The sequence below is a fragment of the Saimiri boliviensis genome, chromosome 6 (assembly GCF_048565385.1).
Source record: "Saimiri boliviensis isolate mSaiBol1 chromosome 6, mSaiBol1.pri, whole genome shotgun sequence".
Lineage (NCBI taxonomy): Eukaryota > Metazoa > Chordata > Mammalia > Primates > Cebidae > Saimiri > Saimiri boliviensis.
Genome location: NC_133454.1, coordinates 26690862 through 26762950, shown reverse-complemented (window position 1 = coordinate 26762950; position 72089 = coordinate 26690862). Strand labels below are relative to the sequence as shown.

The 72089-nt window shown below is 43.2% G+C and overlaps 1 non-coding gene and 1 pseudogene across 1 annotated transcript; both read right to left on the bottom strand.

Annotated features, from left to right (window-relative positions):
* Nucleotides 1-54327: 54327 nt before the first annotated feature.
* On the bottom strand, nucleotides 54328-63888 carry LOC141584933 (ankyrin repeat domain-containing protein 18B-like; annotated as a pseudogene).
* Nucleotides 63889-66577: 2689 nt separating this feature from the next.
* Nucleotides 66578-66790, bottom strand: LOC120360987 (small nucleolar RNA U3). Its single transcript, XR_005577352.1, has one exon. It is a non-coding gene; the product is annotated as a small nucleolar RNA U3 (small nucleolar RNA).
* Nucleotides 66791-72089: the final 5299 nt, after the last annotated feature.

Below are 72089 nucleotides of genomic sequence, written 5' to 3'. Positions count from 1 at the left end.
TATCCATCCCCTAGCTCTCCCACCCCAACAGGCCTCAGAGTGTGGTGTTCCCCTCCCTATGTCCATATGTTCTTGTTGGTCAACACCCACTTATGAGTCAGAACATCCAGTGTTTGGTTTTCTGTTCTTGTGTCAGTTTGCTGAGAATGGTAGTTTCCATCTTCATCAATGTCCCTGCAAAGGAAATGAACTCATCCTTTTTTATGGCTGCATAGTTTTCCATGGTGTATATATGCCACATTTTCTTTTTGTGTGTGTGCTTTAAGTTCTGGGGTACATGTGTAGCTCTTGTAGGATTGTTGCATAGGTACACATGTGCCATGATGGTTTGCTGTCTCCATCCCCCCATTTTCTTTATCCAGGCTATCATTGATGGGCATTTGGGTTGGTTCCAAGTCTTTTCTGTTGTACACAGTGCCATAATGAACATACATCTGCCTGTGACTTTATAATAGAAAAAAAATATGAAATGCTTCACAAATTCACTGATTTCTCCCCAGATCGTATAAATCTTTCACCTTATCTCTAGGCTCTTGAAACTGCTTGTTTCACGAAATAGGAAGCACCTGTTTAAGAGCTGCATAGGCAGGCTGGGACTGAGAAACCAGCTACTGGTTTCATGAATCCAATTGTTGCAAGCATGACAGAATGTCAGAATCCCATGAGCCAAAATTTTTATGACAAGAGAGGAAGAATAATATTTGACTCCCCAATCTACTTTTTAAATTAAATTTTGAATCAAGTTAATTAAGTTAAAGTTAACAAATAAAACTGAATACACACACACACACACACACACATAACCCATGAACACACACACTCACACCCACATGCACACAGGTTCCTTGCATTCAATTTAGAATTTTTTGATCATTCATGAAAAGTGGTTTATTTTCTTTATTATTATTATACTTTAAGTTCTGGGGTACATGTGTAAAACGTGCAGGTTTGTTACATAGGTATACATGTGCCATGGTGGTTTGCTGCATCCATCACCCCATCATCTACATTAGGTATTTGGGTCTCATTCTGCCACACAGGCTATAGTGCAGTGGAGTGATCATGGCCCACTGCAGCCTCAAACTCCTGGCCTCAAGGATCCTCCTGCCTCAGCCTCTCCAGTAGGTGGAACTAACAGGCACATAACATCCTGCCTGGCTAATTTTTAATTTTTCTTGTAGACACAAAAACCCACCATGTTGCCCAGGTGGGTCTAGAACTCTTGGCCTCAAGTGTTCTTCCTGCCTTGGCCCCTCCAAAGCACTGGGATTACAAGTGTGAGGCACCACACCTGGCCTCACTGAACGTTTAGATACTAAACTCTGTTGGAAAAATAAGTAAAAAAAATATATAAGTAGTATTTTTAGTATTTATGGGCATACACCCATAGAATTGTTTAGTGTATCTTACTACCTCACATAGGAGACCATTCCTTCATCAAACTATGCAAGATAAGTATTTAAGATTTGATTTTCACCCTACAATGATCTCTGTGCTAAAACTTGTTTCATTTTGACAACCTCTGTTTTTATATTACAGTTGCAGAAAATTAATCACATTCTTTACTTCATGAAACATTATCATGATTACTTCCTACAAGTTTCTCCCTGGTTTTACTTATTATTTTTTTTTCTTATTCTTTGATATAGACAGGCAGTCTATTGTGTTTGATACAGCTTCTTTACTCTTAAAGAAATCTTACAAAGAAAGTTGTTTTCTTAGTGTGTGTATGTGTATGTACATAAGTGTATATATTTTTCTTAAAGGGTATTGTGCTATAAATCAAACTTTATTTCTATTTTTTTGCAAAATATAACAACCTTATACATTCCCGCATTGCTGTAGGTTATTTTAAGTTGTTTATTTCCCTGTGGCTGCTGCATATTTTTCAATAAAATGAACCAACCACATTTTTCCTGTCCAGTTTTGCAGTAGAATTCACACTGATATCCCACTAACAAAAGATTCATTTCCATAAATAGTAACTGTATAAAGACACCTTTTGGTCATGTGCCACAACTTGTCAGGGGCTGTTTTAGTTCATTTGTATTGCTATGAAGAAATACCCAAGGCTGAATAATTTATTTTAATTAAATATGAGGTTTATCTTGGCTCAGGCCTCTGCAGGCTGTAGCGGAAGCATGGCAATGGCATCTACTCTGGGTGAGGCCACAAGAAGCTTACAGTGATGGCAGAAGGTGAAGGGGAGCCAGTGTGCCACGTGGTCAGAGAAGGAGTAAGGGAGCAAAGCGCTGGTGGTTGGGGGTGGGGGGGGTCTCAGGCTGTTTAAAACAAGCAGATCTCTCATGAACTAACTGAGCAAGAACTCACTTATCACCAAGGAAATGGTGCTAAACCAAGCATGTTCAACTCACACCCTTTGGGCCAAATGCAGCCCAGAACAGCTTTGAATCTGGCCCAAGACAAATTTGTAAACTTTCTTAAAACATTATGAGGTATGGCCGGGCGCGGTGGCTCACTCCTGTAATCCCAGCACTTTGGGAGGCCGAGGCGGGTGGATCATGAGGTCAAGAGATCGAGACCAACCTGGTCAACATGGTGAAACCCCGTCTCTACTAAACATACAAAAAATTAGCTGGGCATGGTGGCGCGTGCCTGTAATCCCAGCTACTCAGGAAGCTGAGGCAGGAGAATTGCCTGAACCCAGGAGGCGGAGGTTGCCGTGAGCCGAGGTCGTGCCATTGCACTCCAGCCTGGGTAACAAGAGCAAAACTCCGTCTCAAAAAAAAAAAAAAAAAAAAAAAAAAAAAAAAAAAAAAGAAACCAACAACAACAACAAAAAACATTATGAGGTATTTCTTGTGTGATTTCTTTTTAGTTCATCAGCTATGGCTGGTGTTCGTTTATTTTATGTATGGCCCAAGACAGTTCTTCCAGTGTGGTCCAGGGAAACCGAAAGATTGAACATTCCTCTGCTAAACAATTCATAAGGGATCCACCCCATCATCCAATACCTTTCACTGGGCTCCACCTCCAACATTGGAGATCACATTTCAGCATAATATTTGGAGGGGACACACATCCAAACTCCATCAGGGATATACACCCATTATTCAGATAGGTTGTAGGGTCTGCATGTTTTTAAATGGGTCTTATCATGTCATTTTCCAAAATGTTTGCAACCATTTAATTTTCCATCTATTGCCCAGAAAGGTTATTTTCCCTCATATGCTCATCACACAATGTTAACTAAGATTCTTATATTTTCTAAGCAAGTGCTGAAAATACAGATCTCATTTTATTTGTGCACACTTGCTTTTGTCAGATTGCTAATATTGTATTGACATTTTTTGACCCATTTTTCTATGGAGTTTACTATCTTCTTCGTTAATTTGAATGTCAGTAATATTCACTTTGCTCTATCTAGGCATTGTCAACATTTTCTATTACTCGGCCACATGTCTGATAACTTTGCATGCCAGCCTTTGTTGAAATTTCTAGTTTTACTACTAGAAATAGGCATTTCCACTTGGTCATTACTTTATTTATGATTTTTATACTTCTAGAGTTTAATTTTTTGGATTAGTAAATCTTTTATTAAAGTGTAGCCACAGCCAAAAAACCTGTTGGGTTCATTCAGATTTAGAATTTGGATACCTTTTTGGGGGATAAATTCTTTTTATCGTAATGAAGAATGGCTATCGTAATGCAATATGATTATTTCTGCTAATGCTTATTGTTTTGTGGTCTACTTTATGTGGTCAGGAGGACAAGATCTGAATGGCCTTGACAAACTCAGCTTTCTATACCTCCTAGTTCTCTGAATAATTGTAGAATGTTTCAAGAAGACAATATCCTGAGATGAAAAGAAAAACTATCTGGAACAGTCTGGGCTCTGTTTTTATTGCTCCTAGAACAAGATAAAAAACTCTTAAACTCCGAGAGGCCAGTTGTATGTGGGATATAAAACTTAGAGTGGAGAACTTAGGTGTTTATCAGCTGCAGTACAAAGTGAGGCATGTGCAGAGGAGACTATCAACCCTGGGCAACTTTTCTGACCTCAAGGGTCTGGCTTGCTATAGAATTTAGGCTTTTGCTGATTCTTCCTGTAGCAAAGGGCAAAATGTTCCTGCCAAAAAGGCCACATGTGGCCATTCCAGACACATTTTGGAAGAAGAAGGATGCTGAAACATAGAGATTTGAAGATCTTATCAAAACACACAGGGGGCTAATAAAGCAAGGGAATTCCTCTGTATTCTGATTCAGGAGTACAAGCTTCATCTCAGAGAAAAGCAATGCATTGGCCCCAGTGAACAGACCAGAGAGACCCTCTGCCACAGAGAAGGCAGAGGCCTAGGGAACAGCATGAAGATGGCAAGAGACTTCAGACTCACTTTCCTTTGCCTTAAGGCCACAGAAAGGCCAAAGCATCTGTCCATCTTCTTCAGGCATTTACCTAAAAGAGAGCTTTGAAACTTGATGAAAAATGTGAACCAAGCAACTAAATTCAAAACACATTATTGTCCCCAAACCTCCCTCCAAATTAATCACAGGATGAGTCTAGTGAGATAAAGCATATCACTTACACAAAATACAGAAGTTATGTTTTCTTTATGTGAGAGACACATGTTCAAACTTTATTCAATAAATATATTTTGTTTTACTACTAGAAATAGGCATTTCCATTTGGTCATTACTTTATTTTATAATTAGCCTTATTTAAGTTTGTATAATCCCACTACTGGGTATCTATTTAGAGGAAAAGAAGTCATATGAAAAAGACAGTTGTACACACATTTATACCAGCACAATTTGCACTTGCAAAAATATGTAACCAAATTAAATGTCTATCAGCCAATGAACAAAGAACATGAGGTATATATACACCATGTAGTAGTACTCAGCCATAAATCTGAACCAAATAACGGCATTGGCAGCAACCTGGATGGAGTTAGGGATGACTATTCTAAGTGAAGTAACTCAGGAATTAAAAAAAAAATTGTATGTTCTCACTTATAAGTGGGAACTATGCTATGAGGGTGCAAAAGCAAAAAAGTGATACAATGGACTTTGGGGGCTTGGAGGGAAGGCTGGGGGTGGTGAGGGATAATAGACTACACACTGGGAATAGTGTACACTGCTCAACTAATGGGTGCATCAAAATCTTAGCAATCACCACTAAAGAACTTTTCCATGTAACCAAAAACCACCTGTTTCCCAAAAATAATTGAAATAAAATAATACAGACAAAAATATGAATTTAATAGTCTTGAGGCAAAACATTCAACGGGTTTTATGTGGGAGAAAAACAGCTAAAATCAAACATGTGGATAGGCAGTCAAAACAGTGTGCATCACATACATAGTAAAATTAATACAAGTACAAACATTCATGAGTAGAGTCCATTTGAGATAGCCTTCAGTGAAGATGTATGCTTTAGGTCACATATAACTCATGTTAGGGAGAAAATGTATAATTTTACTCAATGTGAAAACATCTTCAGAAATAATCCATGCTGTGCAGATGCAGTCCTGTACTGCAGAGACAAAGAATAAGAATCATCAAAGTAGAAAAACCTCTGCCACACTTCAAATTCTGGTTCAAACAGAGTAGTACTACTGAAGAGAAAAGCCATAAATTTCCCAAATGTGGGAAAACCTTTACTTATTATTTTTTATGAGATACATGAAAATTCACACTGGATCAAAACCTTATGAATGTAACAAAAGTGGGAAAACCTTGAGATATTCCTTACACCTTAGTGAATATTTAAGAAAGAACATTGTGCCCAAGCCCTGTGAATATAAGGAATGTGGGAAAGCCTTCAGCAAGCCTCAGAACATGCACATATGAGGAGTCACCCTGGAAAGAAATCCTACAAATGTGACAAATGTGGAAAAGACTTTGCAAAGTCATCGGAGTTAAAAGCCACCTTAAGAATTACAATAGTGAGAAGCATTGTGAATAAAATGTGGGAAAATCATCAGTAATTTTTTTTTTAACCATACTGAACACGTGAGGAGGACATATTGGAAGGGAGCTCAATGAGTTAACATGCATTAGGACATCTTTCTTGAACTCTCATATCTTATAGAAATGTGAAAAGAAACCCTGTGCAGGTAAAGTCTATGGAAAGCCTTTTATCTTGATTAATCTTGAGTAGATATTTATTCTCACACTACAAAAAACTATAAAAGTATGGAATACAAAAAGTCTTCAGTATTGTCTTAGACTTATTGTCAATTGTTGCCATTATCATTGTCTTATCCCTCAATTAAAACCCAAATTCATAATTTCATAGTTTCTCCTTTCTTAAAAAATGCTGTAAGATGATGGATCTGTCTTTGCACCCTTTCAGCTCTGCCACCTTAACGTTGATATGCAGTAGCTTTGTTACGATTCACTTACAAACACATGGCTTTATTTTCAATGTGATGCCCTCTTTGAGCCCCATTCAATTTAAATTTTGGATTCATATTCTCCATGATACCTTTTTGGTCACTTTGTTTTTACTGATCACTATTTGACTGCATTATGGTCAGAGTATGTGGTTTTAATGGAACCTATTTGATGTTCCTGTTATGACTTTTATTTTGGTCTAATGTGGCCACTTCTGTCCATTTTCCTGCTATATCCATTATTCTCATCTTCTTTACTAAGGGAACATAGGTTCACTTTTCACAAGAACCACTGTTTAAATGTATTTATCCTTATTTTATTATTTAATTTATAATTTTTTTTTGAAAAACGGCCTCACTCTGTCTCCCAGGCTGGAGTGCAGCGGCATGAATCATAGCTCACTGCAGCCTTGAACTCCTGGGCTCTTGTGATCTCCCTACTCAGACTCCTGAATAGGTCGAACTTCAGGCATAACATGTGTGCACCCCCACACCCAACTTTTATTTTGTTTTTGTAGAGACTGGGTCTATGTTGCCTGGACTGGTTTCAAATCTCTGGGCTGAAGTGACCCTCCCACCTTGGCCGCCGAAATTGCTAGAATTACAGGCATGAGCCACCATGCCTGGCCCTGATTAATGTCTTTAAATGAGTTTCCCAGTTTTTCTCATAACTGTGGCGAGTAGAGCTTCGAGTCCTGGCTGACGTGAAATGCAGAATTCACTGGTTTGGATTTCTGAAAATCTGTGTGGAAAGGAGAGAGTTATTGTTACTCTCTTCTCTTAATCAAGTTCCCTTTGCTCTCTCTGCTTGCTGCTCTCTGGAAATAGGATAAAATGGTCTGGGTTTAGCAACTTGAACACAATTGGAATGATGGTCTCAATAACCCAAACTTCAAAATACAAGATTTCTCACTCCCCAATGGCATGTTTGAGTATCCATGGCTGCCCTGGACTATTTCTGAACTTGTTTCATGAAACAAACACCTAGTAGAATTAAACACTTTAGGAGAGATGTTTATAACAGGTTAAATAATAAATCTTAAAAAAGGAATGAAACATCATAAAAATAAATGGAATAGACACAATGGGTTTGCAGATGCTGACTGGCCACACTCATCCATGGCTCTCACCCCCATGGATGCCTCACCTACTGTGACACTTGGAGAGCTGGAAGCCATCACTCAAGAAATCAGAACACATTTGGCCTCTACTATGGCATCAGGGAACAAAACACGTAAATTTATTCAATGGCTTTGAGATAACTCATGTTAAACATATAAAATGAATTAAAACTAGTGCAAATTTACGGCAACAGTATTCTAACTCCCCATTATTTATCTGTGGCATTGAAAACTGGAACACATCACAAATCCTTAAATCATTCTTTGAATCAGGAGGAGAAAAGAGAACAGAGAGAGCTCATTGTATGTGCCAGGCACTGGGCTGAGTGCTATGCCTACCTGAACCCACTCGATCCTGGCAATAACCCTGCAAGATAAAAGTAAAAACTCACACACAATCACACACTCTCTCTCACACACACACTCACACATGCACACTTGCTCAAACACACACTAGAAACTACAAAGAAAGCATTTCACATGCTTATTCCTGAATTAGTTACCCTGCTGATCTGATGAGCCAGTATGGGTCAGCCCTTCCCAAATCACATGGACTAGACATGGAGGAGTGGTCCTCTCATGAAAGAAAAAAATATATAAGGTTAGTGGCAAAGGAATATGGATGGGATGGCTTCATCTCTATATAAAAAGTGTGAGTGTATTTCTTTTGTACACTCATTTACATAGTCACTGGGAAAAACATGAGAAAAATCCACAATTTTTTACATGCCTCTGTGCTTTGTTTTCAACACTGAGCTGTGATAAATTTAATTATTAAAACAATACTTTGAAAATAAATGATTTGGGGCAATGGGGACACTCAGCTGATGCAACACAGGTGAGCAGTTCTTCTTTTGTGCCCATGAGGACAGCATTTTCAGGAGCCCACCTGGGGTCTCCTAGTACAAGCATGTGAGCTACCCAATGGCTGCAATTCCACCTTCTTTCCTGGACTCTCAGGAAGAAACAAGCCCTGAATTCAGCTAAACTGAGTTCAAGTTCAGGCTCTGTGACTCACTGGCTGTGTAATTCTGGGCAAGTCACTTGTTCTCCTTAAGCCGTGTATCCTCCTTGGTAAAATGGAGAGGTGGAGTTATCCTTAGGTTTTGAAGGCAAGGTAAGGGTTAAAGACAGACAGAGAGACAGTTGACAGTTTTAACAACACCAAGTTTATTGTTAGCAAAGCCCTGTGGAAGGGAAAACCAGCTTCCGCCAGCACCCAGTGTGGCTCACAAGCTGGCGTAATCGTGAGACTGGGAGGGAGGGGACTGGGTGGCATAGCTTGCTGCCTGGCAGTATGCGACAAGAGTGCTCTGCAGTCAGGCTGGGGCTTCTGTCCAGCAGAATGTGATAAGGATGTTTCTGCAGTCAGGTGGTTAGGAAGGTTGTTTCTCTCAGTCCAGTCTGAGTTCCCACAGTACGTTTCACTCTGACCAGGGTCTGCAAAATGGCAGGGGGGTTACGAAACGGTGCAGCTCAGACTAATAGCAACATCTCCCAGGTACACAGTTCTTCCACAGTAAACTTCCCGTGAGCACCTACATCATACCACACATGGTGCCAGGACCCAGGCCACAGGAGAAACAAGACAGATGAGGCCCCTGCCATCCTGGTGGTCATGTCTGATAAAGGAAACTGACAGGTCATAAAACCAGGTTGGATGGTGGTGGTAATGCAAGACACTACCAGAGTGAGATGAGTTAGAAACTGAGGGAGTTGCTCCAAACACAGTGACAGGCAGAGATCCCGCCAGGAGGTGACCTTTGAGAAGAAACCTGAGAGATGTGGAGGAGTGGGCCATGGAGAAGGACCAGGCCCTGGAGCCATCTGAGGAGTAAAGACTCAGCACCAGCTGGGCAATGGAATGTCCTGACCTGTGCATCCTTCACGCTTCCTTCCTCAGTGGTGCACAAACAGAAACATGGGCCAATTTTTGGCAGGATCCATGGAGGAAGCAGGAAGCAGCCGCACTGCAGAGCCACGGTGGGGATGAAATCTGACCCAACAGTGAAGCTAGAAGCAGGTGTTTTACCAACAGGTCATGAGGCATAACCAGGCCCTGAAGGCGTGTCCAGGGCCAGACTAGCTGGCTGGGGTTGCCAGCATCTTAGTAGAGGTCCCAGGAGATCAGTTGAGCTGTTTACAGGGAAAAAAAGGGACCAAAAAAAAAATAATAATAAATAAATAAAAATAAAACAAAAAAACTGGAAAGCTTTTGAAAATTCCAGAGGACCCATGGTACTTAGCATAAACTTCCCCTGCTTTGACACTGCTAGTTCTAAAGTTGGCTCCACCATTCCCACCTGCCCATTGCCCCACAAGGGGAAAACTTGGGGTGGGGTCCACGGAAACAATTCCTGTGGAAGGGGAAAGGGTGTTTCTCAGCCAAAACCAAGGGAGGGGATTCACAAAACACCACTCAAAAGAACCAGAGAAGCCTGCAGGGGGAAACAGGATTCTGCTGCTCATTTGGGTATCTGCTTCCCAGCAGGCAAGGGGACCATGCAAGACAGAGGAGCCGACTGGACCCTGCGCTGTGGGGTTAAAGGAGCCAGTGCAACCCACTGTTGGACATGAGCCACAACAGGAGCCTTAGAACCCCTCCTGCAGCCTCTCCAGTCGAATAAAGAGATGGTACTATGGTCAGTGGGGGTATCTGAACATGGTCAAAGGGCACAGGGATTGCTGTCCTCTCTGGCCTCCTCTTTCAGCTGTGAATTCTGCCTCTGAGTTTCTGGAACAGCTGCTCTCTGCCCCCTGCCCCCATCAGCCTGCGGGGTGGTGACAGCTCCCAGATGATGCTAACCCCAGGGCTCTGCACCATCCCTCCTGGTTCCCCTTGGCCCTGCTCACACCTTTGTAAACAGCTCCTTCTTAACACCCCCTTCAGCCCCTAAGAGGTCCCTGTCAGCACCTGACTGCCACATTCCCCAAAGGGGCCTGGCTCATTGGCATAAGAGCTGAGGTTTCTGCAGGCACAGAGAAACACTGTCCCAGCTGTTGGAATGGAGGTGGGAGGAAAAAAAAAAAAAGAATGTTTGTTCTCAGTGCTTCCACTTACCAATTGCTGTCTTTGATCACATGAAGGCTGTGTGGCATTTTAAAGGAGAATTAGTACTCTACATAATGACAAATTATGTTCTTCAAAGAACATCTGCTCAATGCCATGCCTGACACATGGTGGAACTCCACTAGGAGAAGAGTGAGAATCCAGCATGCCCTGGTTACAAACAGGGACTCCAGGTGAAGACTGCGTGGTTCAAACCTGGACCAGCAGTGTGAATTTTGGCAACTCTCTGTATTGCTCTTTGTCTCAGTTATTTTCCCCTAGAAACTAGAGGTAAAAACAAGAGGTAAGAACAAGGTTACTGTGAAAATAAAGTGAATTAAAGCAAGCAAACTTCCTACACCAGCACCCCAGACACATGGTCAGCACTTAGTACCTGTTGTTCGTTTTTACTCTTAATGAGGTAACAGCCATGAGCCCGGGGTTTCTTGCCAAAGGCATCAGAGACCTTGTCTACTTTTGACATCCTCCACTGGTTTATTGGACCCTGATAAGGGAGGCGTCTCATGGGCGAGAAGCAAGCATCCACCTTAGGGTCAGACAGCCCACAATCAGGTTGAACTCCCCCACAGTCCAGCTGTGTGACTTTGACTTTCCCTCTCTCATCTTCATGTTCCTTTTGTAAAAACAGCACAACGACAGGTCTACGGGGATTGGAGGAGCCATTTGGAGATGACTCTAAGACAGGAATTCAACTGCCCATTCCTCCTTAGGATACACGAGGATTGGGGAGCTGAGACAGGAAAGGAGTGCAAGCAGTTAAAGGGACCTTCATCAAGAACGTTTCTACTGTGGGCAGCCGGGACTCAGCTCTGCCAGGTACCTCTGAGAGACAGCACAGAACATGTGTCTCAGAGTCATCCCACCCAGAGCAAGGGACCTGGGATATTTATCCACCAATCCACCAATCCACTCCTTGAATCCTACTGAATCCATAAAACAGACAATAATGTGGGACTCAAAAGGAAGAGCAAATTAAAGGGACTGAAGGTCTTGGGAACAAAATGCAAATTTAGACAAAAAAGCAAGGGGGAAGGGGAGCGGTCTGGACACTGAATGCCTTCAGGGTCGCACCTGCTCTACGCACACTATCACCAATTCTCCAAGCAGCCTCGTGAGGTAGAAGAAACTCCCCCCAATTTACAGATGGCAGAAATGTAGTTCTAAAAGAAAACTGTTTTCACTAACTGATTTTCACTCAGCAAGTTAGTGGGTGATAGATATGGACTCCTGGATCTTTCTGTCCACAAAGCCTACAAATTCTATTAGCCAGGCTGGGTACCAGGCCCTGCTTCTAGAATCTGCTCCTTTTCCTGTTAGGCAATAATGGCAGAATTGACAAAAAAACGTTTTCCCCTTTCACTGCCTGGAGCAGAGCCAGTAAGAGGGGCTGGAAACAGTTCATGAGGCCCTGCGCCCACCATTCAACCTTCAGGACTGAGGTCCCTCAGGACTCTTGCACCATGTGCTGTCAGCGCTCCTGGTGTCTGGGTGTCTTGTGAGGTTGTACAGGACCCACCAGAGGCCACTGGCTGTGCTGTCATATCCTAAGAGGCAGCCAGGCAGGCCTGAGTCTCCGGCTGCTTCAGAACCAGAAGATGGACAGTGTCCACGGGCTAAGGCCCTCAGGAGAATGGGAGGTGGTGATGGAGGGGAGGAATGGAGTGATCCAGGGTCCATCCACCACATCCCTGGATGGAGAGAACCCTGTTCTCACAGCAGTCCCACACTGGGACCACAGCCAGCACTCATGAAGATGCCAGTTTTCATTTTTATATCCTCATCTGACAACTCCTTTCCATTTTCAACCTGGAGACAAGACCTAGAAACACACTAGCTCCGAGGGCACCTGAGTGAAACCTGAGACAGCCTGTGAAGGCCTATCAACCAAGCAGGGCCCTTCACGTGCCGTCTCCCGGCCTGACCCACAAGCTCCTCCCCTGGTTTCCTGGCTCTTGTTCACTCCTTCCAGGCAACCTTCTACAGTCATCTCGAAAACTTATCTGACTTGTCTCTCCTTTATCCAGCACCTTCCAAGTCTCTCCAGAGCCCTCCAGATCAAGTTCAAGTTCTTTGACCTGACATTTGATGTCAAGCTCCATTCTACATCCTGAATTAAGATCCCAGAAAAGCCCACCTTGATTAGCACAAGCACATAAAGTCCAAAGTCTTGAACGTGGCCTTGATTTTGAGGAAGTCATCAATACCCTGGCTAGTGCGGGTGCAGTGCTGCTCCAGGATTACGGTGTCTGAAGTTCTACACCAAGTCACAGGCCTTGCAGAAGCATCAGCCTGCAGGAGTGAGGTAGTACAGGAAGTCCCTGTGCAGGCAGATCTGCTGGTGTCTTTACACTCTGAAGGCACTGAGCTCCAAGATGGTGGCAATTTTGTTCACTGGGATTCCTGCAGGGTGAGGCTGGGGAGAGGAAGCAGCTCCATAACACATATAAAACCCTGGAACCACTTCCCAGCCAGAATCTCTGGACCACACTGCACCCACTGAGCACACTTCTATGCCTCCCACTCTGAGCTGCCTCCTGGCCCCACATTCCCTAGCCTGGCCCAGGGCCTGGAGCCCAGGTGTTCAGTTCATGGTGTTGGCTGTTCCCTGGGCTAGGAGAGCCCTTGGTGGCTCTGTGACTCCTCCTGTGGAACCCTTGCCTCTTCCTTTGGACCTCCCGCTTTCCATAAGAAGCCCCCACTGCTCTGGATTGTCCCACCTGCCCTGGCATCTTGAAGCCCCATAGGCCTTACTTGATGCCTTAGCCCTCCCAGAACATGGCATGCTTTTTAGTATGTGGCCTGTGGGCTGGGCGCAGTCACTCACGCCTGTAATCCCAGCACTTTGAGAGGCCAAGGCAGGTGAATTACCAAAGGTCTGGAGTTCGAGACCAGCCTGACCAACATAAAGAAACCCTGTCTCTACTAAAAATACAAAATTATCTGGGCATGGTGGGACATGCCTGTAATCCTAGCTACTCAGGCGGCTGAGGCAGAGAAGTGGTTGAACCTGGGAGGTGTAGGGCAGGGCCAACAGGAGAAACCAGCCCAGCCTCAGAACAGACAAAAGGCTCAATGCCACAAATGGCAACTATCAAACAGTCCTCAGTGCTTCTAGGAGGAAAGAAAATTTTATTGTTCAGAAAGCTCCTTGGTGGCTTCTTTCAGAAGCCAGGGAGAGGCAGCAAGCCCAGCTTACCTGTGGTGCCTACATTACTATCTGTGCCTAGAATGTACAATGAACCCCTGTTCCCACCAAAGAGTTGACATTCGCTCAAGCTGGAGGTCTGGGCTCCTGACACTGCCTGGCCTGTTTGTTCTGCTCTAGAGAAGTGTTGAAAGACTGCACCCGTTACTTCCCTGGGTTCTTGCTTTTCACCTTCTAGAAATCCAGCAGGAGTGACCATGAGCAGCCCCACACCTGAAAGGGAACTCCCTGGTAGATTAGCTGAGACATCTACAGATGAAAGAGTGCTTGGTGATACAGGTCACGGGGTTCCCCAGGGAGAACTGGGGCTGGAGGATTCTGGAGGTTTTCAGCCTTGGGCTCTGACCTCAAAAAGGGCAGGTCTTCCTAGGACGAGGCCTCCCCTCACACAATTCAAAGAGTGGGCGAGTGCTCAGGGTTAGAAACTCTGATCTGGATTAATTTTTTCATTTAGGTCACCAACAGACAATCACCACATCCCCTGTGGTCCAGGCCCTGGCAGGAGATTTCCAACAAAGTGCTGCTTGCAGGGACAGGTACAAAAGCTGGTCATCAGGCCTGCTGTCCTCTGAGTAAGGACAGTGTGCCACACACACTCTGAGAGGCAGGCGGTGCCAGGGCACAGTGCTGGGTGCCTGTACCCCCGGCCCTGCCGACAGCAGTCAAGGCAGCCTCTCCCTCTCCACGTGACCTTCTTGCTGCTCCTAGATTTCTTCTGGTCATTAAGCACTTTGAGCCACTTTTCTGTGCATCTGATCTCACTTTTTTACTCTCAGATGAAACACAATAAAGTAACTGAGCCGCCAGGATTCCTGGTGAGGGCACTGGATGCTGAATCTTGGACTCCAGAGCCCTGACGGGACTGAACTGGAAGGAGCCGGGAAAGAACGAGTTCTGGTGCTGAGACCCTCTGACCCAACGGCCGTTAGTAACTTGGCCTTATGGCCCCACGACATGCTGTCCTCAGGCCACAGACACCATGGGCTTTGGTCAGGCCCCCAGCCTCCCAGCAGTGTCCTAGCATGAGTCGGTGCTGACTCTTGAACTACAGCTCCAGTTCTGGGTTTTGGGTTTGGTAAAACCAACTCAGGGACAGAGTCCTGGGGTTGGGTTTCGCAGGAACCATGGTGTCTCCCAGGGATGGGGTGTCACTCCCACTTGCCACCAAATGTGCACACTGACTGACCACCTGTCCAGCCCATCCTGCTGGACACCATGGAGGAAGTCAGAGAACAGGCAGAGTGAGCAGCTGGGGTGCAGACTAGAAGGTCAGACCCTGCAAGGGTTGTGGGGACCTCAGATGTGGTGGGCTCCAGGTGCACCCTCGGTGCACTGGGAAGGTCTCAGCCCAGGCTTTCTTGACCCTGGCCAGGTGACGTGGCACTCCCTGGGGCACTGCGTCAGCTCCTGGCTACCCACTCTAGGCAGAACTGCCCCATCTCAGGGCTGGACTTTCTGAGTCCTGACATTGGATAGTTCTGCCCAGGCCTGACAGCGTGGAAAGAGCTCCAAGTCCTCCTTCTCTAGATCAGCCTCCCACACCACCTTCACCTTCAGGGTGTTGACAAGGAACAGATCCATCTCACTCTAAGGTAACCAAGGCAGAGCTGCAGTCTCCGAGAAAGTCCAGGTCTGAGATAGGACAGTGCTGCCCAGGGTAGGTGGCTGGGGCCTGACAGCAGTTTCCCAGAGAGTGACCACATCACCCGGCTAGGTTCAGGGAACCTGGGTTAAGACCAGCCCAGTACACAGAAGGTGCACTTGGAGCCCACCCCCTCGAAAGGCACAGGGTCTGACCTTCCAACATGCACCTGCTTCTCCCTGCATCCCAGTGGCCCACCCTGCCTGTTCCCTGGTTTTCTCCATCCTGTCCATCCCATAGAATGTGACCATCTCTCCGGCCACTCTGACCCTTCCTTTACCTTTGTCCTGCCAGAATCTCTGAGCAACATCACCCAGGTCCATCCAAACACCTGCTTTGTTCACTTTTCACTGGGCTCTTGGGCACCACTGGGACATCCCAGCTGTCCACAGGGCCCTCAAAACAAATATAGCACCTGGCTCTCCCAGCAGTGCTCAGACCAGGTCCCTGCTGACCAGACCCTGATGGCAGGACTTCCTGACCATGTACTCACTGATTACACCCCAATTACCAGGACAAACCAACCAGGCAGCCACTGCCAGGCCCACAATGACCAGGACCTTACTGACAAGACCTCACTGACCAGGACCGCACTGACAAGGCGTCACACACAAGGTCTCACTGAGCAGGACCTTACTGACAAGATATCACTGACCAGGACCTTACCGACCAGGGTGGCACTGACAAGGTCTCACAGACAAGCCCTCACTGACCAGGACCTTACTGACAAGGCCTCACTGACAAGGTCTCACTGACAAGGACCTTACTGACAAGGCCTCACTGACCAGGGCCGCACTGACAAGGCCTTACTGACAAGGTGACCAGGGCCTCACTGACAAGGTCTCACTGACCAGGACCTCACTGACAAGGCCTCACTGACCAGGCTTTACTGACAAGGCCTCGCTGACCAGGAACTTATTGACAAGGCCTTACTGACAAGGCCTGACTGACCAGGACCTTACTGACAAGGCCTCACTGACCAGGACCTTACTGACAAGACCTTACTGACCAGGGCATTACTGACAAGGCCTTACTGACAAGGCCTGACTGACCAGGACCTTACTGACAAGGCCTCACTGTCCAGGGCCTTACTGACAAGGCCTCACTGACCAGGACCTTACTGATCAGGGCCTCACTGACTAGGACCTTACTGACCAGGGCCTCACTGACAAGGCCTCACCGACAAGGCCTCACTGACCAGCACCTGACAAGGCCTAACCGACAAGGCCTCACTGACCAGGACCTTACTGACAAGGCTTCACTGACCAAGGCCTCACTGACCAGGACTTTACTGAAAAGTCCTCACTGACCAGGGACTCACTGACAGGGCCTCACTGACCAGGACCTTACTGACCAGGGCCTTCCGAACAAGGCCTCACTGACCAGGACCTTACTTACAAGGCCTCACTGACCAAGGTCTCATTGATCAGGACCTTACTGACAAGGCCTCACTGACCAGGACCTCCCTGACAAGGCCTCACTGACCAGGACCTTACAGAAAGGCCTCAATGACCAAGGCCTCGCTGACAAGGCTTCATTGACCAGGACCTCATTGACCAAGGACTCACTGACCATGACCTTACTGAAAAGGCCTTACTGACAAGGCCTCACTGACGAGGACCTCATAGACAAGGCCTCAATGACCATGGCCTCACTGACCAAGGCCTCACTGACCAGGACCTAACTGACAAGGCCTTACTGACAAGGCCTCATGACCAGGACCTTACTGATGAGGCCTCACTGACCAGGGCCTCACTGACAAGGCCTCACTGACCAGAACCTTACTGACAAGGCATTACTGAAAAGCCCTAACTGACCAGGACCTCACTGACAAGGCCTCACTGACCAGGACCTTACTGACAAGGCCTCACTGACCAGGGCCTTACTGACAAGGCCTCACTGACCAGAACCTTACTGACAAGGCCTTACTGAAAAGCCCTCACTGACCAGGACCTCACTGACAAGGCCTCACTGACCAGGGCCTCACTGACAAGGCCTCACTGACTAGGACCTTACTGACCAGGGTCTCACCGACAAGGCCTCAAAGACTAGAACCTTACTGACAAGGCCTCACCGACAAGGCCTCACTGACCAGGACTTTACTGAAAAGTCCTCACTGACCAGGGACTCACTGACAGGGCCTCACTGACCAGGACCTTACTGACCAGGGCCTTCCGAACAAGGCCTCATTGACCAGGATCTTACTTACAAGGCCTCACTGACCAGGACCTTACTGAAAGGCCTCAGTGACCAAGGCCTCGCTGACAAGGCTTCATTGACCAGGACCTCACTGACCAAGGACTCACTGACCAGGACCTTACTGAAAAGGCCTTACTGACAAGGCCTTACTGACGAGGACCTCATAGACAAGGCCTGAATGACCATGGCCTCACTGACCAAGGCCTCACTGACCAGGGCCTAACTGAAAAGGCCTTACTGACAAGGCCTCATGACCAGAACCTTACTGATGAGGCCTCACTGACCAGGACCTTACTGATGAGGCCTTACTGACAAGGCCTCACTGACCAGGACCTTTCTGACAGGGCCTCACTGACCAGGACCTTTCTGACATGGCCTCACTGACCAGGACCTTACTGATGAGGCCTGACAAGGCCTCACTGACCAGGACCTTTCTGACATGGCCTCACTGACCAGGACCTTTCTGACAAGGCCTCACTGACAAGGCCCTTACTGACCAGGATATTACTGACAAGGCCTCAATGATAAGGTCTACTGACCAACGCCTCACTGACCAGGACCTTACTGGCAAGGCCTCACTGATGGGGCCTTACTGACAAGGTCTCACTGACCAGGGCCTTACTGACAAAGCCTCACTGACAAGGCCTCACTGACAATTCCTCACTGACCAGGACCTTACTGACAAGGCCTCACTGAGCTGCACCTTATTGACAAGGCCTCACTGACCAGGGTCTTACTGACAAGGCCCCACTGACCAGGACCTTACTGACAAGTCCTCACTGACCAAGACCTTACAGAAAAGGCCTCACTGACAAGGCCTCACTGACCCGGGCCTCACTGACCAGGACATTACTGACAAGGCCTCACTGACCAGGAACATACTGATCAGGGCCTTACTGGCAAGGCCTCACAGACCAGGGACTTACTGACAAGGCCTCACTGACCAGGGACTTACTGACATGGCCACACTGACCAGGACCTTTCTGACAGGGCCTCACTGACCAGGACCTTTCTGACAAGGCCTCACTGACCAGGACCTTACTCACAAGGTCTCACTGACCAGGGCCTTACTGAAAAGGCCTCACTGACCAGGACCTTACTAACAAGGCCTCACTGACCAGGACCTTTCTGACAAGGCCTCACTGACCAGGGCCTTACTGACAAGGCCTCACTGACCAAGACTTTACTGACAAGGCCTCACTGACCAGGACCTTACTGACAAGGCCTCACTGACCAGGGCCTTACTGACAAGGCCTCACTGACCAAGGCCTCAATGACCAGGAGCTTACTGACAAGGCCTCACTGACCAGGGCCTAACTGACAAGGCCTCACTGACCAAGGCCTCAATGACCAGGAGCTTACTGACAAGGCCTCACTGACAAGCCCTCACTGACCAGGACCTCCCTGACAAGGCCTCACTGACCAGGACCTTACTGACAAGGCCTTACTGACAAGGCCTCACTGATGAGAACCTCACAGACAAGGCCTCACTGACCAAGGCCTCACTGACAAGGCCTCATTGACCAGGACCTCACTGACCAAGGACTCACTGACCAGGACCTTACTGACAAGGCCTTACTGACAACATATCACTGACCAGGACCTTACTGAAAAGGCCTCACTGACCAGGACCTTACTGACAAGGCCTTACTGACAAGGCCTCACTGACCAGGACCTTACTGACAAGGCCTCACTGACCAGGCCCTCACTGACAAGGCCTCACTGACCAGGACCTTAGTGACAAGGCCTCACTGACCAGGGCCTCAATAACCAGGACCTCACTGACCAGGCCTCACTGACCAGGGCCTCACTGACAAGGGTCTTACTGACAAGGCCTAACTGACCAGGACCTTACTGAAAAGGCCTCACTGACAAGGCCCCACTGACCAGGACCTTACTGACAAGGCCTCACTGACAAGTCCTCACTGACCAAGACCTTACAGAAAAGGCCTCACTGACCAGGACATTACTGACAAGGCCTCACTGACCAGGAACATACTGATCAGGGCCTTACTGGCAAGGCCTCACAGACCAGGGACTTACTGACAAGGCCTCACTGACCAGGACCTTTCTGACAAGGCCTCACTGACCAGGGCCTTACTGACAAGGCCTCACTGAGCTGGACCTGATTGACAAGGCCTCACTGACCAGGGTCTTACTGACAAGGCCTAACTGACCAGGACCTTACTGAGAAGGCCTCACTCACAAGGCCCCACTGACCAGGACCTTACTGACAAGGCCTCACTGACCCAGGCCTCACTGACCAGGACATTACTGACAAGGCCTCACTGACCAGGAACATACTGACATGGCCTTACTGACCAGGACCTTACTGACAAGGCCTCACTGACCAGGGTCTTTCTGACAAGGCCTCACTGACCAAGACTTTACTGACAAGGCCTCACTGAACAGGACCTTACTGACAAGGCCTCACTGACCAGGACCTTTCTGACAAGGCCTCACTGACCAGAGCCTTACTGACAAGGCCTCACTTGAACAGGACCTTACTGACAAGGCCTTACTGACAAGGCCTCACTGACGAGAACCTCACAGACAAGGCCTCACTGACCAGGACCTCACTGACCAGGACCTAACTGACAAGGCCTCACTGACCAGGACCTTACCGACAAGGCCTCACTGACCAGGACCTTACTGACAAGGCCTCACTGACAAGTCCTCACTGACCAAGACCTTACAGAAAAGGCCTCACTGAGCTGGACCTTATTGACAAGGCCTCACTGACCAGGGTCTTACTGGCAAGGACTCACTGACCAGGACCTTACTGATAAGGCCTCACTGACCAAGGCCTCACTGACCAGGACCTTACTGACAGGGCCTCACTGACCAGGACCTTTCTGACAAGGCCTCACTGACCAGGGCCTTACTGAAAAGGCCTCACTGACCAAGACTTTACTGACAAGGCCTCACTGAACAGGACCTTACTGACAAGACCCTCACTGACAAGGCCTCACTGACCAGGATCTTACTGACAAGGCCTCAGTGATAAGGTCTCACTGACCAAGGCCTCACTGACCAGGACCTTACTGGCAAGGCCTCACTGATGGGGCCTTACTGACAAGGCCTCACTGACCAGGGCCTTACTGACAAAGCCTCGCTGACAAGGCCTCACTGACAATTCCTCACTAACCAGGACCTCACTGACCAGGCCTCACTGACCAGGGCCTCACTGACCAGGGTCTTACTGACAAGGCCTAACTGACCAGGACCTTACTGACAAGGCCTCACTGACAAGTCCTCACTGACCAAGACCTTACAGAAAAGGCCTCACTGACAAGGCCTCACTGACCAAGACCTTACAGAAAAGGCCTCACTGACAAGGCCTCACTGACAAGGCCTCACTGACCAGGACATTACTGACAAGGCCTCACTGACCAGGAACATACTGACCAGGGCCTTACTGGCAAGGCCTCACTGACCAGGACCCTTCTGACAAGGCCTCACTGACCAGGGCCTTTCTGACAAGGCCTCACTGACCAAGACTTTACTGACAAGGCCTCACTGAAAAGGACCTTACTGGCAAGGCCTCACTGACAAGGACCTTTCTGACAAGGCCTCACTTACCAGGGCCTTACTGAAAAGGCCTCACTGAACAGGATCTTACTGACAAGGCCTCACTGACCAAGACCTTACTGACAAGGCCTCTCTGACCAGGGCCTAACTGACAAGGCCTCACTGACCAGGACCTTACTGACAAGGCCTTACTTACAAGGCCTCACTGACGAGAACCTCGCAGACAAGGCCTCACTGACCAAGGCCTCACTGACAAGGCCTCATTGACCAGGACCTCACTGACCAAGGACTCACTGACCAGGACCTTACTGACAAGGCCTTACTGACAAGGCCTCACTGACCAGGACCTTACTGAAAAGGCCTCACTGACCAGGACTTTACTGGCAAGGCCTTACTGACAAGGCCTCACTGACCAGGCCCTCACTGACCAAGGCCTCACTGACCAGGACCCTACTGACAAAGCCTCACTGACAATTCCTCACTGACCAGGACCTTACTGACAAGGCCACACGGAACAGAGCCTCACTGAAAAGGCCTCACTGACAAGGGCCTCAATAATCAGGACCTCACTGACCAGGGCCTCACTGACCAGGGTATTACTGACAAGGCCTAACTGACCAGGACCTTACTGAAAAGGCCTCACTGACAAAGCTCCACTGACCAGGACCTTACTGACAAGGCCTCACTGACAAGTCCTCACTGACCAAGACCTTACAGAAAAGGCCTCACTGACAAGGCCTCACTGACCAGGCCTCACTAACCAGAACATTACTGACAAGGCCTCACTGACCAGGAACATACTGATCAGGGCCTTACTGGCAAGGCCTCACAGACCAGGGACTTACTGACAAGGCCTCACTGACCAGGACCTTACTAATAAGGCCTCACTGACCAGGACCTTTCTGACAAGGCCTCACTGACCAGGGCCTTACTGAAAAAGCCTCACTGACCAAGACTTTACTGACAAGGCCTCACTGAACAGGACCTTACTGACAAGGCCTCACTGACCAGGACCTTACCAACAAGGCCTCACTGACCGGGGCCTTACTGACAAGGCCTCACTGAGCTGGACCTTATTAACAAGGCCTCACTGACCAGGGTCTTACTGATAAGGCCTAACTGACCAGGACCTTACTGAAAAGGCCTCACTGACAAGGCCCCACTGACCAGGACCTTTCTGACAAGGACTCACTGACCAGGGCCTTTCTGACAAGGCCTCACTGACCAAGACTTTACTGAGAAGGCCTCACTGACCAGGACCTTTCTGACAAGGCCTCACTGACCAGAGCCTTACTGAAAAGGCCTCACTGACCAAGACCTTACTGACAAGGCCTCTCTGACCAGGGCCTAACTGACAAGGCCTCACTGACCAAGGCCTCAATGACCAGGAGTTTACTGACAAGGCCTCACTGACCAAGGTTTCACTTACCAGGACCTCCCTGACAAGGCCTCACTGACCAGGACCTCCCTGACAAGGCCTCACTGACGAGAGCCTCACAGACAAGGCCTCACTGACCAGGACCTCACTGACCAGGAACTCACTGACAAGGCCTCACTGATCAGGACATCACTGACAAGGCCTCACTGACCAGGACCTTACTGATGAGGCTTCACTGACCAGGACCTTACTGACAAGGCCTCACTGACCAGGACCTTACTTACAAGGCCTCACTGACAAGCCCTCACTGACCAGGACCTTTCTGACAAGGCCTCACTGACCAAGACCTTACTGACAAGGTCTCACTGACCAGGACCTTACTGACAAGGCCTCACTGACCAGGACCTTACTTACAAGGCCTCACTGACAAGCCCTCACTGACCAGGACCTCCCTGACAAGGCCTCACTGACCAGGACCTTACTGACAAGACCTTACTGACCAGGACCTTACTGATAAGGCCTCATTGACCAAGGCCTCACTGACCAGGACCTTACTGATAAGGCCTCACTGACCAGGACCTTACTGACAAGGCCTCACTGACCAGGACCTTACTGACAAGGCCTCAATGACCAGGACGTTACTGACAAGGCCTCACTGACAAGGCCTAACTGACAAGGCCTCAACGACCAGGACCTTACTGAGCAGGGTCTTACTGGCAAGGCCTCACTGATGGCACCTTAATGAGAGGGTCTCACTGACTAGGACCTTACTGACAAGGCCTCACTGACTAGGATCTTACTGGCAAGGCCTCACTGACCAGGTTCCACTCATCATGACCCCATTGCCTGGCCCCACAGATGATGCCCCACTGACCAGGTCTCTAGGGAATAGGCTGCCACTCACCAGGCCCCTACTCACCAGGCCTGATGTGACCAGATACCCCTGACTGGGACCCTAGAGAGCAGGACCCACTGAACAGGCACCCACTGCTCAAATCCTGCGGACGAGGTCACCACTGATTAGACCAGTGCTACAAAAGCCACCACTGACCAAGTCCTCTCTGACCCAGTCCCCTCTGACCAAGTTCCACTGTCTGGGGTCCCACTAAGAAGGGCCTTGCTGATAAGGACACACTGACTAGGCCCTGCTGAATAGGTACCATGTGACCAGGCCTCCACTGAATTTCACCCCTTGACCTGGTCACCAGTGACCCAGCCCGTGCTGACAAGGCCACCACTAAGCCCCAGCTGACCAAGTCTCCAGTCACCAAGCCCTGCAGCGCATGTTTGCACTGACTAGACACCAAATGACTGGCTGCCACTAGGTCCCCACTCACCAAGACCCCACTACCAGATTCCCCTAGTGAGACTCTCTCTATGCAGACCCCTGCTGACCAGGCCCCCACTAACAGGCCTCACTGATGAAATCCAAACCGACTAGGTCCACCGAGCAGGCCCACACTCATCAGCCCTCTCTGACCAGGTCCCCACTTTCAAAGCCAAAGTAAACAGGTGCCAACTGGCCAGGTCGCGAGTGACTGACCCCACTGAGCAGGTCTTCACTGACAAGGTCGTCACTCATCAGGACCCCATTGACCAGGTTTCCATTAACCGGGTCCCCAGTGACCAGGCTGCCACTGACCAGGCCCCCACTGTCTAGGACCCACTGAAGAGGACAACATTGATAACACCCTCACTGAGCAGGTTCCCATTGACCAGGCCTCTGCTCACCAGGTTGTCACTGACATGGCCCCTGCCGACTGTCCCCTTTAAAAGTGTCCCCATGGATCAAGCCCCACTGACAAGGTCCCTCAACCATGCAACCAAGGAATAGGCCCCACTGACAAATATTCCCCTGACAGTAGGCCCACTGACCAGGCCCCTGCTGACAAGGCAAACACTGGGTCCCACTAACCAGGATCCTGAGCAGTGGTGCTCAAAGTTCCCTTACAATGCTACCCTCAGCCCACAGACCCTCTGCTCCTATCTGCACCCACAGGGCCAGGCCCTGGGGGTCTTCTCTGGACAGGGATCCTCCTGCAGGACACAGGGAGGGAGAGTTGGCTCAGGATTCAGGCACCCAGCTTCATGCTCACCACCAGTGGCCCTCTGGGCCCATTCCAAAGGGGACAGTGAGGTGGCATGGAGCCACCTGGACATGCCATCTGGGTTTATTCCTGAGTTGCAAAGCCAGAGGAAAGGAGTGACATGTGGCAGACCAGACACCCCTCTTCTGCTGGGTCTTCCAGGGTCCTTCCCACAAAGCCCAGATCTATAGACACAGCACAGAGGTTGTGTGACTGGCCCAGAACCCCCACGGATGGGCCACAGACCACATGAAGACTGTTGACAAACTGCCAGAAGACTCTTTGCTAGTTTCTCATGACCTCATTTCTTACCAGCTAACTTCCCCCAACCCAGAGACCCCTTCATATAAAATGACTAAGAGGAAGAAGGTGGTAAAACAATCTATGACAAAAATAATTAGATGGCAATAGAACATCTTTCTGACCTATCTGAAAGCCTATGGGAGCCTACTGGGATCACACACTACCAGGTCTCTGAGGAAAGTGTCACACAGTGCAATTTCCACCAGCAGGAGTCATGCTTGATCCCTGAACATGTCATCAAGGGCACACCTGGCATCTTCTGGGGTCACAGACACAAATTTACAGAAGAAACTGGGTTGACAGGCATGCACAGGCACACGCACGCATGCGCACACACACACACACACCCATGCATTTACACCATCATAGTCTGCTTCTGGAGCAGGTGCCCCAGCCTAACAGATGAGACCTCTCTCCCATGCATCCTCACTTCATCAGACACACCTAACACAGGCTGAGGACATGGTGTTACCAGATACTGGCAGGAGACACAGATTAGAAGGAAGAAATAGGAGGGAAGTAAAGATGGAAGGAGAGAGGAAAAAAGAGAGGGAAGGAGGAAAAAGAAAGGGAGGGAGGGAAGAAGGGAGGAAAAAAAGGCCACTAGAGCCTGGCCATCCAGGGACAGTGGACAGAGGTGACCACAGACTCTGCCAGGGACGCTTTGACAAACTGTCATGAACATCCCAAATGCTACCAGAACCCCAGTCATCTGCTCTCCTCCCAGGCCTGTGCAGGCCCAGGCTGGCCCTCGGAGCCCTGCAACAGCCTTTGGGAGTGAGAGGCTTTGAGAGGCTGGTCAGGGTCCTGGGCTGCGCAGTCCTCTCCTCCTGCCCACCCCAGGGTGTCCAGGGTTTCCTGTAGAGTTCTGGGGAAGTAAAAAAACAGGCAGGTCATAATGGCAAATAATTAATTGAGTTTATTCATGGCTCTGGTCTCCAACTTAAGAGCCTCCTTTCAGTGAATGGTGCCACCTTTCGTGACCTTTCTTACCATAAAATGCAACTGCCCAAAATGGCAGAGGTAGGTATCCAGCCTCCTGAGACCTTACTTGCCCGGTTTTCTTCAGTCCTAGGAGCTGAATTAGTTTTTGATGGTTCTTTGGTCATGTTTTTAGAGAACAGTATTTTTGGTTACAGCCCACGTAACTTAAGTGAAGACAAAACCACATGTTATATCTGGCTCTAAGTAACCTAAGGTACAAAATTTTGACCAAACATGAAAATTATGAGACTCTGATCTTAAAATTCAACCCGTATGAAATTACTTTCTAGCGAGTCAAAGTGCTGCTAAGTGATTATTTCAGTAACCTCTTCTTTTTGTGAGTATCTGCAAACTGATCTGTTTCTTTCATCATTGTTACTCATCAGTGTTTCAATCTGACTTTTTTCTTTTTGAGACAGAGTTTAGCTCTTGTTGCCCATGCTGGAGTACAATGGCATGATCTCAGCTCACCACGACCTCTGCCTGCTGGGTTCAAGAGATTCTCGTGCCTCAGCCTTCTGAGTAGCTGGGATTACAGGCATGTGCCATCATGCCCGGCTACTTTAGTATTTTTAGTAGATATGGGGCTTCTCCATGTTGGTCAGGCTGGTCTTGAACTCCTGACCTCTGGTGATCCACCCGCCTTGGCCTCCCCAAGTGCTGAGATTTCAGGTGTGAGCCACAGTGCCCAGCCTCAGTGATGTCTTACGATTTTTAGTACCCAGGGTATTGTGAGGCAGCATGAGTTGGACATCACTTAGACAGTAGAGACTAATGATTTGGCCACAGTTTTTAAATCTACAAACTCAATCAAATTACTTAGCTCAGTAACTATAAAAACATGGAGATTTCAGTTAGGGAAGCCAGAATTCCTTTGTGCTTTTTGAAATTAAACTCTTTTCAATCTTTATTTATCAGCCATTTTTGTTTCCATTATAATAATTTTTAAATTTTCAATTTTGTAAAGATTAAATGTCCTGGCACACTTATCAATATTAAAAAAAACCTATAAATCATATTTTTCTTCAGTATTTGAAATGGAATAATTACTTCTGGTTTCTCCTTACATCAACATCAGTTTTCATGACACAGAACCCTAAGATTTCTAGAAAACCCTGGAAATTTTTTTATCAAATGAGTGAATTACACAGTTGAGTCTCAATCAGTTACCAGTATAGGTTCATATTAAAAAATTAACTATTGAAAGAAAATCTTCAAGCTAAAAATCATCAAAAACAGAACACTCCTAAGAACTGAAACCAGTGTGTGTCATCAGTGCTTCCACACTCAAATTTCCTGACTGAAGAGAATCCTCTTTCTCATGCTGGAAGACATTATTTGCTGATATCATTAAGCCAAGTTTCAGGATACTTGCATGATGAGATGATGCTACTGCTGCCTCTAAGGGAACACAGAGCACTGTTTTTTCTAACAAACTGTATAAAAGATGAGCACAGAGTCTCCCACCTCTGCATGTCCCAGCATCTTATCAGATGATAATACTACCAGTGCAAATTGATGACAGCTGATCACTGACCCCACACCCATGGCCAATATATGATCACCACTCTGTTTTATGTGTACTCAACTTTCAGCCTTTCACTCAGGAAAAAGGGGTATGGAGAGAAATAAAAAAGCAAGATTCTAAAGGCACAGAGTGGCAATGCTGCTCTTGTACCTAAACAGACAACAGGTTGCAATTAGGTAATTTCAATTTTATTAGCCTGTTCACACTTCACTATAAAGAAATACCTGAGACTAGATAACATATAGAGAAAAGAGGCTCATGTAGGTGCAGGCTTCTACTTCTGGGGAAACCTCAGGAACCTCCCAAACATGGCAGAAGGCAAAGGAGAAATAAGATGTCTCATATGGTGGGAACAGGAGCAAAACAGAGGCAAAGAAGATAGACCACTAATAAAGCATCCACCTCAATGAGTCAATCGCCTTCCATCAGGCTCTACCTTTAACATTAGGGATTATATGCGTTTGACCTGAGTTTTGGTCAGGACACAGAGCCAAACCATATTATTCTGCTCCTGACCCCTCAGTCTCATGTCCTTTGCACATTGCAAAATACAATCATTCCTTCCCAATAGTCTCCCAAAGTCTTAACCCATTCCAACATTAACTCAAAGGTCCAAAGTTCAAAGTCTCATTGGAGACAAGGCTAGATTTCCATTTGCCTATGCGACTGCAAAACAAAAAAATGAGTTAGTTACTTCTGTGACATAATGAGGTTACATGCAGTGGTTAAACATTCCAAATCCAAAAGGAAAAAATTTGCTTAAAAAAAATCCCACAGTATTACAGGTCCCATGCAAGTTTGAATTCTAGCAGGGCAGTCATAAAACGCTGAAGCTCCAAAACAATCCTGATATCACGTCCCACATTAAGGACACACTACTGTGAGGGCTGGCCTTCCAAGGATTTGGGCACTTTGCTTCTGTGTTTTTTCAGGGTTACATTCCCACATCTGCTCTTAACAGCCTGAGCAGTCACTAGTGCCAATGGCTTTTTTACAATCAGGGTGAAGGTTGTTGGTGGAACTACCATTCTGGGATCTGGAGGATGGTGGCCCCTTTCTCACAGCATCACTAGGCGGTGTTCCAGTGGAAACGCTGAATGGGGGTTGTCAGCCCCACATGCTGCCTCCGCACTGCCCTAGCAGAGATTCTCGACGACAGCTCCAACCCTACAGTATGCTCCTGCCTGGACACTCAGTCTTTTGTATACATCCTCTGAAATCTAGGATGTATAAGTTTCCAAGCCTCCACTCCTGAACTCTGCACCTGCAGGCTTAAAACTACATAGAGGGCACCAAGGCTTCTGGCTTTAAACCTCTGAGGAAGTGAACTGAGCTGTACCTGGGTCCCTTTCAGACATGTCTTGAGCTGAGAGAAAGCAGATGAAATCTAAGAAGCATTCTCCTGATGCTGTGCAGGGACGTGATGGCCTGGGCCTGGCCCATGAAATCATTCTTTCCTCCTAGGCCTCAATACCTGTGATGAAAGGAGATACTGAAAGTTGTCTGAAATGCCTCGGAGGCCACTGTTTTGGCTATTACCATTTGACTCCTTTTTACTTGTGCCAATTTCTGAAGCCTTCGAAAATTAGTCCCCTAAAATGAGCTTTCTGGTCCACCACATGGCCAGACTACATATATTCCAAACTTTTCATTTCTGCTTCTCCTATAAATAGAAGTTTAAACTTTAGGTCCCTTCTATGCTTACTCGTATAAAGACAAGAAATTAGAAGAAGATGCACTATCTCTTCAATGCTTCACTGCTTATACATTTATTATGCTAGATACCCTAAATCATCACACTTAGGTTCAAAAATAATTTTTTTTTAAGACGAAGTCTTCCTCTGTTGCCCAGGCTAGAGTGCAATGGTGTGATCTTGGCTCACTGCAACCTTTGCCTCCCAGGTTCAAGCAATTCTCCTGTTTCAGCCTCCTGAATAGGTAGGACTACAGGCACCCACCATCATGCCCGATTAATTTTTGTATTTTTAGTAGAAAATGGGTTTCACCATATTGGTCCAGCTGGTCTTGAACTCTTGACCTCAGGTGATCCACCCGCCTTGGCCTGCCAAAGTGCTGGGATTACAGGCATGAGTCACTGCACCTAAGTTCAAAGTTTTAAAGATCCCTAGAAAATGGGCACAAAGCAGCCACATTTTTGGCTAAGGGAAAACAAAAGGGACTTTTGTTCCAGTTCCCAATAACGTCTTCATTTCCCTTTAAGATCACCTTCCCTGGACTTCACTGTCAGTATTTCTGCCAACATTTTGGTCACAACCATTTAAACAATCTCAAAGATGTTCCAAACTTTCCCTTAAATTTCCATCTCCTACTGAGCATGCCAAACTCTAACCTCTGCCCACTGCCCAGGCTCAAACCTCTTCCCACATTGTCAGGTATCCTTAGCCAAATGCTTCACTTCTCAGTACCAATTTTTAGTGTTACATGAAAAAAAGTTTTAATGGCCTCACAGTTCTGCAGGCTGTCCAAAAAGAATAGTGGTTTCAAAAAAAAAAAAAAAAAAAAAAAAAAAAAAAAAAAGGAATAGTGGTTTCTATCTCTGAGAGGGCTCATGAAAGGGCTCATGAAACTTCAAGTTAGAAAAGAAGACCGAGACCTTTCATATAACAAGCACAGAAGCAAAACAAAGAAAGAAAAGAAAATGCATTTTTAAAAAACAGATCTCATGAAAACTAACTGTCAGGAAAACAGCATCAAGGAGATGGGGATAAATCATTCATATTAATAATGCACACACATTAATCCAGCAACACCTGTCCAAACTTCATCATTAAAAATTAGGCCAGGTGCAGTGGCTCATGCCTGCAATCCCAGCACTTTGGGAGGCCGAGGCAGGTAGATCGCCTAAGATCAAGGGTTCAAGGCCAGCCTTACCAGCATGGAAAAACCCTGTCTCAAGTGAAAATACAAAATTAGCTGGGCGTGCTGGTACATGCCTGTAATCCTACTTGAGAGGCTGAGACAGGAGAATTGCCTGAACCCGAGAAGGTTGTGGTGAGCTGAGACCATGCCATTGCACTCCAGCCTGAGCAACAAGAGTGAGACTCTCAAAAAAAAAAAAAAAAAAAAAAAAAAAATTAAAATTTGACATTAGTTTGCACAGGGACATAAAGCCAAACATTCTGTCCCTGTCCCCGTAAATTTTATGTCCTTCTCAAAATGCATAACTTGAGAAAACTGACTGCAAATTTACCAAACTTTTAAGCTCTGCTTCTCATTTAAATACAAGTTTTGATTTGATGCCATTTCTTTGGTCACATATAAGAACACACAGACTGTTCAATGCAGACAGAGCATCTCATAAGCTTTGCTGCCTCAAGGTTCAATCTACCCAATACACTCTAATCACCAACCTCAAGTTCAAAGATTCACAGATCTCGAGGGCAGGGGCACCATGCAGCCTCATCCTTTGCTAGGGCAAAACAAAAGTAACTTTGTCTCCTGTTCCCAGTAATTTCCTCATTTTCATCTGAACCCTTCTAAGATTGGGCTTCACTATCCATGCTTCTGTCAGCTTTTTAATCACAACTAATTAACATGTCTCCACATGGGTCAAAATTTCCCTCATATTCCTGTCATCTTTCAAACCCTCTAAACTCTACTACTTCTGGCCATTACCCACTTCTGAACCTTTTTCCATGTTTTCAGCTATTTTTGTCCCAACCTGGCCATGTGGTCAAAGAAGAAAAGTCCATTTTCAGGGGAAAATTTTAAGGCGGCTTCAGTTATTTGCTTAAAAAATAAGCCCAGTGCTAACGGATAATAGGGAAAAGGCCTTGAAGGTATCGCAGAGCTCCACTTCACAATGCTAATTTTTTGTATGATCATAAAGAAAATATGATTATTTGGCTCACTGCTCTGCAGGGTGTAAATAAAGCATAGTGGCTTCTGCTTCTGGGAGGACTCTGGAAGCCTCCCAGTCATACCAGAAGGCCAAAAAGCAATGGTAGGAGTAGGGGTAAGACAGAAAGACAAAAGAGGTGCCAGCCCCTGTTATACAACCAGCTCTCACAAGAACTCAAAATCACATGGTCGCCATAAAGAAGATGGTGCTTGAGACCATTAGTGAAAGATGTGCACCTTCACCCAGCACCGTTTCCAGGCAGAAGACTGCTACAGAAAAAGATCCTTCTGGAAAACCTCTATTAGGGTAGTGCAGAAAGAAAATCTGGCCCTGGAGCCCCCACGTAAGATGCCACCATCCTCCAGACCCCAGATTTAGAGACCCACCAACAGCTTGCACCCTCTGTGTGGAAAAGGTGCAGGCACTCAACAGCAGCCCATCCCATGAGTGCAGCTGTGGGGGCCAGACCCTGCAAAGCCACAGGTACACTGCCCTAGTACAGGTTTTCCATGAGGGTCTGTTTCTGCATCAGGCTACTCCCCCTTTCTACTACCCCCCACCTCCCACCACCCTACTGCCAACCTACTTCTTGCCACCCCTTTTTCCTTCTACTGCCACCCACCTCCCATCCATGACTAAAGCACCTCCCAACAGGCCCCACTTCCAACACTTGGGATTCCAATTCCAAATGAGTTTTGATAGGGATACATAACCAAACCATATTATACTGTCCCTGACACCCTTCAATCTCATGTCCCTCTCACAGAGAAAAACATAATAATGCCTTTTCAAAAGTTCCCAAGACTTAACTTATTTTAGCATTCATTTAAACGTAAACACTTCAAAGTCTCATCTGAGACAAGGCTACACTCCAATCTTCCTATGAGTCCCTGACTGCAAAAGGGAGCTCTTTTCTTTCAAGGCATAATGATGATACAGAACATTGGGTAATCTTTCTCAATCCAAAGGGAAGAAATTTCCCAGAAAAATAATACAAATGGACCATGGGCCCCATGCAAGTCTAAAACTCATCAGGCCAGTATTCATTGGATCTTACAGATTGAAAATGCTCACAGTAACTCACTCTCACAAGGACAGAACTAAGGAAATTGTGTTTAACTGTTTCTGAAGGATCCATCCCACAGCCCCATCTTTCATCTCCCACCCCTGAAGCAGAAAGTAAAAAGAAAAACAAGTTTCCCAGGCTGGCTCTCTCCAAGGCCTAAAGATAGAGCCCTGGCAGAGCTCTGATAGCACTGTCTACAAAAACTTCAAGGGACGGGCTCCAGAGTCTCCCTCTCCCCTACTGGAACAGAGATAAGAACGAGTGTAACAAGTACCCTCTATTTCCCTGGCTTGTTCTTTGTTCTGTGGAGTAACTATGCTTTTGAAAAGGTTGTAAAAGCTCTGTAAGTTCCTGTTTTCCCTCTGTCAGGTATGCCAAAGGTCACAAGACTTGCTCAAGTTGCAACAGCTGTCATTACTTGATGAACTGCCTTTGTTCTGCCTCTAGGAGCTCACCTTCCAACCTTCCAAGTTTTGCACACTGAATGCCTAACCCACTTCGGACACATGCCTAAAATAGTCAAGCCCTGTATTTGTTTGAAACTCAGCCTTTGGATGTTAATCCACTGGACCAGGGGCCATTTGAATAAAATCCTCCTGTTTCACCCATCAGTCAGTCTCTCCTGTTCCCCAATTCCTGCAACACCCCAACTATGATCTCCCCAATTCCCTCCACCCCTCCACATTCCAATCTCCACTCTCCACTATGACTAAATCACCTTCACCCAGGTGAAGCCAACTCCAACATCATGATTAGAATTCCCCATTAGTTTTGGTAGAGACACAGAGTCAAATCATATTCTAACTTGGGCCACAAATCTCATCCCATTTTCATACTACAAAATACAATGCTGCCTTCCAACGGTCCCCCAAATCTTAACTCATTCCAGATATTTAGTGAAATATCCAAAGCCCAAAGTCACATCTGAGAAAAGGCTCATATTCACTTCTGCCCATGAACCTGTGAAATACAAAGCAAGTTAACTACTTCCAAGGTACAGTGATTGTACAGGCAGTGGGTAGGCATCCCCAGGCAAAAGGAAGAAGTTTGCCAGACAGAAGCACAAAACACAGATGGGACTTACAGGCCTCATGCAAGTACAAACCCAGCAGGCCAGTCTTTCCATCCAATGGCTCCAAATCATCTTCTGTTGAAGAGCAAAAAGAAAAACTGATAAAACAACATAATATAAAAATAAAATGCAGGAGAAAGAGAAGCAGAAATTAAATTTTTCTTTTATAAGCAAACTTCCCTGAGTCGTCCTCTCTCCCATGGAATTGTATCCTGCTTTGCAAGTTTTATGTTTATAAATTCTTGTATTCTTGTTCTCTATAGCTGATAACTCTAAGTTTCTGTAACACAGCGAAGGTCATAAGAAATGCCCAATCAGGCCAGACTCCATACTTCTAGGCACTGTAGCAGAAGGCAACAGATAAGGCCCGTGCTGGAATCCTTGAGCTGTACAGATAGCAAACATCTGGGTTGCACAGCAACAGTCATATGTAAGCCTAAGTTAGGTGCCTGGCATTGCTTGATAAATTGTCTTTGTTCTGAGCCTGAAAACTTGTTTTAGTGCCACTGTGTACTTCATCTATAAAAAGTCAAGCCCTGTCTTCATTAAGGGCTCAGCTATTTCGGATGCGAATTCAAGCTGGGCCAGTATACACCTAAAATAAATTCCTTCTGCAACCTCAATGGTCTCTCCAGTCTCTCAAATTCTGCAATACTGTGAATCTACATCCCACACCCAGAGCACACAGCTATGATGGCTGGGCTCCCAAGGCCTTGGGCAGCTCTGTACCTGTGACTTTGCAGGGCTTCTCCCTGACAGCTGCCCTCATGGGCTGTGCTGGTGTTGAGTTCCAGCAGCTTTTCCACCCAGAGGGGGCAAGCTGCTGGTGGCTCTATCAAACGTGGGTCTAAAGGATGGTGCCTCCCTGCGTGGGGGCTCCAATTCTGTATTTTCCTTCAGCACTGCTTTACTTGAGGTTTCCCATGAGGCTCTGCCTCTTAGAAAGGCTTCTGCCTGGATGCCTAGGCTTTTCTGTATACTCTCTATTCTAGATGGAGGCTTCCAAGCCTCTAATCTCTTGTTCTACACAGCCGCCGGCTTAACACTACATGGAAGTCACCAAGACTTGCATCCTCCAAAGCAGTGACCCAAGCTGTACCTGTGCATCTTTCAGCCATGGCTGGAGCTGGACCTGTAGCTGCAGGATGCAGGTAGCAGTGTCCTGAGGCTATACCTGGCAGTGGGACCATGGGTCTGGCCAAGGAAAGCATTTTTCTCTCACAGGCCCCACGGTCTGTGATGCAAGGGCTGCTGCAAACATCTCTGAAATTCCTTCAAGGCCTTTTCCCCATTGTCTTGGCTATTAGCACTGGACTCCTTTTATGCAAATCTCCAAAGCCTTCTTAAATTTTCCCCCTGAAAAATCAGGTTTGTTTTTTTTTTGACCACTTGGCCAGATTGCAAATTCTCCAAACTTTTAAGCTCAGTTTCTCATTTAAGTATAAGTTCCAACTTGTGGTCATCACTTTGGTCACACAAAAGACAGGATACCTTTCAACTTTGCTGCTTAGGAGTTCAATCCACCAGATATACCCTAAATCATCACCCTCAAGTTCCGAGTCTCACAGATCACCAGGGTGGGGCCAAGTGTGCTGACACTTTGTTTGCTAAAGCAGAACAAAAGTAATCTTGGCTCCTGTTTCCAGCAAGTTCCTTATTTCCACCTGAGACCTCCTCAGCCCGGGCTTCTTTGTTCACTCTTCTGTCAGCCTTTTGATCACAAGCATTTAACAAGTCTCTACAGTGGTTGAAACTCTCTTTTATCTTCCTTTCTTCTAAGCCCTCCAACCTCTCCAACCTCTGTCTGCTACTCACTTCTGAACCTGCTTCTACATTTTCAGATATATTTGTCAAAGGTAGTCAATATAGTAAAAGAAGAAAAGTTCATTTTCTGAATGAAAATTCAAGAAGGTTTAAAATACATGCATTAAAACAAAACTGGAATGCTAATAGCCAAGACAATAAAAAGGGGGCCTTGAAGGCATTTCAGAGCTCTACTTCACAGTACCAATTTTCTGTATGATTATAAAGAAAAGAGGTTTAATTGCCTCATGTTTCTGCAGGTTATAAAGGAGGCAGAGCCACTGGTAGGACTCAGGAAGCCTCCCAATCATACCAGAAAACCAAGGAGCAAAGAAATGTGACATATGGCCAAAGCAAGAGCAAGAGAGAGAGAGAGGAAAGTGATGCCACACACTTAACAAAACAGAACAAAAACAGATCTCATGAGAACTCAGTATCACTAGGACAGCATCAAGGAGATGGCACTTAACCATTGGTAAAATATCTCCCCCTCCACCCCCATGTGCTGAAGATGTACAATACCCCTCTCTCCAAATAAACCCCGAACCCACCACATTAGTCCTGCAAACTCTGAACACCACCCCGACCTTTTGCCTCTCCCCACCTCAACATCCATGATTAAATCACCTGCTTCCAGACCCAACCACCAACACAAAATTCGATGTCAGTTTTAGTAGGAAAACACAACCAAATCATATGATTCTTCCCCTGGCCCACCCAAATTACATCCTCTGAAGCACTGATCCAAGTTGTACCTGTGTATATTTGAGCCATGGCTGGAGCTAAAACTGGAGTTGCAGAGATGCAGGCAGCAGTGGCGAAAGGCTGCACACAGCAGTGGGGTCAAGGGTCTGGCCCAGGAAACCATTCTCTCCTAGGCCCCAGGGTCAGTGACAGCAAGAGCTGCTGCAAAGATATCTGAAATGCCTTCAAGGCCTTTTCCCCAATGTCTTAAGTCTATTAGCACGGGGTTCCACTTTATGCAAATTTCCAAAGCCTTCTTGAATTTTTTCCCCTGAAAATCAGCTTTTCTTTTAGATCACTTGGCAAGGCTGCATATTTTCCAAACTTTTAAGCTCAGATTCTTATTTAAATATGTTTCAACTTGACATGATTTCTTTGGTCACACTAAGAGCACAGGCTGTTTGATGCAGACAGGACACCTCTTGAGTTTTTCTGCTTAGAAGTTCATTTCACCACATACTACCTAAATCATCACCCTCAAGTTAAAAGTTTCACAGATCTCCAGGAAAGGGGCATCATGCAGCCACATTCTTTGCTACGGTAAAACAAAAGCAGTCTTGGTCTCTGTTCACAGTAAGTCCCACATTTTCATCTGAGACCTTCTAAGCCTGGCCTTGACTGTCAATTCTTCAGTCAGCCTTTTCATCCCAACTATTTAACCAGTGTACAATGGCCCAAACTTTCCCTCATTTCACTGTCTTCTTTTAAGTCCTTCAAACTGCTCTGAACATCCATGGTATATTTGTCCCAGCCTGGCAATATGGTAAAAGAAGGAAAGTCCATTTTCAGGACGAAAATTCAAGAAGGCTTCAGATATTTGCATAAAAGAAGCCAAGAGGGCTGGACACGGTGACTTACACTTGTAATTCCAGCACCTTGGGAGGCCGAGGTGAGTGGATGACCTGAGTTCAGGAGTTTGCGATCTCCACTAAAAACACAAAAATTAGATGGGTGTGACAGTGAATGCCTGTAATCCCAGCTACTTGGGAGGCTGAGACAGAAGACTCACCTGAACCTAGCAGGCAGAGGTTGCAGTGAGCCAAGATCATGTCACTGCACTCCAGCCTGGGCAACAGAACAAGACTCCATCTCAAAAAAAAGAGGTTTAATTGGCTCACAGTTCAGCAGGCTATAAAGGAAGCACAGTGGCTTCTGCCTCTGGGAGGACTCAGGAAGCTTCCCAATTATACCAGAAGGCCAAGCGATGTTTCATATGGCAGGAGTAGAAGCAAGACAGAGAGAGAAAATAGGCGCCCCACCCTGTTATACAACCAGATCTCATGAGAACTCACTGTCAAGAGGTCAGCATCAAGAAGACAGTGCTTAGCCATTGGTGAAAAATGTAACCCCCACCCCACCCCTGACTCTTTCCAGGCAGAAGCGGGCCACAGACACAAATCCTCTTGATAAACCTCTATTAGGACAATGCAGAAGGAAAATATGGGGTTGGAGTCCCCAACACAGGAGAACATTATTTTCCAGACTCCAGATTCACACACCACAGGCACTCAACACCAGCCCAGCCCATGAGAGCAGCCATGAAGGCTAAACCCTACAAACTCAATAGAAGTTTTCTGTAAGGCTCTGCCTCTGCAGCAGGCTACTCTCCTTTTCTAAAACCCTCCACCCTCCCATCACCCTACTAGGAACAAACTCCTCTCTGCATCCACTCTTGTTTCCTTCCAGCCCTATCCCCTCCTGTTCTCCTGTTCACCTCTCAAAAAGCCCCACTCTAACATTCATTATTACAATTCCATGTGAGTTTTGGTAGGAACACACAGGCAAACCACATTATTCTGTCCCTGATTCCCAAAATCTCATGTTCTTCTCAGAGGAAAACACAATCATGCCTTTACAAAAGTTCCCGAAATTCTTAACTCATTTCACTCAAACGTACAGTGTACAAAGTCTCATCTGAAGCAAGGCTACAGTCCCTTCTGCCTATGAGCCTCTGAATTTAAAATGAAGTTCTCTTATTTTAAGGTACAATGATAATTCAGTCATTAGGTAAGCATTCTCAATCCAAAAAGAAACCATTCGCCAGAAAACAACACAAATGAGAACACAGAACCAACGCAAGTCCAAACCCAGCAGGCCAATATTCATTCAATCTTATAGCTCCAAAATTATCCTGATAACTCACTGAGTTGAGGACAGCATTAAGGATATGGTATTTAACACCCATGAAGAATCAGCAACCCATCCCCACATTTCACTCCCCACCACCCACCACACTCCCCTCAATGCTACTCGCCCCTTCTCTACCTTCTACTCCACATTCGAGAACATGATTAAATCTCCTTCCACCAGGTTGCACCTCCCAACATTCTGGATTACAATTCTACATGAGTTTTGGGACAAACACAGAGCAAAACTATATTATCCTGCCCATGTCCCCCGAATCTCATGTCCTCCTACATTGCAAAATATATTGATGCCTTTCCTGCTGCAGTCCCCGAAGTCGTAACTCATTCCAGCATTTGCTCAAATGTCTAAAGCCAAAAGTCTCATCTGAGGCAGTGCTACAGTCCTTTCTGCCCATAAGCCTCTGAAATATAAAGCAAGGTAATTCCTACCAAGACTGAATGATTGTACTGGCAATGAATATGCATTTCTACTTCAAAAAAAAAAAATTTTTCCATTTGACCCAGTAATATAAAACATAAAATCCTTTATATCCAAAGGATTATAAATCGTTCTACTATAAGGACACATGCACACGAATGTTCACTGCAGCACTGTTTACAATAGCAAAGACCCGGAACCAACCCAAATGCCCATCGATGATAGACTGGACAGGGAAAATGTGGCACATATACACCATGGAATATTATGCAGCCATGAAAAACGACGAGTTCATGTCCGTTGTAGGGACACGGATGAACCTGGAAACCATCATTCTCAGCAAACTGACACAAGAACAGAAAATCAAACACCGCATGTTCTCACTCATAGGCGGGTGTTGAACAATGAGAACACATGGACACAGGGAAGGGAGTACTACACACTGGGGTCTGTTGGGGGGAAATGGGGAAGGGATGGTGGGGTGGGGAGTTGGGGTGAGATAGCATGGGAAGAAATGTCAGATATAGGTGAAGGAGAGGAAGGCAGCAAATCTCGCTGCCATGTGTGTACCTATGCAACAAACTTGCATGTTCTTCACATGTACCCCCAAACCTAAAATGTAATAAAAAAAATAATAATTAAAAAAAAGAAAAAAAAAAAGAATTTTTCAAAAAAGAACAACAAAACATAGATGGGATACACAGGCATCACACAAGTCCACAACCCAGCAGGCCAGTCATTCCACCCTACAGCTTCAAAATCATAGTCTCTAATCTATTTCCTACATCCAGGGCACACGGGTTTGAGGGTCAGACTTTCAGGGCCTTAGGCAGTTCTGCACCTGTGGCTTTGCAGGGTTTAGCTCCAGCAGTTGCTCTCACTGGCTGGGCTGGTGTTAAGTGCTTGTTGCTTATACCCACTGAGAGTGGAAGCTGTTGTTAGGTCTATGAATCTGGGGTCTAAAGGATGGCAGCACCCTGTGTGGGCCTCACCCTTCCACCAACCTACTGCCAACTTACTACTCCCAACCTCACCCACCCCATTTTCCTTCCACTACCACCCATAATCCCCTCATATGAGGCCTCACCTCCAACACTTGGGATTACAATTCCACATGAATTTTGGTAGAAACACATAGCCAAACCATATTATACTGACCTGACCCCTTGAATCTTTTGTCCTTCTTACAGAGCAAAATACAATCAGGCCTTTTCAAAAGTTTCCAAAACTCTTAACTTATTCCATCATTAATTCAAGTATTAAAAGTTCAAAGTCTTATCTGAGACAAGGCACAGTCCCTTCTGCCTATAAGTCCCTGAATTTAAAAAGGAGTTATTTTCTTTTAAGGTATAATGATGGCACAGGCATTGGGTAAGCTTTCTCAATCTAAAGAGAAAAGGGAAATAACACATTTCTCAGAAGAAATAACACAAATGGGACCACAGGCCCAATGCAAGTCCAAAACCCAGCAGGACCATATTCATTCAATCTCACACCTCCAAAATCATGAAGAAAATTCACCAAGGACAGTACTGAGATGTTATTTGTGAACGATCGTCTCCCCAACCTTGCCTTTCACCTCCAACCCACCATCATCCTCGCCTATTTCCAACCCCTCACTCTTCACCATGATTAAATCACCTTCTACCAGGCCACATCTTTAACATTTCCCATCACAATTCCACAGGAGTTTTGGTAGAAACGCAGAGCCGAATCACATTATTCTGCCCCTGGCCCCCCAAATCTCATGTCCTTCTCACATTGCAAAATACAATGATCCCTTCCTTACAGTCCCCCAATGTCAGAAATCACTCCAGCACTTACTCGAATGTCTGAGTTTAAAGTCTCATGTGACACAGGGCTACAGTCCCTTCTGCCTGTCAGCCTCTGAAGTATAAAGCAAGTTAACTACTTCCAAGGTACAGTAACAGTACAGGTAAGCATTCCCAGCATACGGAAAAAACTGCCAGAAAGAACAACAAAATACAGATGGGACTCAAGGGATACACGAAAGACCAAAACCCAGTAGGCCAGTCATTCAATCCTACAGCTCCAAAATCATCCTTTTTGGATCCTCGTCCCACATCCACAGCACGGCAGTGTGAGGACTGGGCTCCCAAGGCCTTGGGCAGATCTGTACCTACGGCTTTGCAGACTTAAGCCCTCATGGCTGCTCTATTGGTCTCGACTGGTGTTGAGTGCCTGTAGCTTTTCCCCAGTGAGGGTACAAGCTGTCGAGGGGGGATCTATGAATCAGGTCTGGCAGATGGTGGCCTCCAGTGTGGGGGCTGTAACCCTGTATTTTCCATTTACACTGCCTCATTAGAGGTTTTCCATGACGCTCTGCTTCTTTGGCAGGCTTCTGCCTGGACACCCAGACATTTCCACACATCTTCCAAAATCTACATGTATGCTCACAACGTTCTAGTCTCATGCTCTGTGCACCTGGTGGTTTAACACTATGTGGAAGCCACCAAGGATTAGAACTTGACTCCCTTTTGTGAAGCAGTGACCCAAGCTGTACATGTGCATATTGCAATCATGGCTGGAGCTGAAGCTAGAGCTACGGGGATGCATGCAGCAGTGTCCTGAGTCTGCACACAGCAGTGGAGCCAGGGGGCTAGCACCAGAAACCATTCTTCTCTCCTAGGCCCCCAGGGCCAGTGACAGCAGTGCCTGCTCCAGAGGTCTCTGAAATACCTTAAAGGCTTTTCCTCATTGTCTTGACAATCAGCACTGGGCTCTTTTTTATGCAAATTTCTGAAGCATTCTTGAATTTTCCCCGACAATCAGCTTTTCTTTTTGACCACTTCTTTTTGGCCACAAATTTTCCAAATTTGTGAGCTCTGCTTCTCATTTAAATATAAGTTCCAACTTGAAGTCATTTCTTTGGTCACACATAAGAGCACAGGCTGTTCGATGCAGACAGGATACCTCCTGAGTTTTGTTGCCTGGAAGTTCATTCTACCAGACACACCCTAAATCAACACCCTGAGGTTCATAATTTCACAGATCTCTATGGCAGGGTCGCTGGGCAGCCACATTCTTTCCTAAGACCAATTAAATGCAACCTTGGTTCCTGTTCCCAGGAAATTCCTTGTTTTCACATGGGATCTTTTCCCTCACTGTCAATCCTTCTGTCAGCATTCTGATCACAATTATTTAACAGTTTTCTTCAGTGGTCCAAACTTTTCCTCCTGTTCCTGTCTTCTAAGCCTCCCCAACTCCCTCGACTTCTGATATTCACCCACTTCTGAATCTGCTTCTACACTGTCAGCTATGTTTGTCGCAGCCTGGCAATTTGGTAAAAGAAGAAAAGTCCATTATCAGGGATAAAATTTATGAAAGCTTCAGATACTTGCAAGAAAATAATCTGTGTACTGGTTGACAACACAATGAGGAAAAGACCTTGAAGGCATTTTATAGATCCATTTTGTAGCACTCCAGTTCTGGATGATCATAAAGAAAAGAGGTTTAATTGGCTCACAGTTCTGCAGGCTGTAAGGAACTATAGTGGCTTCTGCTTCTGTGAAGACAGAGGAAGCCTCCCGAGCATACAAGAAAGCCAAGGGGAAAGAAGATGCTTTATACAGCTGGAGTAGGAGCAAGACAGAGAGAAAAGAGGTACCACATGCTGTTTAACAACCAGATCTCATGAGACGTCACTATCACGAGGACAGCATCAAGATGATACTTCACCATTCATAAAGGATCTGCCCCCTACCCCAACTCCCACTGTTTCCAGGCAGGAGTCTGCTGGAAACACAGAGCCTCTTGGAAAACCTCTACTTTGGCAGTGCAGAAGGAAAATATGGGCTTGGAGCCCCACACAGGGGGTCACCACCCTCCCGACACCAGATTCACAGAACCACCAGCAGGGTGCATCCTCAGTGTGGACAGCGTAAAGGCACTTAACACAAGCCCAGCCTATGAGAGCAGCCGTGGGGGCTAAACTCAGCAAAGCCACAGGTGCACTACCCTAGCTGATGTTTTCCATGAGGCTCTGCCTCTGTAGCACGCCAGTCCCCCTTCCTGCTATCGCCCACCCTCTCACTACCTGACTGCCAACCTACTCCCCCTGACACCTTACCCTCCTGTTTTCCTTCCACCCCCACCACCCTCAGATCCACAATTAACCCCACCAGGCCTTTACCTTTCAGTCAGTTCCCCATCTTCCAAACCCTTCCAATCTTTGTTTGCTGCCCACTTCTGAACCTGCTTCTACATTTTCATGTATCTCTAGAGCAGCTTGGCTACGTAGCAATAACAGAAAACCCCATTAAAGGGGAAAATTTCAAGAAGACTTCAGAAACTTGCATATAAAGAAGTCCAGTGCTAATAGCCAAGACAAAGGGAAAAAGGCCCTCAAGGCATTTCAAAGCTCCTCTCTGCAGTTCCAATTTACTGTATTATCGTAAATAAAAGAGGTTTAATTGATTCAGGGTTCTGCAGGCTGTAAGGGAAGCATAGTGTCTTTTGTTTCTGGGAGGAGTCAAGGAGCCTCCTAATTATACCACAAGGCCAAGGGCCACTGAGATGACTCCTACAACAGGAGTAGGAGTAAGACAGAGCAAGGAAGGAGGCTCCACACCCTTTTAAACAACCAGAGCTCATGAGAACCTAGTCACTTTCAGGAAAACATATCAGGAGATGGTGCTTTACCATCTGTGAAGAATTTACTCCTACCCCTTTATTATTATATCTTTTTTTCACCTAGGCCCCACCTCTAATGTTAGTGAGTGTAACTCCACATGAATTTTCATAGAGACATAGAGACAAACCATATTATTCTGTCCCTGACCCACAAATCTCATGTCCTTCTCACACTGCAAAATACAATCATGCCTTGCCAGCAGTCTCCCGAAGTCTTAGTTCATTTCAGCATTAACCCAAAGTTACAAAGTCCAGAGTCTCATCTAAGTCAAGTCTACAGTGTCTTTTGCCTATGAGCCTCTGAAATAAAAAGTAAGGTCACTGCTTCTACTGCACAATGATGGTACAGACATTGTGTAAGCTTTCCATATCCAAAAGGAAGACGTTTTATAGAATGTGTCTTACTTCTATCTGAGACCTCCTCCACCTGGCCTTCACTGTCCATGTTTCTGTCAGCATTTTTGTCATAACCATTTAGGCAGTCCCTAAGAAGGTCCAAAAATGTTCGATGCTATCTGTCTTCTTTTGAGTCCTCCAAACTCTCCCAACCTCTGCCCATTCCCTTGTTCCAAAGCTGCTTCCATATTTTCAGGTAACTTTATACCAACGCTGCAATCCTCATTTGCCATTTTCTGTATGAGTTATTTTGAAAAAGAGGTTTAACTGGCTCACGGATCTGTAGGGTGGACAGAAAGCACAGTGGCTTCTGCTTCTAGGAGGCCTCCGAAATCTTTCAATCATCGTGCAAGGCTAAGAAAGATTTGTCTCACAGGGCAATAGGAAAACACGGAGTAGGAACGTGACAAAGTTTTCAATGACCAGATCTCATGCAAAGTCACTCATGATTGTAAGGATAGTACAGACATTGATCTACTTACAACCTATGCAACTTACGATCATTTGACTTTACGACCACAATCGCTAGCCGTGACTGCTCCGCATCTGGAAGCACAAACGTTGCCCAGCTGGGCGTACGACAGTGTGGACCAGCTTCCAGCATCACTACCATCTCCGTGTGCACCATTTCAACTGTACATATAGCCTACTCAACTTATGACCAAATCGTGTTACGACTGTTCCGCGGTCCCGACCGTGGTCATAAGTCGAGCACTGCCTGTAATAAGAGGATGGTGCTAAACCACTTATGAGAAATTTGCCTTTATGATTAAATCACCTCACATCAGGTTCCACCTTCAACATTAGGAAATATAATTCAACATGAGATTTGGTGGGGACACGTTTGAATCATAGCATTCATCTTTCAGTATAAAGACATCCACAGCAGGCTTTATCCAGACAGTTGCTTTGAGACTATTTACAGGGTTTGAGGTCTACAGCATATACACTAAAATAGTTATACTTAAAAGCAATAAAACAAATGGTATTATTATTCTTCCAATATTACAATGGTCGTGTGGGCATTCACAGTATGATTTAGTTAGTTTGGTACTGTTTGTATTCTATCACCATATTAACTGTTTCCTACACAATTCTATATTCAGCTTGGTTTCAGTTGAGCATAAAACCATCCTTGTACTACCATTGATACCTGGCACTAGCTCTTGGATACTGTTATTATTCTGCTGTAGAAGGTGTCCTTAAACTAGAAAAAGTCCACCATCAAATATCTAGTCATTCAACACTATCAATTCCTAGGTGACTTTTTTAAAAAACAGTATCTCTTGTTGCAAGAAATGCTGCATCTGTGATTTTAAGTTTCTCACTTAAATTGGATGGAAGTGTTGAATTTCAATCAAAGTGGCCAAAGAAATCCTGTTCCTGTGATCCTGATGTCATCGGCCTCTGCACCTCTGTCTTCCTTTCTGCCACGTTGTCTGCTCATCGTGTCATTGGTAAGAGCTTCCTTGTGTATGTGGATGATGTCCAGGATGTTGGTTTGGTGGCCCTGAGCAGCACTAACACATCCATGAATGGGTCCAGGCCCTGCCTCGGCTGATTGGCAAAGAGCTCTCTGATGGTGTTGCAGGCATCTCTGGTGAAGTGGGAGCCTGTTCCAGCTCCAAGACCTGGCTGAGGCTGAAGAATAATTGGCCACCTTCTGATGCTCCTTCTTAAAGCCTGTCACAGTCTTGAAGCCTGTCACCAACTCATTGGCTGTGAAGTTGAGCTGAGTGCCCTGCTGTCCAACTTCTCGGTGAAGCACTCAAAGCCATCAATCTTGCTCTCCCACTCCTAAACAATGAGAACTCCTACCTGGGGTGAGCTCAGGGTCAGAAAGCAGCTGGAACTCATTATCTCATCCTTGTCAGCCTTCCTCTTGCACTGTCTCCAGGCTGTCTCTGCAGTGCTGGTAAGACACATCATGAAGTGGCGGAAGACGTGGCACTGTGCCCACATGCAGAAACTGGCCATGTGGTTCGTCCACCAGATTGGGTCCTTTCTGCACTTGAACATAAAGTCCTCCTCAGGATGGCCTGTGACCTGCCTCTTGGCACCCAAGAAGCCCTCAGTGCCATACGATCCCTGATGCATGGACTGGAACCACAAAGGCAGCACATACCCTGCTCCTGACCTTGCTGCTCATTTCCTCGATGTGACTCTATTTGTGGCACAGTTGTTGTACTAAGGTCTGTGCATGCTGGGCAAGACCAAGCTGGGTCAAAGAGCAACCAGTCACCTCTGCAAGGATGTGCCTGGAACCAGTGGACCAGCCCCCAACCTCACTCGCTGCCAGTCAGGTTAAATCAGTTATTCTACCCTAGAGGTAGAGCCCAGTACCATCTGCTTTTTTTCAGGTCTCCACTCCATAAGCTGTCAGGTGGCAGCCACTCAGGCTGCGGGAACCTAACCATCCCTGCCTCCTTGAGTGGGTGAGGTTGGTGGCTGGCCCACTTGTTCCTGGCATACCCTTGCGGAGGTGGATGATTGCTCTTTCAGCCAGCTTTGCCTTGCCTGGCATGCACAGGCCCTGGGTACCGATACGCCACTTTGAGTGAGCTTGTTCTCTCTTGGGGCAAAAAATCTGGCCAGGGCCACAGAAGGCTGAATCCTATGTGTGGTAATCCTGGTTGCTGCCTGAGGAGCTTGCAACCCCTCCTTTCCCCAGGTTTAGTATGAAGCCCAACTGGGCCAGCACTCTTTAGGTACAGGACTTGTGCCCCAGGAGGGGACTTCTGTCCTACAGGTGGGGTGGGAAGATGTATGGCCTGCTGCTGGCTGCCAGGGTTGTAAGAATGCTGTGTTCACCCTTCCATTCAGGGACCTCAAAGTGACCAGTTTCCTCTTTGAGAATGACTTCCCAAGGCCCACGAGCCCCTGGGGCTGCAGGGCAGCTGGCTATGTGCTTCCGTGGCTTCTTCCATGTTGGGCTGGTCACTACCCACCAAGGGTGGTCAGATGCAGGCACCAAGCTAGGGGTTTGTCTCTGGATCTTCGTCTTGATTACCATGGAGTTGGACTAGGCCTGGTGTCAGAGCACTGATGGAGTTGTCCTGGGTAGTTCTGGGGATGATCTGAGGAGATGCAGAAGGAAATTGCTGTGAGAATGAATGACTGTCAGCCAGAACAAGCACCCGGTGAGTACTCAGGGATTACCCTCAGTAGCTGCCCAGAGGCCAAAACCACCAATCTGGTAGCAACGGTTCCCAAGCCAGGAGGAGGACAAGATAGCAGGTTCCACTAAATTGAGTCTGATCAGTCAGCTATGCTGAGATGTACCTCTCACGTAGAAAACAGTCCTGCAGGCAGAGCCACTGACAGACACTGCTGCGTGTCTCTAGCTGCTCCACAACACAGACAATGGGGGCTCAGCAAGGAGGACATCATGGGTGACACAACCCATCACAACAGGAACGTGCTTGGGTCAGCAGGACTCAGAGTCAAATGTCCTCTACCTCCTGAACTGACATGTGCATACAGTGTGTCTGTGTATGCATGTGTTTGTCCCTCCTCTCTGACCAGGCCTAGTTCCTCCACACATGGGTACACCTACGTCCTCACTGTTACCACCAGGGCCCAGGGTCAGTATTCGAGCCTCCACAGGTGCTCCCAAATCTCTGCCCTCCCCACCCAGAATGGTCCAAGGGATGCAGACAGAGAAGGGGCACCAGGCAGGGCAGAGAGGGCTGTCACCCTCTCTACCTAGGACTTTACAATCTGGGTTTCACCCAGAGAGGGCTGTCACCCTCTCTAGGTGAAACCCAGATTGTAAAGTCCTAGGTCTGCCCAGCAGTGCTGGATTTACCACGTCTTCCTACCTCCTCTTTCCTGCAACCCTCCAGGGTTCCCTGAATCACCTTTCCTACAGATGGAAGCAAAAAGCCTCCACAGACAAATTAACTGCCTGAGCGGCCAGCTGGCCAGGTTTCTATTGACCAGGCCCTTGACCAGGTCCACATGACCAGGTCCTACTGATCAAGTGCCCACTGACCCTGGTTAAGTAGGCTCCCACTTAAGAGGCTCCACAGACAAAACCTCACTGATTAATATCCCACTGACCAGGCCCCCCACTGATAAGACCACAATTTACCATGTTACCATCCACCCCTCCACTGAACAATTCTCCATGAATCCGTCCCCAGCTGACCACGCCCCAAGCCATTAAGGTTCCAGACTGACCAGGCCCCAAGTATACTGTATACATCCCACCAAACAGTTTTTCATTGTTTATGTTCCACCCAATCAAGCTTCTCTAATAGGGCCGGCACTGACCAGGTCCCCACTGCTCAGGCTTCCAGTGACTAGGTCTCCAGGTCCCCCAATGAGGCCTTCACTGAGGAGGCCACCATTGACCAGGTCCCTGCTAATCAGGTTCCAACTGGCCAGGTTCTGTGAACCAGGTCATTGCTAACCATGGTCCACTGACCAGGCCCCCGAGCAGCGGTGCTCAAAGTCTCATTCTAATAGCCCCTCATTCCGCAGACCTTCCCTCCCTGCATGTGTGCCCAGAGGTCAGGCTCTGGGAGTTTTCTTGGGACAAGACCTCTCCTATAAGACACAGGGAGGGATAGTCAGCCTCAGGCTCCAGGTGCCCAGTTGCACGCTGTGGGTCCATCTCAAAGGAGACATTGAGGTGGCCTGGCACTGCCTGGACATGCCATATAGCCTATTCCTGAGTGTCAGAGTGGGAGGGAGAGAGGAACATTTGGCAGAGGAGACACGCTGTGCTGCTGAGTCTCCCAGGGCCCTGCCAGCAGGGCCCCAATCCAGAGACACAGCACAGAGGCTGCAGAGAGACTAATCCAGAACCTCTGAGGCTGAGCCAGAGACCACATGAAGACTGTTCCCAGACAGACAGAAGGCCTTTTGCTAGTTTCTTGGTACCTCAGTGGATGCGGCAGTGGTTCTTTCTGTTGGAGACCAGTGAGTGTGTGCTGGGGAGGGCTGGTCATGCGATTCCTTGGTGGCTCCACCTCTGCTTCTAAGAAACTCACTCCAGGGCTAGGGGAGAGAAAATACAAGATTAGCTTGTAACATCATGTGCCAGAAAGTAAAAAAGTACTCACAGAGTAAAAGGGCCAAATTAAAAAGACATAAAGTCAGCTTGAAATGTCTACCACTGGCCTAGTCTTGGGGCATCTGAGCACCAAAATCATAAGCTTTTCCTTCTCCCTTATTTATTGGTTTTATTTTTCCATGGGGAACAAAAAAGAGAATCAGAAAATAATCTTTTGGCAAGCATCATAGTAATAATTGTTCAAACACAAATCACCAATGAAATGCTAAATCTAGTAGGTTTTGAGGAGTAACAAGATATTTACAAAGTCTCAACGTATCTTCTCACAAAATACGTTGAACTACAAAAAGGAAATGGTAATGTTAGTGGTCAGATGCAGTGGCTCACACACCTCTAATCCCAACACTTTGCGAGGCCAAGGCAGGTAGATCACCTGAGGTCAGGAGTTCAAGACCAGCCTGACCAACATGGCGAAACCCCGTCTCCACCAAAAATTAGCTGGGTGTGGTGGCAGGCAACTATAATCCCAGCTACTCAGAAAGCTGAGGCAGGAGAATCTCTTGAACCCAGGAGGTAGAGGTTGCAGTGAGCTGAGTCTGCATCATTGTTCTCCAGCTTGGGTGAGGAGCAAAACTCTCATCAATTAATTAATATTCACATGAAAAACTGGGTAGCTACTCCTTAAGTCTCCTACTGCATACAATAATAACAATAAAATGCAAATTGCAACTAAGCTATCAACGACCTCTACTAAACTACCAATGATGATTTGCTTGTTTGGCTGTTTAAACAGCTGACACTTGGGCAATTTGAGTATGTCAAATTCAGTAACACTAGTTTTCTTTTACAAGATCCACTTTAAAATTAAAGAGTCAAAAAAACATCATTTAAAAGACCAAATAAATTTTCGTCATATATATGATACGAAAATATTCTACTTTAGTAAAGACTGTGATGTTATATATTTTAACAGAAACAATTAAGACATCGTGTAAATAGCCTAGTAACAAAGTTTGATAATCTTTTAAATCATAAACTTTTTCCTTAAAATTTTTGGTTTAGATATTCTCTTCATTAGATGTGGCTCATCGGTGGATCCTAGAGAAGACGGTAGATGGGAGCAAATGTCCAACACAGCAACAGCTGTAAAGAAAAAGAATTATGTTCTTTACCTAAAACATTTCTGTTAACTAACAGTAAGTTTAAAAACTAAAAAGTTGAGAACTTTATCAGTTAATAAGAATGGGAAATACATATGTACTGTTACAATACAAAATTAATATTAAATAGAATGTGCTTGTATTTACACAAGGCATTAATTATAATTGTGGTTAAACATCAGAGCTTTTTCCATTCTTCCATCATATACTCAACAGCCATATTTTAAGGTACTAGAACCAGCACTGGAATTACAAGATGAATATGGTATGGTCTACCTCTCAACAATCAAACATAACAAATATGCTATAATCTAAAAAAGAGACAAGCAGCCAATGTCCGTATAGAGTCATAGACACTATGACAGGAATATAACAGGGCACAATTGGAACACACAGAAGAGACATCTATCTCAGTTTTGTGTCATATCGTAGGCTTTCTGGTGGAGGAGATATGCAGATTGCTACCTGAAGGACAAGGAAAATCTTGCCAGACAGAGGGAGGAGGCCAAGGCAAAGACCCTGAGGTGAGGAAGAGCCCTGTGGAGTTCTATTCTGCCCACTTTGGGGCTAGAGCAAAGGGCAGAGTGCAGTAAGTGGTGAGAGACAAGGCTGAATAACTGGACAAGAATCACATTGACCTGCGTGTTTTTATTCCATAATGAAAAATTTGGAACTTTTTCTGAAACAAAAGCAAACTAATGACAAAGTAAATGATAGACAATTTAAAATGTCACCTGTGAAATGACTGCTTATGATTGGTTATTGCTTAGCTAAGTATTTCTAAATGAGTCTGAGGTCTGCTGGCTTTCAATCTCTACCAAAACCCTGAGAACTTGATGATGACTTCTTGGGAATTTTTTAAGCCATGGAACTTGATGAATTAAGGGTGCATAAGTACACTCTTTATTGTGAAAGCTTTTGCTTTCACATCTTTCATTAGATGTGTGTAAGAAAAAATACACACATTAGATGTGTGTAAGAAAAAAGTAGTAGAATCTACTAACCCAACAATGGAAAGAAATGCTATCTGCTATTTATGGTTTATTTCTAAAATAAACCTCAATTTAATAAATTTTGACAACATACTTTTCCTTGTTTCTCTAGTTATTTCATCTACACAGTCCAACTCCATCGAAAATAAGTTAAAAATGCTTAACTTAAACAAGAGACATTATCATGAGAATAATGCAGCACTTACAAAATGTGGCTTTTAGTATTTTTAGTAACTACACATAACTTGAAGTTGCTTAAATAGAAAAATAATCACATAAAATACATTTTCTACTTATTTTAAGTTTAGATAATAGAGTATGTATCTGTGTAATGCTGTCTAAATTAATCCAATAAAAATACAATTAATATTGGTCTATTGCATAAACATAACTTCAGAAAGGTGGTGTTTTATTAGTACTAAGGTTAAACAATTAAATTTGCAATAAGTCCATTGTTTTGAAATTCTTAGTAAAACTTTGCCCTTTATAAAAGTTTAATCTATTTTTTATTTCAGTAAAGTTTTCCTTAAAAGTAAAGTTCTATTCTCCACTTGCAGTAAACTTTTTTTTTTTTTCTGGTTTGCATTCTAAATTAAGGTGATACCTGTGTAGGTTTTTTCCAAAGATATACTGAGGGATGCTGAGGTTTGAAGTCAAATTGAATACATTGCCTAGCTAGTCGTCATAGGACCCAATAAGTTTTTCAACCCTGCCCCACTCTGTCCTTCCCTGTTATTTTCCAGTGTCTACTATGCCCATATTTACGACAATGTGCACCCAATGTGTAGCTCCCACATGAGTGAGAACAAGAGATATTAGTTTTCTGTTTCTGTGTTAGTTTGCTTAGCACAACGGATTGCAGCCATATCCATGTTGCAGCAAAGGACATGACTTTACTGTTTTCCCAGCAGCTTAGTTTTCCATGGTCTATGGCATTTTCCAATCTACCTTGGATTTTCAATTTACCTTGGATGCACCTGGGTTGATTCCATGTCTTTGCTATTGTGAATAGTACTGTAATGAACATACATATGCATACATCTTTTTGTTACAATGAATTTTTTTAAGACAGGGTTTCACCATGTTGGTCAGGCTGGTCTTGGACTCCCGACCTCAGGTGATCTGCCCACATTGGCCTCCAAAGTGCTTGGATTACAGGCGTGAGCCACCATGCCCGGCCTGTTACAATGATTTATTTTCCTTTAGGTATACACCTAGTACACTAATGGGCTTGCTGCATCCAATGGTCACTCTTAGTCCTTAATTTCAAAACTGCACTCCACAGGAGCTGAATTTACATTACCACGAATGGTGTGTAAATGTTCCTTTCCTCTTTAGTCTCCCCAACAACTGCTTTGTTTTTACGTTTCAACAGAAGTCATTCTAACTGGTGTGAGATGGTATATCTCATTGATGTTTCTTTTGCATTTCTCTGATGATTAGTGATGGTACGCATTTGTTAACATGTCTGGTGGCCAAATATGTGTTTTTTTGAAAAGTGCCTGTTCATGATCTTTGCCCATTTTTTAATGGGGTTATTTACTTTTTGCTTGTTGATTTGTCTAGGTCCCTTATGGATTCTGGATAACAGGCCTTGGCTGTATGTATAGTTTGTGAATATTTTCTTCCATTCTGTAGGCTGTCTGTTCAATATCTTGATAGTTTCTCAGGCTATGAAGAAACTCTTTAATTAAATCATACTTGTCAATTTTTGTTTTTCTTGCAATTGCTTTTGAGGACTTAGCCATAAATTCATTGCCAATGTGTTGACTGGGAGAGAGGTGACAGGAGACGGAGGGAGAGAGAAAGAGAAAAATAGAGTCCCTTAAGGACGCCCCGCCAGAGCCTAACCCTTCTTGCATTTTGGCACCAAAATGTAAAGTCAGTTGAGAGAAAGGATGAGTAGATCCAAAGTTAGGTTAGCAAGTTTTATTAACCTGCAAGGTTGCTCCATAACAATCAGAGGAGGCAGCCCAGAGCTTACAAAACTATGGGTTTATATGGGCGAGAGAGGCATAAGTGAAGTTTCAGGACTGAGATAATTTATCAGCTTGTAACAAGCACAAAGACAGTTTGTCGGCCTGTGACAGACTCACAATACATCATCCTGTGACTTTCATGGCAGCAGTTTAAAAAAACAGGATTTTACAGGTATGTGTAAAACAGAAATTTACAGGTAAGTGTAACAAAAGTTTGTTTCCCATGACCTCTCCTATGCTGCCCAGCTGGCTGTATTCAGGCTTTGCTCAATCACAGCATGTCTGGGAGTCCTGCTGTGGTGCCTAGATTAGAGTTCAGGAATGCAGCTGCAGAGCAATCAGATGGGGCTGTCAGCTGCTGCATGGAGGGGGTTTTCTGGGGCCGCTCGTCCTTAACACATACCTGTTGTAAACAATTATAATTTTCAAATTGTTCTAAAGAGTGCAAGTACTTCTAAGGTGATTTCTACCAAACAAGCAATTCAAACACAGCAGAGAGGAAAAAGAATTAACTATCAGTGATGTGTGGCTCAGCAGGTAACACTTGCTGCCTTCTAAAATGACTTTGCTTGTAAGAGTCTAAAGATTCTATTAGAAATACTTGTATTTAAAGTGTAACTATGTGGGGAAATTAATATGTTGATTTGCTTGAATGTAAGAACCACTTCACTATAAATCATTATATCAAAACATCATGTTGTACTCCTTAAATAATACACAATTAAGAAAACGAAAATGAACCCCCCAAAAAGCTAGAAATACTTGTGTTTAGAAAACCAGTTTCAGGTTTCACCCTTGTACCTTTTAGCCATTAGCTAAGAATAATCAAGCATTTGGCACTGAGGAATAATTCAGACTAGCAATTCCTAGAGGAGAACTAGATGGCTGGGTTGGTCATCAAAAAGAACTAAAGTGTTTCTGAAGGCAGTCAGCCCCCTAACACTGTGCCCAAGGCACTGGAGGTAAGGCTGTTGTTTCTGCCTTCCCCACAACTCATTCAAGGTGAATAAGGTGTTATTTTTTAACCACTTTGTGAATTACGGTTTTTCATTCCTGTGATAATTATACCCGATTTCTCAAAGATGCCTTTCTGTAGTCTGAAAAAGTAGTCTGTCTGGAGCATCCTCTAGCGGTAATACTAAAGACCACAATCAAGGACAGTTCTGGGCCTAAGTGCCAGGATGTACCCAGAGTAGCTCTTGATGCTTTGGGTTTAAGTTGTGATCCGCCAAAAAATAAATTAAACTCATTAATATTTCTATGCAGAGAAATTCTGACAAGCATTTTTGTAACAAGATCATTTTATTATATAAAGCTTCAACAATACTTAGTAAAAAAACTAATAGATTGGGTTAACTACATGAGACTTTTTAGGGAACAAAAATTCACATAAAAGCAAAAAGAAAGAGAGAAAGAGAGACTGTCCTTGACTAACATTTTAAAAGTAAGTTCATTTACTGACATTATTTTCCCCAAAATTAATTTATCAAGTCAGCATTCACTTCCTACTAATCTCCTAAAGCCATCTCACTAAAAATTATGCTTTCAAAACAAATTAATGAGCTTAATTCATTTTCTATTTGTTTATGTTTTGTCTTACTTCCTTAATTATTTTGACATGGAATTGTTAGCTTTCAATGCTATGTAAAGACTTCCTTATATTCTTCTAATTGGGTTCTAATCTCTTCATAAGCAGTTTTCATTTTGGAGAATTTACACTCCATATCTTTAAGTGTGAGTTTCATCTAATTTAGTGAAGCCGTATTACTCTTCTTTAAATATTCTAATTGTTTTTCATATTTTTTTGTTTCTAAAACAAATGAAAAGAATGTACTTCTAAAACAATTATAACCTAATTATCGTATAGATGTTGCCTTTGATTTTGAGTCAGTGATTCAGAAATCATTTTTAGTATTAATGTAATTTGATCATTTAAAAGTAATAGAATCCATTTATAATTTTAAAAATTGAACAATGCAGCTTATGATCAATTAAAAAGTATTACATCATTTTTAAACCACAATTTTCTCTTTTCCTAATAATCTTATGTCAATAGGTGTTAATAATCAAATGCTCCATAGTTATGATCATTACTCTAAAAGATCTATTTTGTTACCATAACAATGAAAATTTAAATATTTAAAAGAAAAAACAGATGCCACCTTTTATCTAGAACTCTAAGAGAGGCAGAGGAAACACAACATATACATACCAAAATACAATTTTCAATGAAATAAATGAAAGCACATTATAGATAAACTTACCTGATTTTAAAAACTAACCTGTAAACAGATTTCTTCTAATTTTCCTATTGTCTGCATTACCCTTTCTTCTAGCTCCAATTTATATTCTTGTACTTGAAGTTCTACCGTATTTTTTCCATGTGTCGTAAGATTTGGTATTTCTTTTTCCAACATCTTTTTATCCTCTTCAATTTTTTTCACATTCCTGTTGTACTTTTTTCAAAGATGATAACTCCTGTTGAATAACTTGATTGTTTTTAGCCAAATAGACACATTTTGAAGATATACCTTCCAGCTCCACTGTAAGATCATCAAACTAAATTAATAAAATAATATAGCTTGAAATGAAGTAGGCTGAGAATAATCTCATAAAAAACTAATAACAAAATTTCAGGTAAATTTATTTGCAATAAAATGTTATCTATAATGTAGATTTTTCAAATGTTAACCCTTAAATTACTCAGAAATTCCAGAACAAAGTTAAAGCAACAATGAGTCACAAAAATATATTTTTGACTATCATGTTTGCCACAGAATTTTTGCACTTTATCTTACTTTATTTTTCTGATAATTTTCGTTCTTCCTTAAATAGCTCTAAGTTACCTGTTACTACAGAGTTGCAAATCCCATTTTCTCATCATCATTCCCCAAAATTTGTCCAAAAAAAAAGTTTCAGAGATATTATATTGAGTTATTTAGGCCAAAGTCAATAAATGGTTCTCAGAATAAGACTTTGAAAATAATATAATACTCTATGCAAGGCATGGCAGCTCAGGCCTGAAATTCAAACACTTTAGACAGATCACTTGAGGACAGAAATTTGAGACTAGACAGAACAATACAGTAAGACCTCCAACTCTACAAAAATAAAAAATAAAAATAAAAAAATTAACCAGGCATGGTGGCTCATGCCTGTAGACCCAGCTAGTTGGGAGACTAAGGCAAAAGGATGGCTTGACCTCAGAGTTCAGGGCTACAGTGAATTATGACCACACCACTGAATTTCTGCCTGGATGACAGAAACAGACTGTATCTCAAAAAAAAACAAAACGGACCATATCTCAGAAAAAAAAAAAAAAAGCCACAAAATAATGAATGCTATAAATAAGGATTCTAATACCACAAGCCCTTCCCTAACCTGCAAATGTTTTGTTAATTTAAATTGCATTTTAATAAGTAATGATGTTGGGGTAAAGGTCATAGAACACACCACCCAAAAATAAATACACCTATTTATAGCCAACTGATTTTGGACTAAGGTGCCAAGAACATACACTAGGAAAAGGACACCCTCTTCAAAGCAATGGCACTAAATATCCATGTGGAGAAAACTAAATATCCATGTGGAGAAGAATGATACTAGATTTCTATCTAATACCATATGATAAAATAAACTCAGACGCGACTGAAGACTGAAATGGAAGGCCCAAAACTATCAAACTACTAGAAGTAAACATAGGGAACATGCTTCAGAACATTAGTCCACACAAGGATTTTTATGGAAAAGACATAGGCACAGGCAGAAAACAAACGATAGACACATGGTACTACTACATGAAGCTAAAGAGCTTCTGCCTAGTAAACAACTGACAACTGAGTGAAGAGAAAACCTGTAGACCGGAAGAAAATATTGTCAAGCTATTCATCCAATAAGGAACTAATATTCAAAGTATACAAGGAATTCAAACCATCTGATAGTGAAAAAATAATCTGAGTTTAAAATTGGGGGAAATATCTGATTAGATAGTCTTTAAAAAAGAAATTCAAGTGGCCAATAAATAAATTTTAAAATGCTCAGTATTACTATTCATCAGGGAAATATAAATCAAACCTACAATGTGATCTAATCTCACTCCAGTTCAAATAAATGGCTGTCATTGAAAAAAACAAGAAATAATAAATACTGGTGAGGTTTCAGAGAACAGTAAACTCTTACATGCTGTTGTTGGGAAGATAAATTAGTGCAGCCACTACAGAAAACACGAGGTTTTCTCAGAAAAATAATAGTGGAACTGCTGAGAGATCCAGCAACCCCACTACTGGGTATTGAGGCAATAGAAAACAATAGATCAAAAGAATACCTGTACTCATATGTTTATTGTAGCACTATTCATAATAGCTAATGTATGGAATCAACCTACATGTCCATCAACAAATAAATGGATAAAAAATTGTGGTACACATACATAACGAAATACCATTCACCATAAAATGGCATGAAATCCTGTTATCTGTGGCCATGTGGATGAGTCTGGAGGACATTAAGTGCAGACACAGAGAGATAAATACTGAACAATGTCACTCATCTCATATGTGGGAGCTAAAGAAAAATTGAGTGCTGGGCATTATGGTTCATGCCTGTAACTGTTAAGCACTTTGAAAGACCAAGGCAGGAGAATTATTTGAGGCCAAATGTTCTGGACCAGCCTGGGCAACATTGTGAGACCTCATATCTACAAAGTGAAAAATCAAACAGGTGCAGTGGTGCACACCCATAATCCTAGCTGCTCAGGAGACTGAGGTGGGAGGATCGCATGAGCCCAAGAGTTTGAGGCTACAGTGAGCTATAATCAAACCACTGTCTCTAGTCTGGATGACTACAGTTACCCAGCGCCCAGACTAGACTAGCAAGACCAAGTCTCTTAACAACAATAAAAAAGCTCATGGAAGTAAGGGAGGAGAAGCTGGTTAATGGATACAAAATTGAAGTTAGATAAGAGGAATGAGTTCTGGTGTTCTGTGGCATTGTAGGGTAAAAATGTTTAACTATGATTTGTTGCATATTTTCAAATCGCTAGAAGATTCTGAATGTTCATAATGCAAAGAAATGAAACATGGTTGAAGTACTAAATATGCTAGTTAGCTTGATCAGTACACACTATATACAAGTATCAAAATATCACTCTATAGCCCATAATTATGTATATAGATGTCAATTAAAAACAAAAGAGAAGATGCATTCATTCTATTAAGAGAACAGACTATGGGCTAGCCTTACTAACTTCCTTCTAATCAACAGAATGCAGTAAACAAGATACCATTTGGCTTCTCTATCTCAGACTCCTTTCCCTTCAAACCCAGCTCCCAGACTCTGAGAATGCTCAGGCCACAAAGAGAGCCCAGAAGTGCCAGTGTCAGTGTTCATGCTGCCTGTTCTAACCAAGGTTCCAACAATAACCAGCATCAACCATCGAAGGCATGCGTGAGCCAAGCTTCAGATGATTCCATTTCCCCAGTCATTCAGCAGTTCCTAGGAAGCTGAGGGGAGCAGAGAAAAGCTGTCCTGGCCAAGCTTTTTCCAAACCACAGATTTATGAACAAAATAAATGTTGTTCTTTTAAGCCACTAAACTCTAGGTAAATGTTAGAAAAAGTGAGTTTTAAAAAGAGACAACAGGAAACATAACTTATGCAGCAGAAAACGGTCTCCTTTAAAGCAGACTCTAATGAATGTTGAGATTATTTATTGATGACAAACATTATTGAGAAGCAGCAGATAACAGAGAGAGAGAGACATCAGTTTCAAAAGAAAAACATTTCCTACAACTCCCTTCAATTATGAACTATGATAACAAGGCAAAAATGTCTTTTTAGAATTTTTTCTCAGGTTAGGAAATAAGACTGAAAAGCAAGAAGACATATGATTTGAAAAAAAAACTCAAAATACTTGGTTAAATTATCAAAACCAGACATTTACCTGATTTCAATTAACTAAAATTCTAAAAAAAAAAAGTAAGCAGCTTTGAGTATGTATTAATCAACCTAGTATTTAATTTTGATTTTCCTTTTCTCAAATAAGAAATAAGAAGAACATTACGGAATTATTTTTAATCTTGACAGAAGTAAAAAAAACTTAAAACTTAGGATGTGCTTTGAGTGCTAAAAAATCAAATGCAATCTCTCCTTTACCTTACTTCAAGCTTGTTTGTATGGAGAAGTTAAGACCATTCCATCTCTGTTACATCACATTGCTTCTCTATAGCAAACAAGTTGGCTCTGAAATTTTGAATGCTAACCTACTATTTTTATCTTACAAATTGCCTGAACATTACCTGGTTTTTAAGTGCTGCACTCCTAAAAATTTTCCTTCGAAGGAGTTAATCTTTTTATTCCAAGAACCTTCTACTGAGCTGAAAAGCAGAGCTATGCATCTCCGTTTAAGTAAAAGGTTAGTACAGGGAACTGTGGTTTCTGAGAATGCAGGATCTGCACCAAGAGAACTAGCTACCAGTGGAAAGAGAATCTGTGAACCAAAAGATGACTTCACCTGATTTCCACTGAGAACACCTGAAAGCTAACACTGAAACTTCTCCTTACTGGATGCTAAACATAATGAGTCAGTAAGAGAATTATGAGTCAGTAAGAATTAATGCACTAAATATTAGACAATGTCAGCAGATCCTATAACCAAAAGTGACTGAAAATAAACTATACAAGGAGGCACTAGATAAAAGACTAAAGGTTTGAATAGAAAAAAAAAAAAAAAAAAAATGAACTGTCTTGTAAGCCTGACTTTCCATCATGCCTTAGAGTAAGTAAGGTATAAGATGACCACAGACTCTTTCAAGATGCAAAAGGTGAAGTTAAAGATGTTCCGCTACATTTCATTTTTATTATGACATTAGAAAACTGGCAATATGCAATCTAATTAAAAAAAAAATCTCTCATTAAATTCAATTTGGGCCTGGGATAAGACTAGAGATAAACAAGCTAAGAACTGATCGTCAAAAAATAAACCTGCACATTTATAGTCGATTTTTTACAAGTTTAACGAAACAACAAAATGGGAAAAAATAGTGTTTTAAACAAATGATGCTGGTACATCTGGGTATCCATATGCAAAAAATAAAGTTGGACTCTCACCAAATACTGTATTTAAAAACTAACTCAAACAACTAACTATAACAGCTAAAACTATACATTTCTCAGAAGAAAACATTGGCATACATCTTTGTGGCTGCATTTGACAGTGTTTTCTTAGCTATGATTCCAAAGGAAAAAATGGACTCAATGGACTTCAGAATTGAAACCTGCTATGTGTGAGAAAACAGTATTAAGAAAATAAAAAGGCAAGCCATTGAGTACAAGAAAATATTTGAAAAGCATATATCTGATCTGATAAGGAACTTACATCTAGGATATATAAAGAACCCTTAAAATTCATAAATAAGATAACCCATTTAAAAAAGGGCAAAAATTTTGAATACACTTTTCTGCAAAGAAGATATAAAGATGAATAATAAGTATGTTAATAGATGCTTAATGTAATTAGTCATTAAGAAAATATAGATCAAAACCACTTTACACCATAGGATGAAATCTTTGTTCTATAAAAAAGATGGAAGTAAGTATTACCAAAAATGTAAAGAAATTAAAACCATTATACAGTGCTGCTGGGACTGTAAAGTGGTGCAGCCACTTTGAAAAACAAACTGGCAGCTCCTCAAAAGGTTAAGCATGAAGCTACCATAATATGAGCTCATCACATGTTTCTTCAAGAAGCAAACAGTGAAATTAAGGACAACTTAGTACCTGAATTTCTATTACTTTAGACAACTGGTAATAGTAAGTAACATGACTGAAAAATGATTCTAAAATTTGCTTTGGTACTGGCATAACAGAAGACATAAATCAACATATTGGAATTGAGAATCCAAAAATAAACACACATTTATGGTCAACTGATTTTTTAGCAAGAGTACCAAAAAGAACAACAATAAGAATATTAATTTGTTTAAAAGAATAGTTTTTTCAACAAATGGTACTGGGACAACTGGATATGTACATGCAAAAAAATAAAGATAGACTCTGAGCATATGTCATATCTAAAATTAAAGCAAAATAGAATCTCTAAACGTATGCGCTAAAACTATAAAATTTTTAAAGACAGATATAAATCTTTGTGGTTGCAGAAAACAGATTAACAAGACTTTATCAAAATTTGGTATGCCTGCACTTGAACAGACACCATCAAGAATGAAAAAAAAAAAAAAAAAACACACATTAAGTGAAAGAAAATATTTGAGAATCAGATCTGTTAAGAATCTTACATCTGGCCGGGCGCGGTGGCCCAAGCCTGTAATCCCAGCACTTTGGGAGGCAAAGGCGGGCGGATCACGAGGTCAAGAGATTGAGATCATCCTGGCCAACATGGTGAAACCCCGTCTCTACTAAAAATACAGAAATTAGCTGGGCGTGGTGGTGTGTGCCTGTAGTCCCAGCTACTTGGGAGGCTGAGGCGGAAGAACTGCTTGAACCCAGGAGGCGGAGGTTGCAGTGAGCCGAGATTGTGCCACTGCACTCCAGCCTGGCGCCTGGCGAAAGAGTGAGACTCTGTCTCAAAAAAAAAAAAAAAAAGAAAAAAGAAAAAGAATCTTACATCTAAGATAAAGAACTCTTAAAATTCAGAAACAAAAAGCCAACTGCATTTAAAAATTGGCTACATTTTAGTAGACATTTCTCCAAGTGTCTTGCAGAATTTTATGTGCTCAGGAGTGACTTGTCTTGGAGACAAGTCACTCCTGAGCACATAAAAAAATGTTTAATTACTCATTAGGGAAATACAAATAGAACCAGAATAAAGTATCATTCACGCCACGAGAAATTAAATCTTTTTAAAATGAAAAATGTGAAAAACGTTGGCAAAGACACAGAGAAATCAGAACCCCCATACAATTTTGATGGGATGTAAAATGGTGCAGCCACTCTTGAAAACAGATTGGTACCTCCTCAAAAGGTTACACAGAGTCACCATATGACCCAGCAATTCCACTTGTAAGTATACACCCAAGAGAAATGAAAACACGAAAATGGACATAATTAATGGCCAAAGAATGGAAACAACTCAAAGGTCCACAACTGATGAATGGGTAAATAAAATGAGTGTTATATTCATACAGTGGAATATTACTCAGTAATGAGAGAAAATGGGAGTACTGACACATGTTACAACAAAGATGGGCCTGAAACTGTTATACTAAGTGAAATAAACCAATCACAAAAGACCATCACATATTGTGTGGTTCCAGTGACCTGAAATGTCCAGAATAGGCAACTCTATAGAAACAAAGTAAGAGGCTGGGTCGGGTGGTTCAGGTCTGTAATCCCAGTGCTTTGGGAGGCAAATGGAGGTGGATCACCTTAAGTTGAGTGTTTGAGACCAGTCTGACCAACATGGAGAAACCCCATCTGTATTAAAAATACAAAACTAGCTGGCCGTGGTGGCACATGACTGTAATCCCAGCTACTCGAGAGCCTGAGGCAGAAGAACTGCTTGAACCCAGGAGATGAAGGTTAGAGTGAGCTGAGATCATGCCATTGTACTCCAACCTGGGCAACTGAAACTCCATCTCAAAACAAAAAATCAAAGTAGGCTGGTGCTTCCCTAGTTCTGAGGAAGGGCAAAAAGGCAAACTGGTGGATAATGGCTAAATGATACAGACTTTCTTTTCAGGATCATGAAAATCTTCTATAATTGATGGTGGTGATGGCTACACAAGACTATGCATATACTAAGAGACTATGACTTATACATTTTAAATGGTTGACCTGTATGGTATTTATATTATACATTGATGCAGCTGTTTCTAAAAATCCAGTGGCAGGATCTAGATACATTTCTTAATCCTCTACTTTGGATATACAAAGATGAGGAAAAAAATTGACTTTACTTTGTTAAATCAGGTTTTATCCTAAAGGTGCCTCCTTACATATTTTAAGTTCAGCCAGAAAGTCTCTCTGTACATTGTGAACTATAACAAGTGGAGGTATAAACAGACCACAGCCTACACCTGTGCCAACCACTAAGTCTTGGCCAAATATAGTCTACTGTTCAAACCATGTTCAAATAAGGCAAATGCCTAGCTGTAACCAATCCAGCTGTGTCTGTACCTCACTTATGTATTTAGTATGTAACTTTTTATGTCCATAAATCTTCCACCATGTGGCTGTGCTGGCTTCTCTGAGCCTACTCTAGCTCAAGAGGCTGCTTGATTCATGAATCATTCATTGCTCAATTAAATTAGTATAAATTTGATTTGGCTAAAGTTTTTCTTTTAACAGATGGCATCAGAAGTGGGAACTGAAGTACAGCTTCTAACAACTCCCAGGAATATTACTCAGCTTTCAGAGGAAATTGAGTACTGATACCTGTTACAACATAGATGGCCAAGAGAGGAATCTGTCTGCTTTCAATTCCTGGGGTTTCATAAGGAAAACAGGTTTTTCCCAAAACAGGGTCTGTGGTGCCTAGTCTGTTTTACCCAATGAGCCCCAGGCTATTAGAAGTTATCTTAGGTCCCCTCTTGTGTGCAATAAGAATGGCAAGACAAAATGGTGAAAAATAAAATTGAGTTGACTGAAGAGAGAAAACTTTTTTTTTTTCCAGAAAAATACAATCCAAGAGGAGAAAAAATGATGAACAGGTTTTAAATATAACTATATCTTGGATATCCTATTTTACATCAATTGACTTTTAACTACAGTATTCTGTTTTTAAAAAAGTGATTTAAATCTCTTGTTACCTGACTTTAGCTAGGCCAAATAGCCAATATTTCTGGCTTTTGAACTTTTACAAAAGTAATCTCCCAGGTGAAACTAAAAAGCCCTAACTAAGGTTATGGCTTAACCGCTAGTGTATGAGATATTTTCAAAGAGGTAGTAAGCAACTTTTGCAAAATCTAGAACCTCCAAAGTTAGCCCAGAGAAAGAAAATTTCAAGGTGGCAGTCAGAAGTTGTTGACAGAGGGAAAGAGAATCAATAGATGACAAAGGTCACAGATACCAAATGAGAAAGGGCTCATTCTTTGAGCCAAGAATTGAAACCAGCTGCCACTGTAAAAAGGCAAAACCTTAGCCACTAGGCCACAGAATTGGGCAGTTTCCCTTACTCTTCCCAGAAGGAGCCTAGAGGAGCCGATTTCGAACATGCGACGGCTTTTTAACTGCTCACGATAAATTTTAGAACTCTGACACCAACTCCAAAAGTCCTATCCTCTAAATAGTGGAGACCAAGAGAAAGTACTACCATGTGGTACCAAGGTGAAGCTGCCAAGGACGTAAAACAAGATGAGAGCCGCTGTCATGTGTGGCCTACGGATAAATACATCACATCAGGTAGGTACAGTTGTATTGCATTAACGAAAAGACTGCTTAATTAAGTGAGCAGGCTATTTAGCTCATTCATTTGATTTTAGATGGTATGGTTTATGAGGACACTAAGTAAGGAACTACTCCAAACTCTGATTATCTTCCCGACAGTAATCATAGTCTTAGCTTATAAAAAAAACAAACAAAAACAAACAAACAAAAAAAACAAACAAACCTGTGTGGCCCTGAGGACACTGTAACCTATAAATGACATGCTGAGACTAGAAACCCAAAGTGATGGTAACTGAATGTGGCACTAAGACCCTAAATTTTGGCCACAGTCTCAGTCACGTAAGTGAGAACCTGACCAAAAGGGGAGAATTTTTAAATCAAATTGTGAGAGGCCATTGTTTAACACTGATCTCATACACTAGGTCCCAAGAGACCACACCAAACCAAAATGGAGTCACTCATGCTAAATGTGACATGATCTTCAAGGAAACACACAGATCCTTGAACAGACCAGGTTTTGTTTTTTTCTCCTATAAAAAGGATGTTCCAGCATAGGAAGGTATCCTTTACTCTAACCCTTACAAAAGTAAAATAATCTGAAGTCATTCCCAACTTATAAAACCAACTGTTGTGCTACGTCCCAGTGGGTTTCAAGACCAAACAAGTACATAATAATAGGGACATCAATGACTCAAGTTTGGCCAATCCCTCAAAACTGAGAAGATGACCAAAAGGGGAAAATTGTTCAATAAAGTTTAGCCTAAAGCTCCCTCCTTACAAATGTTTCCCTTGAACTATAACAAGTAAATGTGTAAACAGACTGTAGCCTACATTTGTGCCAATCACTGAGATTTGGCTAAATGTAGAAACCATGTTCAAATAAGAAACATGTTGAACTGTAACCAATCCAACTGTTTCTGTACCTCACTTCAATTTTCTGTGTATCACTTTCCTTTTTCTGTCCATAAAACTTCTTCCACCACATAGCTGCACTGAGTCTCTGAGTCCACACTGGCTCAGGAGGCAGACCAATTTGCAAACATTCATTGCTCAATTGAACTTTTAAAGTTTAATTTAGCTTAAATTTTTCTTAAACAACTTTTATTGTTAAGCCAGCATAATTTTGGTTTTAGTTACAGACTCTAGTAAGTAGCTATGTGAAACCATTTAAGCTAATCAATTTAGAGACTGTTACTTCACAAAGTTTGTGTGGTCTTTTTAGTAATTTGTACTGCCTGTTTTAAAACAGCTTTCTATATTTATCTGTTTATTTTTCGTAAGTTGGAGTACTCTACCCAGGTGGCTTTGTCACTAAAGTATCTTAATATCTTCTCAGTAATTTTCTTTTAAGTTTATGGAGAGTAGAAAATTCTTTATAGTTTGGATGGATGGAAATAACCCAGGAGGCAAAGTTTCTCATTTTGTCAGCTGTCTGGGGATGTGTGCCTGTCCTTTATTCGAAGGGGCTAAACTAATTTTATCCCTCAAAACTTGCCCTTACAGTCCCACATGCTCAACTTTTCTACAAGAGTGCCTGTACCTGTGAGAAAAGGTGTTTATATAAATTTACCAGTAGGACATTAGCAATAAAAATAGAATGGGACCAGTGGGATTTAAAATAGCTGTAAATTTTGGAGATACCAATAGAGAATGGTAATTTTAGCTGTTTTACCCAATTTTATAAGCAATATATAGAATTAGCAGTTTTTGGAACCATGTCTCTTTTGTCCAGGCTGGAATGCAGTGGTGTAATCTCAGCTGCCTGCAACTTCCACCTCCCAAGTTCAAGTGATCCTCCTACCTCTGCCTTCCAAGTAGCTGGGGCTACATGGATGTACCACTATGCACAACTAATTTTTTTATTTTTAGTAAAGACAGGGTTTTACCATGTTGGGCAGGCTGGTCTCAAACTCCTGGCCTCAAATAGTCCACCTGCCTTGGTCTCCCAAAGTGGTACAGATGTGAGCTACCGTGTCCAGCCCTAAATTAAAAGTGTTTAAACACAAAGGGCATAAGCCCTACCTAGCTCTGACAATGACAGAAAAAGAACTCACAGGTAACTAACATTTAAATTATCTAGTATTAAGGCATAGAATAAATTATTTTAAGATAGAAGATAAATAATTTAGTATTTATGTCTTTGTATACAGGCCTAGCCCAGTATCACATGAAAGCTTTTTTTTTTTTTTTTTTGAAACAGGACCTCCCTTTGTGACCCAGGCTGGAGTGCAGTGGAACCATATCCACTCACTGCAGCGTCAACTTTCTGGGATAAGGCAATCCTACTGCATGCCCCACCCCAAAGTAACTGGGACTACAGGTACAAGCCAACATACCCAGCTAATGTGGATTATTTGTAGAGATGGGATTTTACCATGTTGCCCACAGGCTGATCCTGAACTCCTGACCTCTGATGATCTGCTTGCCTTAACCTCCCAAAGTCTTGGGATTATGGGTGTGATCTACCATGCCCAGCTTAGGTTTTTTTTTTTTTTTTTCTTTTTTTTTAATTTAAAAACCACTCTAAATGCATCCTCTCCCTCTTATACTCCCAGAGGAAGTGAGGAATTATCATCAACGGCAAATGGCAGTTGTGGCAAAGCAACGCCAAAAGCTGGCTTCCCTTTCAGGAGAGAACGCTGCCTCTTTTAGTGGTTTCTGGTGCTCTACACATTCAGAGAAACTTCCCTAGTAACAAACTATAGAAATGATCCCTAAAAGTATAGTCTTAGCAATTTGTATTGACTGTTATCTTCTCCCAGGTGTGAAGGTAGGGCTTTCATTAACTAGAATTTGGTGCCAGATATCAGCATTAACATTTAAAATTCATCAGGAGCCAGTGCTATCTTTTAGATGAGATAGGAGTACTCAGGATTCAAACCCCTGCAACTTAACAGCAAAAGGGTTAACTTACACTATTTGATAAATACCCTTTTGGACGTGGCTGGAGGAGTCTCTCAGCTGATGTGCAATAATCAATCTGGAGAAAGTGATACTGAAGTTCATGACTTAACTGGAAGCTGGAAGATTTTACAACCTTGCAGAGGTTAATTTTTACAGTTCTGATAAGCCCCCAGCTATAAGTCTAAGTTAGAGACTTTATTCAGTATTTGATTTTTGAGGCTGTTCATCAAAAGATGTTAGAAAGCTCAAAATGTCTGATTACAAAAGAATCACAGGCCATTACAAAAGTTCTTCATTTTATCAGAGTGCAATAAAAAGACATTAACACCAACATAGGAAGTTACACGGATATACGAACCTTACTTTTAAAGTTTAGTTTTGTAATAATATTTAAAAACTAACTAAAACAAGACAGGAATTATCTTAAAATGTTTGTGGATTATTCTAGTTACCAATGACCAAAAAAAGGAACCTTCTTCAGTGACTGTTTTTTCTTATGGGAAGCCTATTTGGATAAGCTGACAGTCAAACCTGATTTAAAAAAAAAAAAAAAAAACTTGAACTAGTCAGATACAGTAAGAATATGCCCAGTGTAATGTGAACACTATATCATAGAGGTCTTGAGTAGGAGAACATGTGACTCTTAGCCGCAGTATGGGAAGTTGCCTAATTATATTGAAGACTTTGAACATATATTGGGGCTGAAAAAGACAATACCCCAAAATGAAAGCCTCAGAAGCACCCTCAGAAATACAGCTTTTAATCTGACCTTCTCCTGCCCCTGTTTTCCTCAATTCCATTCTCCCTCAAGTCTGGCCATAGAAACCAAAATTTTCCTTTTCCAGGTAGGCCCCAGAATCTGTAACTTTTTGTTTAGAAACAGCCATAAAACTTTAAAAGTATTAATCTGATTTTTTCTCCACATTTCTCTCTAAGAACTGACAATAAAGAAATTATCTGACCTTTCTTGTTTTACTGTAGCTTACAGGTGCCCCATAGCTAAAAGGAAGAAAATGCTTACTCAGAAAGGTTAAGAAGAATCTAGACAGACAGGCCTTGTTGGCTAGTCCCTCAAAGTCCACCAGAACTACATTATACACTTTCTTTCAAACATATTTATACATGACTGTCCATACTTTGTTAAACCTAAGCAATTAAAAATAGATAATTTCTCCTATATATTGGGCCTTTATTTTGAAAACTCTTATGTATATATTCCAATCAAATCTGCATGCCTTGTCTTTAATCAATTGGTCTTTTGAGAGTTGATTTTTAAGCAAACCTTCAAAGGACCCATGGCCCCTAAACATATTAAGAAAAGCCAAGAGTACAGAATTAAGTTATACTGGATTAAAACACTGCCTTAAAAAAAAAAAAAAAAGAAAAAACCTTTCAAGATAAATCATTTCATCATCAGGCCATAAGAACAGATTTAGAATTGGAGGGATGAAAAAAAAAAATGCTACTAGAACCAACAAAAGTTAAAGAAGAGAGTTCTTACCCTAGGCTTTTTCAAAGGGAAAATAAGCTGAGTAAGCTGGAAGAAGTGAGGTAACAGCAGAAAATGAACTTTTGAAATATTAATCTGAGAAACTTTTTAGAAACAGATTACAGAATTAAACATTATAGTTTACAATTTCATTAAATCAATGTTTAATAACATCTTGTTGTTCTAACCAATTTTTTGTTTTCTTTTAGTGTATTTTAAAAATCAAAGCCCAATCTTTTAGAAAGGCTATTACGAATAATTTTCTTTCCATTCTAGCCAACTAAATCACATATAAAAATTTTAAAAAAATATTTTTTAAACGAAACCCATTTACACAAACCAATTACAGAATGCTTGGAGTTTCTGTTTTGTCCTAAACATACTCTTTCTTAAATAACCAGCCATTTCATTTTAGGATAAAAATCAATCACACAAGAGTCTTTTTTATACAAAATTATTTTCCTTGTAATCTTTCTTACGAAGAATACCTCTTTATAACTTTCTTTAAATCTCTTACTTACTAGTTCCCTTTATCTTGTTTCATAAGTAATCTTTTAATAATCTTTGAATTCAACAATTATTTTCACTTTATTTATTTCATTTTTATTTCTTACGATTTTTCTTTTTTCATAAGAATACTTCTTATTTTGGCACATTTTATATGGAACATCACATATTAACTAAAATTTTGACTTTTGGTGATAAATTTTTTGAGAAAACCTAGGAAGAAGAAAATCAGGATTTTATAGATGAGAACCATCTTATAATTTTTTGAAAAATGTATTGTAACTCAGCAAGTTAGAAGGAATGCACCATGCTCTGAGTTCCAAATTAAGAGACCTTTATTAATGTACCAGTGACCGAGAGACCGCCAACGTTCAAAATTCTCTCCGTCCTGAGGAAGGGGCCTTTTTATCTTTTATACCTTGATTTAGGTGGGAGAGGGTACCTAGCTGAAGTGGAATTTTACAGAAGCAGAAAAGCAGGTTAGAGGAAGGAGCTGCCGGCACAGGTGGTTTCCATACAACAGCAGGGGGAGGTATGCCAAGCAGGATGCAGTTACAGTGGTTACAAGTGTTAGGAACAGTAGCTTCAATGCCTCTAAGCGCAGCATGACCCAGTTATGCACCCAAAAGGGCTGTGGTAAGGAGGGGGAAGCCAGGTTGGAGTTTACAGCTAAAATGGAGTCAGTTTATGCTAGCCCACAGTAGGTTATTACAAATGTTTCTAATAATTTAGTTTAAAAATTGATAATTACCCAGACATTCAGTATCCATTATTTGATTTAATACAATGTTAAGATTTAACTTATATGACAACTTAACATTTTACACTTGTTACATTTACTTAATTTATTATTAATAGTTTTTTTCTACTGATAAGTTTGGATTGAGCTGTTTTCATTAAATCAACAATATTAAATGCCTTATTTATCAAAAATCACATGAACAAAAATCATTGTCTCGGGTTGGGTTTATAGTTTAAAACCTTTGTATCACATTCTGACATCTTATAGTAGCTAGCAGAGATAAATATGAAACCACTTGACCAAAATTTTTTTTAAAAAAAGAAAAAATCAATTGACCAATACATCTAAGCAATCATGTATACTGACAATTGTGAAGACATTTTGAATTTTCTTTTTACCTATCAATTTAAAGCCAACTCATTGGTTAAAAATCTACTTAAGTCACGTGGACTTGAAAAAGTATTTGGAAATAAGTCTCCAATTTTCTGATAAAATATTTAAGAACTTTTAAAAAAGACAATTAGAGCCCTTTCAGATATTGTTGGTACTCAAACATTACATACATAAGTCATAAATATTTAGACATATAGACACACAGAAGTAGATCTTAGAGATTCATAAGATTGTTCATTTGCCAGTTTTTCTTCTACATGTTACAATATTAGTCTTTAATTGTTTTCTACTGTAATCAGTTATCAGTGAGGCAACTACAAATTTGCATTTTTTAAAAAAAACAACTTTTAGGTGAAACAAGATGGAGGATTTATAGTTTAGGCCAGCCAAGAAAAAAATGGTGTAAAAATTGAGTTAAGATGGCCAGGGAAAGCCGACACCCTTAAACGTGATTTCCTTAAAGATTTTTTTTAATTGGCTTACTGGCTTTGGGCTGAAGCCTTTTAAGAAACAGGGCCAAGGAAACATGCAGCTTTTAGGGCTTACTATGCAGGCATACCTGGAAGGCTGAACAAATCTCCAAAAATCAAGAATTTTATTTTTACAAAAAATCCTGTCCCTTGAAAGCAGAAAACATTACAGGATGAGACAATGCCACGTCTGTACCATGCAAATCACTTCAAGTACATTTCTTCTGAGGTTGGTGGCCAACAAAAGCCAATTAGCCCATTCAATAATCAACCCATATCATCCTATGGCAGTCTCACTATTCAGTGGGGGATTGGAATATTTCCATATCTTCCAGGTGGCCAAAAGCATACAAATATATCTTCCAATAGCCAGCCCTAAAAAATTATCTCCTACCTAGTTATTACACACACCAAGGTCAAAACCAGTGTGCAAAGCCATTTTTGAAACCCTCGAAAGCCATTAAGATCCAGTAATTCATTTAACAAAGTGAGAGGTTTAAGATCTGTTAAAAAACTTGTGTGTTTACAAATCTTGGGATTTGATAAACAAAAACAGCGGCTCCTCCCAAAAAGAAGTCTGGTGGCTTTTCTGTTTTAAGAAATCACCAGGCATCAGAAATTATTTTACATCTTTCATGTGGGCATCAAGGGCAGCAAGAGAAAAAAGGGACAGATAAGTAAAATGGAGAGATAGAATTCAGTTGACTGAGAACAAAAATATTTCTTAAAAAATAAGATCCAAAGAGAAAACGGACTTTTACACACACACACACACACACACACAAATATATATGTTAGAAATACAAGAATATAAAAACATACATTTTTAACATACACATGCATATTTATGTCATATATTTATATATTTCTAACATATACATGATTATATCTAAATAAATTTATAAATATATATTTATTTATATATATTATATATTATATATAATTTATATATATATATTTATAAATATATATATATGTATATAAAATTTCCCGACTTACCAAGATGGCCAAATAAGAATCGCTCCAGTCTGCAGCTCCAAGCGAGATTAATGCAGAGAAAGTGGGTTATTTCTGCATTTCCAGCTGCGGTTTCAGGCTCATCTCATTGGTACTGGTTAGAAAGTGGGTGCAGCCCATGGAGGGTAAGCAGAAGCAGGGTGGGGGTGTTGCCTCACCCTAAAAATGCAAGGGGTCGGGGTACTCCCTCCCCTAGCCAAGGGAAGCCATGAGGGGCGGTTCCATGAGAAACAGTACACTCTGGCCCAGATACTGTGCTTTTCCCACAATCTTTGCAATCCACAGACCAGGATATTCCCTTAGGTGCCTATGCCACCAGGTCCCTGAGTTTCAAGCAAAAAACAGGGTGTCCACTTTTCCAGCACTGAGTTAGCCACAGGAGTTCATATCCCAGTGGTTCCTGGAACACGAGCAAGACAGAACCATTCACTCCCCTGGAAAAGGGCTGAAGCCATGCAGCCAAGCGATCTAGCTCAGGTGATCCCACCCCAATGGAGCCTAGCAAGC